This window comes from Dendropsophus ebraccatus, chromosome 13, assembly GCF_027789765.1.
Source record: "Dendropsophus ebraccatus isolate aDenEbr1 chromosome 13, aDenEbr1.pat, whole genome shotgun sequence".
Classification (NCBI taxonomy): domain Eukaryota; kingdom Metazoa; phylum Chordata; class Amphibia; order Anura; family Hylidae; genus Dendropsophus; species Dendropsophus ebraccatus.
Window position 1 is genome coordinate 46,422,666 of NC_091466.1, and position 72,089 is coordinate 46,494,754.

The 72,089-nt window shown below is 45.7% G+C and overlaps 1 protein-coding gene and 1 long non-coding RNA gene across 2 annotated transcripts; both read left to right on the plus strand.

The window, feature by feature from the left end:
- The first annotated feature begins 16,533 nt into the window (after positions 1-16,533).
- Positions 16,534-28,761, plus strand: LOC138771408 (uncharacterized). The gene is made up of 3 exons (XR_011359611.1): positions 16,534-16,631; positions 28,625-28,646; positions 28,742-28,761. It is a non-coding gene; the product is annotated as an uncharacterized lncRNA (long non-coding RNA).
- Positions 28,762-38,328: 9,567 nt separating this feature from the next.
- Positions 38,329-48,412, plus strand: LOC138770551 (nucleolin-like). The gene is made up of 11 exons (XM_069949654.1): positions 38,329-38,408; positions 39,185-39,235; positions 39,403-39,450; positions 39,716-39,754; positions 40,766-40,807; positions 43,575-43,613; positions 44,239-44,289; positions 44,674-44,721; positions 44,893-44,940; positions 45,308-45,358; positions 48,409-48,412. The coding sequence occupies exons 1-11, from the start codon at positions 38,329-38,331 to the stop codon at positions 48,410-48,412; spliced, it is 501 nt and encodes a 166-aa protein (XP_069805755.1).
- Positions 48,413-72,089: the final 23,677 nt, after the last annotated feature.

Below are 72,089 nucleotides of genomic sequence, written 5' to 3' on the forward strand. Positions count from 1 at the left end.
ATAGTGAGTAGAACCGAGTACAATAGCCCACTTGGAGTGAGAGTAATGGCCCTATTACACAGCCAACATTATTGCGCGTTCACACAATGGAATCTGGGCGGATAAGCTCCGGTGGATTCCATGTGCGCCCCCACTTGAACATCTGGGCGTCCCATAGATTTTATTCTATGCTACATTCTGCCATCTGCAATTCTTTTTGGGGCAGACATCGGAATCTGCCTACGCACAAAATCCGCAGGAGCTCATCCGTGCGGATTCCGTAGTGTGAACTAGCCCTTAAAGTGCAAGCGAGTATTCCTTGCTCGCTGTCTGTGCTATTACACACAGACAGCGAGCAGGAAAGGGAAGGATGGTGCAGGGAGCGGATGTCTAGATGATCAGATTGTCCTGGCAGCCCATAGAAGATAGCAGCGGTCTGCTGCCACCACCCCTATTACATGGACCAACAGCCAGCAGACCATTGCTATCATTTCAATTTAGCCCGTTGAAAGACAATGATCAGCCGACATTATGGCAGCTGATCGGACAGTGGTGAGCAGGTAATGTATTAGCCGGGCATCTGGGGGTTACGTGGGCAGGTAATGTATTAGACGGGCAGCGGTGGGGTACGTGGGCAGGTAATGTATTAGCCAGGCAGGGGTGGGTTACGTGGGCAGGTAATGTATTAGCCGGGCAGTGGTGGGTTACGTGGGCAGGTAATGTATTAGCCGGGCAGCTGGGGGTTACGTGGGCAGGTAATGTATTATCCGGGCAGCGGTGGGTTACTTGGGCAGGTAATGTATTAGCCGGGCAGCGGTGGGTTACGTGGGCAGGTAATGTATTAGCCGGGCAGCTGGGGGTTATGTGGGCAGGTAATGTATTAGCCGGGCAGTGGTGGGTTATGTGGCATGCATCCTCATTTAATCTCCTGGGGGCCACATTGTTCAGTCTGGCACACAAAGGGTTAAGTGTGAATGCTATGCATCCTAACTTAACCCCTTGTGTGGAATACTGTAAGCAGCATCTGCCAAAATGCTGCATACTGTAATGTGCGGAACACCTGTCACAATAATGGGTGTTCTGCTCCTGGCCTTTTTTTGTGTGTGTTTTATTTTTCAGTTATCAGTATACAGAGGACTGACTTGGATTAGGTGGACTTTGGCTATGACCAGTATTGTTTTTTTGAAAAAGAAAATGGTCAACAATGGGGATGGGGGTGTTTTTTTTTTGAATAATGGATGTTTCTCTATTGTATTGTTCTATTTTTTTTATTTTATTTCAGGCTTAGTAGTGGAAGCTGTCTGATAGACGGCATCCATTTCTAAGTCAGTGCCTAGTGTCATTCGGTATAAAATGGCTAACACTACTCCCACCCAATATTACCCCTATACCCACTGGGGACAGCCGGGTACCACTAATCCCACAGTGTCAAAATTGGCCTGCTACCACCCAGTCCAGCAGCGCCAAATTTGACGCTCTGGGACTACTGGTACCCGGCTCTTCCCAGTACCCCAATGCGTTGGGTATTTGGGTAATAATGGGGGGGGAGGGTTTAGTGTTAGCCATTTTATACTGGCTAAAACTAGGCCCCGACTTAGCAATGGATGCCATCTATCAGAAAGCTTCCACTACTAAGCATAAAATAAAACACAATGCAATAGAGAAAAGTCTTTGATTAAAAAACACCCCCAGACCCTTCTCTCACCATTTTATTAAAAACAAACAAACAAACAAAAAAAACGCTGGTCATCTATGTAGTCCACCAAATCCAACATAACCATCTGGATATCAATATATGAAAAACAAAAGGGAAAAACACACACAAAAAAAAGCGCCCAAGAGCAGAACACTCATAACGCAGCCTGTCCTAGATGACATATTATAAGACAGCTCATATTCCCCCATATTATTACATACACATGGCCCCAGCTGTGCTGCTCTTTTCCTGGGTAGGGGGGCTTCATAAACAACCAGCTGATGGGCCCTAACATCACAGAATAGGTTCCTGGCTACATCTATATACACTAACCGGTAACAATGTTGTCAGTAGTTTTCCCACGTACGTCATCCACAAGTCCCTTCTCGTGGGCCCTGAACTTCATCAGTTCATACATAGCATATGCAACAATGCAATCTGAAATACAAAATTACAGCAGTCTATAGATGCTCTATATACCTCACATAGTACTGACTATATACACGGCTGAAGATACCAATAGTAACAGCACATGCGGCAGATGTAGCAGCCTAAAACCTATACAGCATATACATTTCTGGAGTATGAAGAGAGTTGGCTGAATGTTGTTGCTGACATGACGGCCATGTTGGATGTTACTCAGGTAGGATAGAGCTATTAACCCCTTACGGACAGAGCCAATTTCGATTTTTGCATTTTAGTTTTTTCCTCCTTGTGCTGAAAAGGCCATAGCACTTGCAATTTTTCACCTAGAAACCCACATGAACCCTTATTTTTTGCGCCACTAATTGAACTTTGCAATGATAGGCTGACTTTTTTCAAAAAGTACACTGCAAAACCAGAAAAAAAATAAATGTGTGGTGAAATTGAAAAAAAACAACGCATTTTGTTTATTCGGGGGGTATTTGTTTTTACGCCATTCACCCTGACTTGTTATATATATTTCTCAAGTCTTTACGATTACAATGATGTGTAACATGTATAACTTTTATATTATGCGATGGCTTGTAAAAAATTCAAACCATTGTTAACAAATATATGTTCCTTAAAATCGCTCTATTCCCAGGCTTATAGCGCTTTTATCCTTTGGTCTATGGGGCTGTGTCAGGTGTCATTTTTTGTGCCATCTTATGTTCTTCCTATCGATACCTTGATTGCACATATGCAACTTTTTGATCTCTTTTTGTTACAATATTTCTGGTTTGGTTGCGACCAAAAATTTAGCACTTTGGGATCTTTTGCGCTTACGCCATTTACCGTGCGAGATCAGGAATATGATAAATTAATAGTTCGGCCGATTACGCACGCGGCGATAACAAACAAGTTTATTTATTTATTTTTATCTATAACATGGGAAAAGGGGGGTGATTCAAACTTTTATTAGGGGAGGGGGCTTTTTATTAACAACAACATTTTTTTTTTTTTTTTTTTTACACTTATACTAGAAGCCCCCCTGGGGTTAGGGTTACTTCTAGTATAAGTACACTGATCTCTCATTGAGATCTACACTGTATAGTTATACAGCATAGATCAATAAGATAGGCACTGGACTGCTTTCGGCTGCTGCAGCCGGAAGCAATCGAGTGCCGAGCCGGGATCAGCGTCATTACGTCTCAAACACCCGGCAGGTACAGACGTGTGGATTAACCCCACTAGACAACAGGGATCGGCTGCAACTAGTAATCAGATGCAGCTGTCAACTTCGCAGCGGGCATAGCGATCGGAGCGTGCCCGCTAATAGCCGTAGTCCTGAGCTACAGGCGGCACCCGGGACCGCGGGCGGTTCAGAGCGAGGTCGCCGTGCGGCCCCGCTGTGAACTCCCTTAACGACCACAAGGCTTATATATATGCCCTGTGTCGTTAAGGGGTTAATACACAGAACGATAATTGTTAGTTACAATCGTTAATATGATCGTTATTGCGATCGTAACTATGATCGTTTATTCTGTCTGATCCCAGAAAAACTATGAACAATGTGCAATTACACTGAACGATTAGTGAAAAAATGCGGAACTTGAGCGAACGAATGTGGAATTACAGCGAACGATTAGCGAACAATTAACGATAATTTTAGGTTCAGATCTAAATCAATGATCAACGACATACGAACGATTTTTCGATTGTTGCCTGCAATTACACAGAACGATTATTGTTTAAATTCGAACGATTTAACGATTTTTCGCACGATAATCGTCCCGTGTAATAGGGCTAAGGGCCCTTTTACACAGAAAGATTATCTGACAGATTATCTGCCAAAGATTTGAAGCCAAAACCAGGAACAGACTATTACCAGAGATCAGGTCATACAGGAAAGCCTGAGATTTCTCCTCTTTTCAAATCCAGTCTTGGCTTTAGCTTCAAATCTTTGACAGATAATCTGTCAGATAATCTTTCTGTGTAAAAGGGCCCTTTGAGGCTGAAAGCGGCCACAGCTGCTGACCCACATTCACCCATAACAGAGACTTGTATGCTCCAAGCAGAAGAGAGAACTTACATGTCATCTGTAGTGTCAAATGGGGCTAAACTGCAATACTTGGCTCAGCCTACGAACAAAGGTGTATTATATTCCAGAGCTGCACTCACTATTCTGCTGGTGGGGTCACTGTGTACAGTACATACGTTACATTACTGATCCTGAGTAACATCCTGTATTAGGCTATGTTCACACAACGTATGTTTCTGTAAAAGTACGGCAGTTGATGAAATCGGCAACAACGGCCGTACTTTGTACGGAAACATACGTTGCCTTTTCTTCTATGTGATCTCGGCTGGAGCATATACACATAGTATACGATCCGGCTGAGATCCCTCGCGGCGCTGCAAAGAACTGACAGGTCAGTTTTCTGTGGCCACTATTCAGTGAGTAGCAGCCGTAGGAAACCATATCAGTTCACACAATGAAGTGACGGCCCTGGCCGCAAGCTTCATTATGTGCTGTGGGGAGTTCTGATGCATGTATGTGCCCGCATCAGATGGATGATGATGGATGTGCCCGCATCAGAATGCTGCAGCCCCAAAGATCTTTTCAGAGACCGGCCGGGTCACTGAACGGACGGTCTGTTCCAGGGTATGAACATGGCTTTATACTGCAGAGTTGCACTCACTATTTTGCTGGTGAGGTAACTGTGTACTTACATTACTTATCCTGTACTGATCCCGAGTTATATCCTGTATTATACCCCAGAGCTGCACTCACTATTCTGCTGATGGGGTCACTGTGTATATAACACACAAAAACACAGAAAAATGCAACAGCTCACCGCAATACCAAGATACAGACCCACTACAGACATGGAAATAGTTAAAAGCAGCCCCCCCAAACTGCCAAAAAAAACTTCCACAAAAATAATCAGGCTCTTGGTTACCACTTGAAAGTGGTGTAAACTACCCCACCACGTTACGGTGGCCTCATACCGGGGCAGTCCTACATTGTGTACATACATTACATAACTGATCCTATACTCATCTTGAGTTGCATCCTGTATCATACCCCAGAGCTGCACTCCCTATTCTGCTGGTGGGGTCACTGTGTACATAAATTACATTACTGATCCTGAGTTACATCCTGTATTATAAAAATTATTCCTGCTGGCTATGGTGGAAAGGAGTCAGATCACACATGAGATGTATGGGGCCCTGCAGACCAGTCATACCCCAGTAGTCCCTGTCCACCCCAGTAGTGCCTGTAATAGAGAACTGAACATGGAGCAATAGAAGAAGGTGACTGGTCTGATGGGTCAGGTTCTACATTATGTGGACAGCCGGGTGTATGCTCATCCCTTTCCTGGGGTATAGATGGCACCAGGATTCACTATGGGAAGAGGATAAAGCCTTTTAGGACCAGGGAGCGACCGGATATTTCCTGGCAGAAGGTATGCTGAGCCTTGTAGTACCTCCCGATAAGCCTGTAGTTATAAATCTCTGCTACTCTGCTTCTCTATAGGGATTCAGCACTTGGAGCTGTCCGGAGAGCTGGTGCTGAAATCAGGTCTTACTCACCTCTCAGGACTCTGCCGGATCACTGTCCTCCAGCCACCAAAACTATCGCTCTCTGTTCACATTTGTGCATTTTATTACATTAAAATTTAAAAATATTACCAAAAATGCAACATTTGATCACAGTTACATCCTGTATTATACTCCAGAGCTGCACTCACTATTGTCTCATATGACTGTATCTATGTGAATCGACCCCAACAGTAAGATTGTAGGTTTGTGAGCTCAGTGTATACAAATGTATGATCACTATTAATATCAGTCATGATGTGTCTTCAGTTAGTGCCCCCTAGTGGTGGGCGCAGATGATAAGAATTTTATTGTTGAAAAAATTTAGAGCTGTAAGCCAAATAAAGGAAGATATGAGAAGTTATATGAATAGTAGGAGACTGCTCTGGATGTCTCATCTGTATTAACATTAAGAAATAAGTCCGAGGGGGATGATCCTGTCCCAGTGTAGAGGGCTGCAATCACATCAACCTGTTCTAGTAGGGACCACATTGTGTTCCCTTAGACACCCCCTTTAATATCAGAAGACTCGTCCTTGAATGTTGTTGCTAAGACAAGGTCACAGCATTGCTTTCTATGTGATGTAATGCGGGGTCCCTCTCTGTGTATTATCAGTGTGATGAGGGTGCCCCTCTCTATGTAGTATTAGTGTGATGTGGGGTCCCTCTCTGTGTATTATCAGTGTGATGCGGGGTCCCTCTCTGTGTATTATCAGTGATATGCGGGGTCCCTCTCTATGTATTATCAGTGTGATACGGGGTCCCTCTATGTGTAGTATCAGTGTGATGCGGGGTCCCTCTCTGTATTATCGGTATGATGCGGGGTCCCTCTCTGTATTATCGGTATGATGCGGGGTCCCTCTCTGTGTAGTATTAGTGTGGTGCGGGGTCCCTCTCTGTGTATTATCAGTGTGATGCGGGGTCCCTCTCTGTGTATTATCAGTGTGATGTGGGGTCCCTCTCTGTGTAGTATTAGTGTGAAGCGGGGTCCCTCTCTGTGTATTATCAGTGTGATGCGGGGTCCCTCTCTGTGTATTATAAGTGTGATGCGATGTCCCTCTCTGTGTATTATCAGTGTGATACTGGGTCCCTCTATGTGTAGTATCAGTGTGATGCGGGGTCCCTCTCTGTGTATTATCAGTGTGATGCGGGGTCCCTCTCTGTGTATTATCAGTGTGATGTGGGGTCCCTCTCTGTGTATTATAAGTGTGATGCGATGTCCCTCTCTGTGTATTATCAGTGTGATACGGGGTCCCTCTATGTGTAGTATCAGTGTGATGCGGGGTCCCTCTCTGTGTATTATCAGTGTGATGCGGGGGCTCTCTCTGTGTAGTATCAGTGTGAGGCGGGGTCCCTCTCTGTGTAGTATCAGTGTGAGGCGGGGTCCCTCTCTGTGTATTATCAGTGTGATGCGGGGTCCCTCTCTGTGTATTATCAGTGTGATGCGGGGTCCCTCTCTGTGTATTATAAGTGTGATGCGGGGTCCCTCTATGTGTAATATCAGTGTGATGTGGGGTCCCTCTCTGTGTAGTATTAGTGTGATGCGGGGTCCCTCTCTGTGTAGTATCAGTGATATGCGGGGTCCCTCTATGTGTAGTATCAGTGTGATGCGGGGTCCCTCTCTGTGTATTATCAGTGTGATGCGGGGTCCCTCTCTGTGTATTATCAGTGTGATGTGGGGTCCCTCTCTGTGTAGTATTAGTGTGATGCGGGGTCCCTCTCTGTGTATTATCAGTGTGATGCGGGGGCCCTCTCTGTGTATTATCAGTGTGATGCAGGGTCCCTCTCTCTGTATTATCAGTGTGATGCGGGTCCCTCTCTGTGTATTATTAGTGTGATGCGGGGTCCCTCTCTGTGTATTATCAGTGTGATGCGGGGTCCCTCTCTGTGTATTATCAGTGATATGCGGGGTCCCTCTCTGTGTATTATCAGTGTGATGCAGGGTCCCTCTCTGTGTATTATCAGTGTGATGCGGGGTCCCTCTCTGTGTATTATCAGTGTGATGCGGGGTCCCTCTCTGTGTATTATCAGTGTGATGCGGGGTCCCTCTCTGTGTAGTATTAGTGTGATGCGGGGTCCCTCTCTGTGTATTATCAGTGTGATGCGGGGGCCCTCTCTGTGTATTATCAGTGTGATGCAGGGTCCCTCTATGTGTAATATCAGTGTGATGTGGGGTCCCTCTCTGTGTAGTATTAGTGTGATGCGGGGTCCCTCTCTGTGTAGTATCAGTGATATGCGGGGTCCCTCTATGTGTAGTATCAGTGTGATGCGGGGTCCCTCTCTGTGTATTATCAGTGTGATGCGGGGTCCCTCTCTGTGTATTATCAGTGTGATGTGGGGTCCCTCTCTGTGTAGTATTAGTGTGATGCGGGGTCCCTCTCTGTGTATTATCAGTGTGATGCGGGGGCCCTCTCTGTGTATTATCAGTGTGATGCAGGGTCCCTCTCTCTGTATTATCAGTGTGATGCGGGTCCCTCTCTGTGTATTATTAGTGTGATGCGGGGTCCCTCTCTGTGTATTATCAGTGTGATGCGGGGTCCCTCTCTGTGTATTATCAGTGATATGCGGGGTCCCTCTCTGTGTATTATCAGTGTGATGCAGGGTCCCTCTCTGTGTATTATCAGTGTGATGCGGGGTCCCTCTCTGTGTATTATCAGTGTGATGCGGGGTCCCTCTCTGTGTATTATCAGTGTGATGTGGGGTCCCTCTCTGTGTAGTATTAGTGTGATGCGGGGTCCCTCTCTGTGTATTATCAGTGTGATGCGGGGGCCCTCTCTGTGTATTATCAGTGTGATGCAGGGTCCCTCTCTCTGTATTATCAGTGTGATGCGGGTCCCTCTCTGTGTATTATTAGTGTGATGCGGGGTCCCTCTCTGTGTATTATCAGTGATATGCGGGGTCCCTCTCTGTGTATTATCAGTGTGATGCAGGGTCCCTCTCTGTGTATTATCAGTGTGATGCGGGGTCCCTCTCTGTGTATTATCAGTGTGATGCGGGGTCCCTCTCTGTGTATTATCAGTGTGATGCGGGGTCCCTCTCTATGTATTATCAGCATGATACGGGGTCCCTCTATGTGTAGTAAAAGTGTGATGCAGGGTCCTTCTCTGTGTATTATCAGTGTGATGCGGGGTCCCTCTCTGTGTATTATCAGTGTGATGCGGGGTCCCTCTCTGTGTAGTATCAGTGTGATGCGGGGTCTTTCTCTGTGTATTATCAGTGTGATGCGGGGTCCCTCTCTGTGTAGTATCAGTGTGAGGCGGGGTCCCTCTCTGTGTATTATCAGTGTGATGCGGGGTCCCTCTCTGTGTAGTATCAGTGTGATGCGGGGTCCCTCTCTGTGTAGTATCAATGTGATGCGGGGTCCCTCTCTGTGTAGTACCAGTGTGATGCGGGGTCCCTCTCTGTGTATTATCAGTGTGATGCGGGGGCTCTCTCTGTGTAGTATCAGTGTGAGGCGGGGTCCCTCTCTGTGTAGTATCAATGTGATGCGGGGTCCCTCTCTGTGTAGTACCAGTGTGATGCGGGGTCCCTCTCTGTGTATTATCAGTGTGATGCGGGGGCTCTCTATGTGTAGTATCAGTGTGAGGCGGGGTCCCTCTCTGTGTATTATCAGTGTGATGCAGGGTCCCTCTCTCTGTATTATCAGTGTGATGCGGGGTCCCTCTCTGTGTATTATTAGTGTGATGCGGGGTCCCTCTCTGTGTATTATCAGTGTGATGCGGGGTCCCTCTCTGTGTATTATCAGTGATATGCGGGGTCCCTCTCTGTGTATTATCAGTGTGATACAGGGTCCCTCTCTATGTATTATCAGCATGATACGGGGTCCCTCTCTGTGTATTATCAGTGTGATACAGGGTCCCTCTCTATGTATTATCAGCATGATACAGGGTCCCTCTCTGTGTATTATCAGTGTGATGCGGGGTCCCTCTATGTGTAGTAACAGTGTGATGCAGGGTCCTTCTCTGTGTATTACCAGTGTGATGCGGGGTCCCTCTCTGTGTAGTATCAGTGTGATGCGGGGTCCCTCTCTGTGTATTATCAGTGTGATGCGGGGTCCCTCTCTGTGTAGTATCAGTGTGAGGCGGGGTCCCTCTCTGTGTATTATCAGTGTGATGCGAGGTCCCTCTCTGTTTAGTATCAGTGTGATGCGGGGTCCCTCTCTGTGTAGTATCAATGTGATGCGGGGTCCCTCTCTGTGTAGTACCAGTGTGATGCGGGGTCCCTCTCTGTGTATTATCAGTGTGATGCGGGGGCTCTCTCTGTGTAGTATCAGTGTGAGGCGGGGTCCCTCTCTGTGTAGTAACAGTGTGAGGCGGGGTCCCTCTCTGTGTATTATCAGTGTGATGCGGGGTCCCTCTCTGTGTATTATCAGTGTGATGCGGGGTCCCTCTCTGTGTATTATAAGTGTGATGCGATGTCCCTCTCTGTGTATTATCAGTGTGATACGGGGTCCCTCTCTCTGTAGTATCAGTGTGATGCGGGGTCCCTCTCTGTGTATTATCAGTGTGATGCGGGGTCCCTCTCTGTGTATTATCAGTGTGATGTTTGGTCCCTCTCTGTGTATTATCAGTGATATGCGGGGTCCCTCTCTGTGTATTATCAGTGATATGCGGGGTCCTTCTATATGTATTATCAGTGTGATACGTGGTCCCTCTATGTGTAGTATCAGTGTGATGCGGGGTCCCTCTCTGTGTAATATCAGTGTGATGCGGGGTCCCTCTCTGTGTATTATCAGTGTGATGCGGGGTCCCTCTCTCTGTTTTATCAGTGTGATGCGGGGTCCCTCTCTGTGTATTATTAGTGTGATGCGGGGTCCCTCTCTGTGTATTATCAGTGATATGTGGGGTCCCTCTCTGTGTATTATCAGTGTGATGCAGGGTCCCTCTCTGTGTATTATCAGTGTGATGCGGGGTCCCTCTCTATGTATTATCAGCATGATACGGGGTCCCTCTATGTGTAGTAACAGTGTGATGCAGGGTCCTTCTCTGTGTATTATCAGTGTGATGCGGGGTCCCTCTCTGTGTATTATCAGTGTGATGCGGGGTCCCTCTCTGTGTAGTATCAGTGTGATGCGGGGTCCCTCTCTGTGTAGTATCAGTGTGATGCGGGGTCCCTCTCTGTGTATTATCAGTGTGATGCGGGGTCCCTCTCTGTGTAGTATCAGTGTGATGCGGGGTCCCTCTCTGTGTATTATCAGTGTGATGCGGGGTCCCTCTCTGTGTAGTATCAGTGTGAGGCGGGGTCCCTCTCTGTGTATTATCAGTGTGATGCGGGGTCCCTCTCTGTGTAGTATCAGTGTGATACAGGGTCCCTCTCTGTGTAGTATCAGTGTGATGCGGGGTCCCTCTCTGTGTAGTACCAGTGTGATGCGGGGTCCCTCTCTGTGTATTATCAGTGTGATGCGGGGTCCCTCTCTGTGTAGTATCAGTGTGAGGCGGGGTCCCTCTCTGTGTATTATCAGTGTGAGGCAGGATCCTCTCTTTGTATTATCAGTGTGATGCGGGTTCCCTCTCTGTGTAGTATCAGTGTGATGCGGGGTCCCTCTCTGTGTATTATCACCGCTCTGTGTATTATCAGTGTTATATAGGGCATACTTCTCTGTGCATTATTGTGGTCTCCCACCAAGATGGTTCTTTTTTTCTTTTTTTCTACACCTGTCCAAAACGTTCTGTCGTCAGCTTAACCCCTTAAGTACTGGGCCTGATATGGCCTTAAGCGATGTCACGGAACGGCTGGTCTAATACGTTGTGTGAACATAGCCTAAGACGTTTCGAGCAATTAGTGATAAAGATCAAAAATGGGGGCACAGATTAAAATATTTTCAATTGAAATATGCTGACAAAACTGAAGATAAAAGACTATTTGAGGTTGCACAGAGTGACGGTATTATTAAAGTCCAAACAATACAAGGGGGAGACGGATTATATATGTTACATCTCTTCTGGGCATGTGCCCAACTGAGAAAATATTGGGAAGAAATTGTGTCTATTCTGGTGGGAGAAAAGGTATTGCAGGGAGCTCTCACCTTTAAGAGGGCAATATTAGGGAAAGAAATGGTCCAGGGGGGGAGTAGTACACTGGGTGGGCCTGGGTGAACATTGTAAGAGTGGTTTATAATTATCTGAAGGGGTCTATGTAATTGTTGGAGCTGTGCTATGTAGCCCTCTAGTTCAGCCTAGGTGATTGTTGGAGCTGTGCTCTGTGGTCATCTGGTTGGGCCTGGGGTCAGCCAATACAACCATCTAGGTGGGCCTAGGTGAGCATTACAAGTATATAGGTGGGCCCTCATGGCAGGCAGAATTGTGTGGCACAATCTCTAAAGGTTTAAGAGAATACTGGAACATCAGTAAAGAACCATGTAAGCAGATCCCGCTGAATACTTGTATTGAATGCTTAAGACGTTGGAGAAAAACTGAAATACAGCTACAGACTGTATAGTTTGAGATGACGCTAACACTTAAGGAGAATCCTTAAAGGGGTTATCCAGTTCTACAAAAACATGGCCACTTTTCCCCCTCTCTTGTCTCCAGTTCAGGTGTGGTTTGCAATTAAAAATTGGAATAGACAAAAGTAAAAAGGAATTTAGGCAGAAGGAAAGAGATGCAGAGGTTCAGGTATTAAAGAAGGAAGAGGAGTACCCCCAAGTGATAAGATTTACTCAATGAGACCCCCAAGGACTAATATCCCACTGCAGCCATAGGCTCTGTCAGCAGTTCCTTTCCACATCAGATCCCTCAATAACAATGTGACTGACCTGTATGTCCCAGTTATTATGCTTCCTTCTCAAATATTAGTGTCCCCTGTAGCCATTAGTAATGCCCCTTCCCCAGTAATATAGAGCCCTGTAGCCATTAGTAATGCCCCTTCCTCAGTAATAGTGCCCCTGTAGCCATTAGTAATGCCCCTTCCCCAGTAATATGGAGCCCTGTAGCCATTAGTAATGGCCCTTCCCCAGTAATAGTGCCCCCTGTAGCCATTAGTAATGGCCCTTCCCCAGTAATAGTGCCCCCTGTAGACATTAGTAATGGCCCTTCCCCAGTAATAGTGTCCCCTGTAGCCATTAGTAATGCCCCTCCCCCAGTAATATGGAGCCCTGTAGCCAGATATAATGTCCCTATTCCCAGTAATAGTGTCACCAGTAGTCAGCAATAATGGCCCTGTAACAAGTAATAAAACTCTCTTGCAGCCAGTAACAATGCTCCATAACCCATAATGATGACCACATTCCCCTATAATAACATCCCCTTTTGCCAATAATAAAATAATAAGGCCCCTTTAGCTAGATATGCCGCCTGCAGCCAGATTCAGTGGTCCCTGTAGACAGATAGGTCCCCTATAGCCAGTGGTAATGCCTCAGTAGCTAGATACAATGCTCCCTACAGCCAGATACAACACCCCCATATAACTAGATATGCCTCCTATGACCAGATGCAATGTCCCCTGTAGTCAGATACAGTATGCCCTTTAAAACCAGATACAATGCCCCCTGTAGCCAGCTATGCCCCATATAACCCAAAACAATGCCTTGCACAAAGAAAGAAAGTTACACTTACTTTCCACCAACCCAACACTGTGCCTCCTGCAGCCAGATACAATACCTCTATAACCAGATACAATACTCCTATAACCAGATACAATGCCCCTATAACCAGATACAACGCCCCTATAACCCGATACAATGCCCCTATAACCAGATACAATGCCCCTATACCCAGATACAATGCCCCTATAACCAGATACAATGCCCCTATAACCAGATACAACGCCCCTATAACCCGATACAATGCCCCTATAACCAGATACAATGCCCCTATACCCAGATACAATGCCCCTATACCCAGATACAATGCCCCTATAACCAGATACAATGCCCCTATAACCAGACACAATACCCCTATAACCAGATACAATACCCCTATAACCAGATACAATGCCCCTATAACCAGATACAATGCCCCTATAACCAGAGACAATGCCCCTATAACCAGATACAATACCCCTATGACCAGATACAATGCCCCTATAACCAGATACAATGCCCTTATAACCCGATACAACGCCCCTATAACCAGACACAATACCCCTATAACCAGATACAATGCCCCTATAACCAGATACAATACCCCTATAACCAGATACAATGCCCCTATAACCAGAGACAATGCCCCTATAACCAGATACAATACCCCTATGACCAGATACAATGCCCCTATAACCAGATACAATGCCCCTATAACCAGATACAATGCCCCTATAACCAGATACAATACCCCTATAACCAAATACAACACCTCTATAACCAGATACAATACCCCTATAACCCGATACAATATCCCTATAACCAGATACAATGCTCCTATAACCAGATACAATGCTCCTATAACCAGATACAATGCTCCTATAACCAGATACAATGCCCTTATAACCAGATACAATGCCCCTATAACCCGATACAATATCCCTATAACCAGATACAATACGCCTTGTTACTAGATATACTACCTGGATCAAATTCCATGTCTGCTATAGCCAGATACAGTGTGCCCCTATAACCAATTAGAATGACCCTTACAGCTAGATATGCCCCCGTAACAAAACACAATTACAATACCCCTATAACCAGATACAATGCCCCTATAACCAGATACAATATCCCTATAACCAGATACAATGCCCTTATAACCCGATACAATATCCCTATAACCAGATACAATGCTCCTATAACCAGATACAATGCCCCTATAACAAGATACAATACCCCTATAACCAGATACAATACCCCTATAACCAGATACAATGCCCCTATAACCAGATACAATATCCCTATAACCAGATATAATAGGCCTTGTTACTAGATATACTACCTGGATCAAATTCCATGTCTGCTATAGCCAGATACAGTGTGCCCCTATAACCAGTTAGAATGACCCTTACAGCTAGATATGCCCCCATAACAAAACACAATTAGGGAGATTTATCAAAAATTTAAGCCATTTTTTTGAAGTGCAAAAGTCACAAAATTTTGCACAACCGCATAGTTGCGACTTTTCCTCGACATACACCAATCATGCCTACTTCGGCTTACGCTGAAAGTAGACATGATGTACAACTAACTAAAATAGTCACACATGGGTCGCAGACTGACTCCATACTAGAGGTGGTGTATTTCACCACCTATAATGTGGAGCCGGCATGCTCCATGGGTCAGGTGCAGCCAAAATAAATGGCCCTTCCCACACTGGTATTACTAGGCTGCTGCTGCTTGTTTTTTAACCCAGCTGGTTATGGAAAGGGAGGGGATCCAATGCGTTTTTAATTATTTATATATTAAAAAAAAACACATAGGATCCCCCCCACTTTCCATAACTAGCCAGGTTAAAAACCAAGCAGCAGCAGCCTAGTAGCACCAGGGTGGGAAGGGCCATTTATTTTGGCCCTCCCCAGCCTAATATTACCAGCCTGCTGCCGCCCAGTTCAAGAGCGCCAATTTTGACGCTCCGGGACCACTGGCACCCAGCTCTTCCCAGTACCCCTGGTGGCATTGGGTACTGGGGTAATAATGGCGGGGTTAGTGTTAGCCATTTTATACCGGCTAGCACTAGGCCCAGACTTAATAATGGATTCCGTCTATCAGACAGCTTCCACTACTAAGTCTGTAAAGTAATGAAAGAAAACACAACACACTTAGAAAAATATTTTAATCAAATAAAAACACCCCCACACCCCTCGTAGACCATTTTATTGAACATTAAAGTCCGCTGGTCATCAAAGTAGTCCAAACGAATCCGACGTAATCCTCTGCATGCCGGTATCTGAACTAGAAAGGGAGAAGATAATGCTCATTACCTAGGAGGCAAACCAGGGCCAATGAGACTATTTAGAGACAATTCTGAGACCATTTAGAGACAATTCTTAACCAAACAAATCTGCACCACAGAAAATAGACCATGCTTATCCCTGATAGTAAATTGCACTTTAAATAGAACAGTCTATTCTTGCCAAAGCAGAAATAGACCACATCTAGAAAAATCCCCTGTTGATAAATTTCCCCCAATGTCTACTTTAACCATATCCATTATGGCCCCTATACCCAGATACAGTGGCCCCTGAAGCCAGAAACAATGCCCTATGTAGCTAGAGAGGCTCTCTGTAGCCATATACAATAACATTAGTAGTTAGATATGCCCCCTGTAACCAGATGCAATGCCCCATATTGTCACAGGCTGAAGTGTATTGAGTGTAGGAGACTGGACTTCTCTATACACATATGTGTTATAATGGCTGCCTATGGCAAACTGTGCACAATAGTCAAGATGAACATAAACACTAAACCCCAAAAGAGACCTGAACCCTACACAGGCAGAGCAGGCGGGAAAGTAGTGGCAGATATGTAATAATAATCACTTATTACCCTTATATAAAACTATTAATAAAATAGTAATTATATGGGAAAAACTATTCTTATAGGAAGGGACTGGAACCTTTTATCAAATAAATGTTTTTGTTTTTTTGAGCAACATTAATCAAATATCAGTATAAATCATAATAAAATACTACAGCCGAGCGCATAGACCAGGATTTTATTCACACTAATTCCTGCCAATGGCCGACTGTTCATTGTTTGGTTAGTACAAGTGTTTGTTTCAAGATGTTTAAATAAAGATTATTGAAAATCATGATGTAATTTGTTTACAAACCGGACCCTTCAGAGCTTTATTAGGAGTTGGACTGTAAGTACACACATCCATTGGCTCCTGGTATTTTTTTGTTATTTTCTATTTTTAATCAGTTTTCTCCATGTAATCTTTAATTCTCTCACAAACATAGGCGATTTGTGCGAGATTGGTGACAGAAGGAGTTTTGGAGACATGGAGGAAGAGCTGACCATCATCTACAGCGAGGAGGACCAGTTCGTGGAGGATACGGACTTTCCCGTTGTCTACGAGGAACATGTGAGTGAGAATTCCCCATCCAGTATAGCAGGGTATAGCAGATAGGGTTGTATAGAGATGGGGTTGTGTACATAGTGGGATGTCCTGTCCAGGAGTATCTGTACCTGTAGATACTCCTCCCTGATCACATGACCACATAGGTGCCCCCCCCCATAGGAGACAGTGGTGATGGGAGGAGATGTGTAGAATGGGGAGCTATAAATACCTTACACTCTGTTACTTATTCCCCATGTTCAGCCATTTCCAACTGCCATTTTGCCATGTTCCATGCAGGGGGCGGGGCTTAGTTGGCCATGATAACTGCTGGGTGGTGGCTGTGGTCTATGGCCGGGCTCATGCACTGTGTGTGTTATGTGATCTCCAGCACCTCTGCGGACATAGGAAGGAATATACTCCTATAAGGTAGAGAGGGAAATCACATAGCACACATACATGGGCCTGGCCTAAGACTTTATCCAGATGTGCAGTAATATGTGACAATGCTATCACTGGATCAGGATCTACTGTGTGATCTGTCAGGTTGAATAAAAATAATTATAATATATGTGGTACAGTATGGGATTTGTAGTTCTGCAACCTGAAGCTCTCCTGGTTGCATAACTACAAGCCCCATCCTCATGTTGTGGTGATGGGAGTTGTAGTTATTCAACCAGGAAAGCTCCAGGTTGCAGAACTACAACTCCCATGATCATGGTGTGGTGACAACACTTTATGGGAGAAAAACAAACAAAAAGAAAAAGTCTGAAGGGAAAATGCTCAGCACATCCGAAGATCATATACAAGATATTCTTTATTAAACATAGGTAAAAGCTGCTCCTGTGTTATTTTGTTGTGCAACTTGCTATATGTACTGGCGCACTGGAGTGTTGTTGTGTTTCCCTGCTGCTTCTCTAAATAAAGAATTTAATAGCTGGAGAGTCACAGAGGGGGTGGCAGGGAAGCCTGCAGTGATATCCCCCTCCCCCATTACACAGCCACTGAGATGCTGACATACAAGAGGGGTGCCGCTGGACATTGTCCCTCTACGGACTCTACAGGAAGACAGGGAAGCCTGGAGTGTAATCCCCCATCATACAGCACCACTGACAGCGTTGCTCGGTTTTGTCAAGGGGGAGGTGCCTTAAGGATGAACGGGGCCACCGCTGCTCTTGCACAATGTCCTGGGGATGGCCTATGGGGGGGGCACAACGACTGCTGTACATTGTCCGGGCTATACGGGCAGATGGGGAAGCCTGTAGTGGAATCCTCCTACCACCCCTCGCACAGCAGCACCTCCTCCGCATTGTAATGGGGGGGAGGATTCCACAACAGGCTTCCCTGTCTGCTTGTAGAGCCGGGAAGTTGTCGAGCACAGCTATGGACCCCCGCAGTGCACAGCAGCCCGGCCATCCTCCATAGCGGCCGACAGACACAGCGCTGTGAGCGGTGAGGAATTGTGCCAGGTCACTCTCCGTTTGTGAGACAGCATGGAGCTCCGGATTTGCCGCAAATGGAGGAGAGCACTGGAGGAGAGCGCGCTGTAACAAATCCGGCATGGTACAACTATTTATTGATATGTAATTACAAAATCACCATGTCAGCAGGGTTCTGTGTATTGTCTGCTGGATACCTTCTAAGAAAACATTTACATTTTTGCATGATGACTGGTGTACTCCTTTAAATAAAAATAAATAAATTACTATATATATATATATATATATATATATATATATATTAGAATGCACTCTGATTTATTATTAGGTGTAACATACATTTACTGGCAAATAGCTGCTATACTGTAGACCCCAAACTGTAAGAGCAACGCCTGCCTCAATGTCAAGCGGCGTTGACATGTCAATTCTTGGAGCGGAGGAGAGAGGAAGCGTGTGAGCCCTCTCATAGAGTCTCTGTTTAACACTGAGGCTTCTGTCACAGATCTTTGCTGCCCCGGTCTTGCAGGCCAGATGTGGCTCGCTGCGACTGCCACTCCGCCTTACCTACTGCCTGCCCGGACGTGCTCCTCCAATCCAATTAGCACAGAGGGGGCATGGGGCTGCTGCGGCAGGCCGTGGCGCATGTGTTGATTGGATGCGTGCACCACGGCCCGCCACAGCTGCCCCACGCTCCCGCTCTGAGCTGATTGGATTGGAGGAGCACGTCCGGGCGACACGTCAAGCTGCCGCTACTACCCATCTCGCAAGTGGAGGTTAGGAGGCGCAGGGGAGAAGCATGGGGGAGGCACATATGGCTGAGATACGAGTGGACCACCCGCCACCATGCTCTCAAAAGGAGGCTGCCTGCTGCCAGACACTTTTGGATTGGGCAGCGCTGCGGCTGCAGCTCCTCTCCCAGCAGCCCGCCGTCTCCTGTGATCTTCCAGCAACGGCAGCATGGTAAAGAGACGCTGCATGCTCCGGAGACCGCACGCTGCCGGGAGAGAAGCTGCTGGGAACGGGTGACAGGTGAGGTTTTGTTTTTGTTTGTTTTTTCTGGTGGGGAAGTGCGGGTGCCAGGCTGGTGTCAATAGAAGGGCACTGTACAGAGGGGAGGGTCTGGATTGGACTGGAGTGACTATATGAGGCACTATTGGGGCATATTGGCTACTATATGGGGGTATTAGATACTATATGGGGCACAATTGGGGGGTATTGGCTACTAAATGGGGCACTATTGGTGGGTACTGGATACTATATGGGCATTATGGAGGTATTGGCTACTATATGGGAGTATTGTCTACTATATGGGGCACTATTGGGGGGTATTGGATACTATATGGGGCACTATTGGGGGTATTGGATACTATATGGGGAACTAGATACTATACCGGGCGCTATGGGTGGATTAGATACTATACCAGGCACTATGGGGTATTGGCTACTATATGGGGCACTGTAGGGGATTGGCTACTATATGGGGCACTGTGGGGGGATTGGCTACTATATGGGGCACTAATGGGGGTATTGGATACTATATGGGCACTATGGGGGTATTGGATACTATATGGGCCACTATTGGGGGGGATTAGATACTTTACCAGGCACTATGGGGGGATTGGCTACTATATGGGACACTGTGGGGGGATTGGCTACCATATGGGGCACTGTGGGGGAATTGGCTACTATATGGGGCACTGTGGGGTGATTGGCTACCATATGGGGCACTGTGGGGGGATTGGCTACTATATGGGGCACTGTGGGGGGATTGGCTACTAAATGGGCACTGTGGAGGGATTGGCTACTATATGGGGCACTGTGGGGGGATTGGCTACAATATGGGGCATTGTGGGGGGATTGGCTACTATATGGAGTACTGTGGGGGCATTAGCTACCATAAGGGGCACTATGTGTGTGTGTGGGGGTCAAATGGCATAGTGTGTATGTGTGGGAGGGGGTCAGGTGTGGTAGTGTGTTAGTGGAGGGGGTCAGGTGGGGTAGTGTGTGTGGGGATGGTGGTCGGGTTAATTGCGGGTTAACAGCAGAGGGGGCATTATTACTATATGGAGGGTACAGTAGGGGGCATTATTACTATATGGGGACACAGCAGGGGGCATTATTACTATCTGCTTATGACGGCACTCAGAGGGCACATGCCCGTATGTTTTAGGACCCTAGCAATGCCCCTGTACTAAAGTATATGACAATCTTACCATATGTATACTGCTTGTAGATCAATGGTAGTCTGCTCATCCCGAAGGTGCAGGGTAGGAGGATAGAGATAGTAGGGAGCACCTATGTCCCTAATAGGCCCTATGTCAGGTGCACCAAACTACCCCTGCTTGCTAAGGGACTTGTTGGGGTGTAAGCACCCTAATAAAAGCGACCCCTGCCCCGTCCAATTCCTCTCCAATGCCCTATGCTCACCCTATCATTTACTCCCAACTGGTTCCATCCACCAGGAGTAGTCGGGGGAGATTGTTACGGCAGCTTGTAGCCGGCGCCAAAACAAAGACAGTTGTAAAAAAAATACACACAAAAAATGGCCCAAAAAGGCCAGTCACATGCCCTGGGTGTAGCATATGGCTCCACCCACATTAGGACATTTTTGCCCTGACAGGTCCCTGAGCGAGCAGGGGTAGTTTGGTGCACCTGACATGGGGCCTATTAGGTACAAAGCTGCTCCCTACTATCTCCATCCTCCTACCCTGCACATTCAGGATGAGCAGACCACCATTCATCTACAAGCAGTATACATATGGGGACTGGTCTATACCATGCAGCAATACTGGAGTTTTTGTTTTTTGGATACTTTGGGGAAATCCAGCCTAAATGTAGCACATCCTGCTTTGTCTTTAAGGGAACATTCACATGTACTGTGCTTGCTGCAGATTTTATACTGTGAATTTTATGTTGCAGATTTCTGCTGTGTACAGCCGCACAAACAATTGACTTGTCCATTATTTACGGCCGCTGGTGCAGGAACAACGGCCGTTGTTCGGACTGTGCACACATTGTAATGTATGGCCATTCTGACGGCTGTACATTGAACAGATGTCTATGGTTAATTGGATTACAGGCACACCCAAATCTGCCCGCAATCCAAATAGAAATAAAACAGTGGCCGTTGTTTGACACTGCCAACAACGACCGATGTTTTAATAATAATAATAATAATAATAATAATAATTTTTGTTTAATAATAATTTTTGTTTATATAGCGCCAACAGATTCCGCAGCACTTTACAATTCTGGGGTACATACATAGACAAAAAATAGACATTACAGAGAGATACATATAATTATCCATACATGAGGAGTGAGGTCCCTGCTCGCATGCATGAGCTTACACACTATCAGGAGGGGGTGCGAGACAGAATGGCAGAGGGGCAAAATGCATCATTGTTCTTATGGTCCGGCCATCATTATAAATAAGGCAGTGCAGGTAAGGGTGGGTGAACCTGTCACCAGCCAATGCATGCATGCACAGGTCTAAGTGCTTAAATGCTTGGTGTGTGTGTGTATGTATATATGTATGTATGTATGTGTGCGTGGTGGTAGGTGTGTGTGTGTGTGTGTGGGGGGGGGGGGAGGTTGAGGGTAGCAGTCAAAATTAGGGAACCTGGTAAGCCTGCTTGAACAGATGAGTTTTGAGGGCACGTTTGAAGCTTTGGGTATTGGAGGTGAGTCTGACAGTCTTGGGTAATGCATTTTATAGAACTGGTGCAGCTCGGGTGAAGTCCTGGAGACGGAAGTGAGAGGTGCGGATTAAGGTGGATGTTAGTCTTAAGTCATTAGAGGAGCGTAAGGCACGGGTAGGGCAGTAGACAGAGATGAGGGAGGAGATATAGGGAGGTGCAGCACTGTGGAGAGCCTTGTGGGTGAGCAGGAGGACTTTGTATTGTATCCTGTGTTTAACAGGGAGCCAATGTAGTGACAGGGGGGAGGCATTGGTATAGCGGCTGGACATGTGGATAAGCCTGGCCGCTCTATTGAGAATGGCCTGGAGAGAGGAGAGTTTAGAGGAAGGGAGGCCGATTAGTAAGGAATTGCAGTAGTCAAGGCGGGAATGGATCAGAGCGACAATAAGAGTTTTAGCAGATTCGACAGTAAGGAAGGGACGGATTTTAGATAAGTTTTTTAGATGCAGATTACAGGAACGTGAAAGAGATTTAATATGAGGAGTGAAGGACAGATCTGAGTCAAACATAACCCCAAGGCAGCGGGCTTGTTGTGTAGGGGTTATGGTTGCACCACAGACAGAGATGGAGATGTCAGGTGGAGGGTGTTTAGCAGAGGGAGGGAAGACAAGAAGCTCAGTCTTAGAAAGGTTTAGTTTTAGGAATAGGGAGGACTGTCACGGCCGCGGCGGCTTACCGCGTTCCGGGTTGCCGCCGCGACCGCCTCCTGTCCCGTGCAGCCGCCGGGGTCCTTGTGTAGGGACCCGGCGCTGCTGCTGCTTCGGCCCCTGGGGCGCCTCACCTCTCCTCCGTGCGGTCTGTGCCGGCCGGCGCGCGCGTCCCCGCCTCCTAGGGCGCGCGCGCGCCGGCTGTCTCAGATTTAAAGGGGCAGTGCGCTCCTAATTGGTTAGTGTCACCAATCACTCCCCTATAAATCCCAACATGCCCTGTCCTTAGTGTTGGAGCCTCTACATGCTTCCCATAGCGTTTGGCCCAGCTCCCTGTTGTTCCTGTGTCCTGTCCGTTACCTGGTCCCAAGTCCCTGTTCCTGAGTCCTGTCCGTTACCCGGTCCCTAGTCCCTGTTCCTGGTTCCTGTTTCCCTGTCACTCCATCTGTTCCTGCGTTCAGCCTGTCACGTGCGCTCTCACCTGCAGACCATTGCCAGTGCCATCTCCTGCCTACTGCTCCTGCCACGCCTCGCCTGCCGACACCAGCAACCAAGCCAGGGGTAGCGACCTGGGGGTCGCCTGCCGCAGCAAGTCCATCCCGCCTTGCGGCGGGCTCTGGTGAAAACCAGCGGCCCCTTAGACTCCGCTCCCTGGTGAGGTTTGTGCCATCGCTGGTGCCGGTCCAGTGGATCCACTACTCCGGGCGTTACAGTAGGCTCCAACCATGGATCCCGGCGAGGTGCCAGATCTCCGTGACGTCGCCAGAGTGGTCGCGCAACAGGCTCAACAAATCCAGAAACAGTCACAGCAGATCCAGCAACTCACGGCCGCCTTACAGCAGCAGACTACTGCCCAGCGCACACCATCTCCTGACGCTGCTTCTTCACTCCGACTGGCCCTCCCAAGCAAGTACTCTGGGGACTCTAAGTTGTGCAGAGGATTCCTGACTCAGTGCACCATGCACATTGAACTTTTGAGTAGTCAGTTTTCCACCGAGCGCTCTAAAGTGGCTTTCATCATCAGCCTATTAGAAGGTAGAGCCCTGGCCTGGGCCACGCCACTGTGGGACCGTGATGATCCTGTTGCTGCCAATCTCCGGGCCTTCCTATTCGAGTTTCGCTCCGTCTTTGAGGAACCTGCCCGTGCTTCTTCAGCCGAGACTGCTCTCCTCAACCTCTCTCAAGGCAGCTCCTCTGTTGGTGACTACGCCATCCAGTTCCGCACCCTGGCAGCTGAATTGGACTGGAACGAGGCCGCCCTATTGGCCACCTTCAAGAAGGGCCTGTCTAGTCGAGTGAGAGACGTGCTCGCTGCCCGAGACCTGCCTACCTCCCTGAACGAACTCATTCTACTGGCCACCCGAGTTGATACTCGTTTTTCGGAGAGGGAGGAGGAGGTTCGGCATGAACATTTACTAACCCATTCCCGTCGCCATCCCCAGCTGGCGCCGGTTTTCCAGAATCCTGACCTTTCGATGTCCCAACCCTCTCCTGAGATTCCTATGCAGGTGGAACGGGCTCACCTGACGCCTGATGAAAGAATCCGGCGCCTGGAGCAGAATCTCTGTCTCTATTGCGGTGGTTCCGATCACTTCCGGCTGGGATGTCCCCTACGTCCCCAAACATCCGGAGGATGCTCGCACCTAGGTCCGGTGGGACAGGTGTCCCTAGGTGCGAATGCCACCATTCCAAGTCTGTCTATGCCAGTTTCCATCCGGACTCCCTCAGGACAAAATCATCAGACTACTGCCTTCCTCGATTCTGGCTCAGCAGGCAGTTTTATTGCGGCAACATTGGTCCAAAGATGGCGGCTACCAGTGACCCGACTAGCCAGGCCCCTGACTATCTCCTCGGTCACGGGCGAAATTCTTACCGACCGTGTGTACTACCAGACCGCATCTTTAGTCCTCCAGGTGGGTCCTTTACATCAAGAAGAGATATCCTTCTACGTCCTGCCCCATTCTTCCCCCGCGGTCCTCCTGGGACTCCCGTAGCTACAAGAACATGCCCCTCAGCTGGACTGGAGAACCGGGGAGATTCTCAGTTGGGGTCAGGACTGTTCCCACCAGTGTCTCAAGTCACCTCAGACCAAGTGTATTATGTCATTTCCTGTCCCGGCCAAGCCTCTATCCGGCCTACCGGCAGAAGACCAAGACTCGGCGGATGCCTTCTCTGACGAGGTGTACCCTCTCCCCGTACCCAAGACTAAGGTCGTGTCCTCTCACCACCGGAAGAACTTACAGAAGGTCCTCGTCCACAGACCCACAGTCCCTTGCCACGTTATACCGCCTGATCGCCTAGTACCAGTCGTCACCTCCACTCTTCAGAGAGTACCCCCCGGAAAGACTCATGTTCACCCTGCGCTTCGAAGAGGTATTTTGAAGTGGGGACATTCCTCGTTGGAGGCCGGGCACCCTGGAGTCCGTAAGACCGGCCAACGGATCTCTCGCCACTACTGGTGGCCCAGCCTATCCCAAGATGTCAAAGACTTTGTGGCTTCCTGTGCCATTTGCAGGCAAGAAAGAGGGGGAGGCCAAAGGGGGGGGGTACTGTCACGGCCGCGGCGGCTTCCCGCGTTCCGGGTTGCCGCCGCGACCGCCTCCTGTCCCGTGCAGCCGCCGGGGTCCTTGTGTAGGGACCCGGCGCTGCTGCTGCTTCGGCCCCTGGGGCGCCTCACCTCTCCTCCGTGCGGTCTGTGCCGGCCGGCGCGCGCGTCCCCGCCTCCTAGGGCGCGCGCGCGCCGGCTGTCTCAGATTTAAAGGGGCAGTGCGCTCCTAATTGGTTAGTGTCACCAATCACTCCCCTATAAATCCCAGCATGCCCTGTCCTTAGTGTTGGAGCCTCTACATGCTTCCCATAGCGTTTGGCCCAGCTCCCTGTTGTTCCTGTGTCCTGTCCGTTACCTGGTCCCAAGTCCCTGTTCCTGAGTCCTGTCCGTTACCCGGTCCCTAGTCCCTGTTCCTGGTTCCTGTTTCCCTGTCACTCCATCTGTTCCTGCGTTCAGCCTGTCACGTGCGCTCTCACCTGCAGACCATTGCCAGTGCCATCTCCTGCCTACTGCTCCTGCCACGCCTCGCCTGCCGACACCAGCAACCAAGCCAGGGGTAGCGACCTGGGGGTCGCCTGCCGCAGCAAGTCCATCCCGCCTTGCGGCGGGCTCTGGTGAAAACCAGCGGCCCCTTAGACTCCGCTCCCTGGTGAGGTTTGTGCCATCGCTGGTGCCGGTCCAGTGGATCCACTACTCCGGGCGTTACAAGGACATAGCGTTAGAGATGGCAGACAGACAGTTACTGGTGTTCTGTAGAAGTGCGGGGGTGATATCACGGGAGGAGGTATATAGCTGGGTATCATCAGCATAGAGATGGTACTGAAAACCAAACTTACTGATGATTTGTCCGATGGGTAAAGTGTAAAGTGAGAAAAGGAGAGGGCCCAGGACTGATCCCTGAGGAACCCCGACTGTAAGGGGGAGAGAAGATGAGGTGGAGCCAGAAAGCGATACGCTAAAGGAGCGGTCAGAGAGATAGGAGGAAAACCAGGAAAGAGCAGAGTCCTTTAGGCCAATAGAGCGGAGCGTGGAGAGGAGGAGCTGGTGGTCTACAGTGTCAAAAGCTGCAGATAGGTCCAGGAGAATGAGCAGGGAATGGTCACCTTTAGATTTGGCGGTGAGGAGATCATTAGAGACTTTAGTAAAAGCAGTTTCTGTAGAGTGGTGAGGACGGAAACCAGACTGAAGGGAGTCAAGGAGAGAGTTGTCAGAGAGGTAACGGGTTAGGCGGGAATAGACCAGACGTTCCAAGAGTTTAGAGATAAAAGGGAGATTAGAGACAGGTCGATAGTTGGCTGCACAGGAGGGGTCTAGGGAGGGTTTTTTCAGTAATGGAGTGATGGTGGAGTGTTTGAAAGTCGAGGGGAAGATGCCAGAGGAGAGGGAGAGGTTGAAGACTTTAGTAAGGTAGGTAGTGACAACAGGGGAGAGAGACTGGACAAGGTGTGAGAGAATAGGGTCACTAGGGCAGCTGGTGGGGCGAGAGGAGGCTAGGAGTCTGGAGACTTCCTCCTCTGTCACTGGCTCAAAGGCTGAGAGGGATGAGGAGGAACAGTGAGAAGGAATAGGATTAATATTACCTGGGGAATGGGAGATGATCTCCTGGCGGATTGTGTTTATTTTACCCTTGAAGTAGTTGGCTAAGCCTTCAGCACTGAGGTTAGTGATGGGTGTCTGAACTTTGGGTTTAAGGAGAGAGTTGAGGTTATCAAAGAGGCGTTTTGGGTTATGGGAAAGAGAAGAGATCAGAGTGGTAAAGTAGGATTGCTTAGCAGAGTGAAGAGCTGAGTAGTAGCTTCTAAGCATAGACTTATAATGTAGAAGGTTGGCTGTTGTCTTGGATTTCCTCCACAGATGTTCAGCACACCTAGAACACCGTCTAAGAAAACGAGTTCTGCATGTGTTCCAGGGTTGTGGCCGTCTGTGTCGGGCTGTTTGGGGTATAGGGGGTGCAAGTTTGTCCAGAGTGGTTTTGAGGGTGTTGTGGTATTGTTTGGCAGCAAGATTAGGACAGGAGAGGGCAGAGGTGGGGGGCAATGATGACTGTACGGTATCTAGCAGTTGTTGGGTGTCTATAGCACGTAAGTTCCTATATGTGAGTGAGTGAGTGAGTGTTTTGACTATGTGTGAACGTTGCCTTACACAGTTTGATAAATCTGGGCCATAGCTGCTCCCATCCATAAACAGCGCCACTACTGTCCCCGGTTTTTCTGTGGTATTGCAGCACATTTTCTAGTGAAGTAAATAAAACTGAGTTGTAATACCACATGACACCTGAGGATAAGCATGGCGCCGTTCTTGAAATAAATCAGAAATAAATAAATAAATACATTTATAATTCAGGATAACTCACATAACCCCCTAGATCTAAGATAAAAGCTTACACTGATTTGTTAGTTTATTGTCCGCATTTTTCAAACATAAGTGACAATTATAATTGTAAATTATACCACAAATAGGGTGTGCAGTATATAGGAGAGTTTTCTATGCAACAGAGTGACACAATATGACAGTATATTACCCCAATGTGTACTGGATGGGATTCTAATAAAATTATCCACAGACACTGATTACTCATCTACCTTCATTATATTCATCTGCGGCGCTGGTTTGGGGAATTTGTATTTTTTATTGATATTCCGTCACAATTTTGATGGCCGCCATATTGGATCAAGGGCAAATTTTCCAATGGGAAGGTGGTCATGTAGTATATAAAAAAAAAAAAAGAATTTTCTCAGAAATGGATTGCCTCAATCAGGTTTGCAATATCTCTCTTGTTCAGATATCTCATTTTCCCGCTTGTAATTGTATTTTTCAATAAAGGAAAAAAAAAACAATTGGCCAAGAGAAAGATGGCAAAGGTATAAGTAGAAGTATGAGTGTAAAAAACTAGAAATACCTTGCGTTGAAAAGATACTTCACACCTGTTCACAAACATAAGTGTGCCAGTTCACAAACAGACACCCAGCTAGAAAACAGTGGGGTCCTACTAGCCAGAGCTCCGATTCTGCAGATTATTGCTCCTTGTAATAAAGACAACGATCGACTGATTGGTTATTTTTGGTCCTGACCTACAAACATTGGCCGCCGACTGCGCATCACTACGTGTAATAACGATGCACGGCCGATGGCTGATGACTGTATAAAGAAAATAATAAAGTATATACATACCTCTGCCGCTCCCCGATGCTTCTGCCCGCTCCCCGATATTTTCCTGGCTTCTGCCCGCTGTCCGCAGCTGCCGGTGCAACTTCACAGACCGTCTCTAGATTTCCACCGGCGGCTAAGGACAGCGGGCAGAAACAATGAAGATACTGGGGAGCAGTATGCAGTATGGATCCCGCTGTCTGCCCTCTCTGTGGAAAAGGTAGAGACAGCCCCAGGACCACATGGAAAAACATAGATATCATCCACATGGTCCTCGGGCTGCCCCCCACCTTCTCCACAGAGCGGACTGACAGCGGGATTACAAATCTGACCATTCTGCTTCATAGCCCACTAAATCAGCCCCCCGTGTGTTTTTGGAAGAAATGACTGTGTGTGTAATCCTGGATGAGCAGTGTAATAGTGCCCCCACCTACACCCTATCCCATCCAAGCACATAGGTCAGATGGACACAGAAGGAGGTCTCATGCTCAGCAATATACCAATGTCCTCTGCTTACTCTCTCTATTTCCTATTTCAGGCTGGACTGGATGACGGCGAGGGTGAGTTTTGTCTATAATATCTCTATGTATCTATGTATCTCTACAATGTATAAAGCAGTTCTCTAAACTAATGGTTTTCTATTTTTTTTCTTTAGATGAAGAATCGGATTTCGGGTGAGTAAATCTAAACTGAAGATGTAAAACTTGTGTGACCCTATAATTCCTCCCCTATAGACCCCGATCATCACTGATGTCTCTAATGTGTGACTGGTTTTCACTATCTTCTCTATTCTATCACTAACAGGAGCGACATCGAGGACATTGAGGAGGATTCGGACGATTGGGAGTAAGTATCTCATAGTATCGTCTTAAACAACAAGCCTATAAAAATAACAGGTGTTAGGAGCTTTTTTTGTTGTTTTTTTAAGGGGTAATTCAGCAAAAAAAAAAAAAAATCTTTCAAATCAACTGGTGTCAGAAAGTGCCAGAGATTTGTAATTTACTTCTATGAAAAAAATAAATCTCCAATACTTATCAGCTGCTGGATGTCCTGCACGAAGTGGTGTATTCTTTCCAGTTTGACACAGTTGCTCTATGCTGCCATCTAAGTCTGGGACAGGAACTGCACTGTAGCAAATCCCCATAGAAAACCTTTCCTGCTTTTCAGACTGGAAAGAATACCACTTCCTGCAGGACATTCAGCAGCTGATAAGTAATGGAGGACTTGGGATTTTATAATGGAAGTAAATTACAAATCTCTAAACCTCTGGCATTTTTCTGGCACCAGCTGGTTTGAATGAAAAAACTGTTTGCTGAACAATCCTTTCAACTCCCTTCTTATTGGTGAAGTTCTGCCAGAAAACTGATGTCTCTAATGTGTGTTTGGTTCTCACCATCTTCTCTATTCTATCACCAACAGCAGCGACGACATCGATGAGCGTCTGGAGGATTTGGAGTAAGTATCTCACAGTAAAATACTATAGTACTATAATCAGTTACAGACATGTCCGCGTCACGTATCAAACAACAAACCTATGAAAAACAGCATTTTAATCTTTCAAATCAACAGGTGCTACAGAGTGCCAGAGATTTGTAATTTACTTATAAATCTCAACTCTTCCAATACTTATCAGCTGCTGCATGCCCTGCAGGAAGTGGTGTATTCTTTCCAGTCTGACACAGTGCTCTCTGATGCCACCTCTGTCCATGTCACGAACTGCCCAGAGCAGCAGCAAATCCCAATAGAAAACCCTCTCCTGCTCTCCAGACTGGAAAGAATACACCACATCATGCAGGACATACAGCAGCTGATAAGTAATGGAAGACTTAAAGAGGACCTGTCACCCCCCGCGCCGGGGTGACAGGCTCCCCACCCCCAGATAGATCCCCTTATACTTACCTCATGTCGCCGAGTCCCGCTGCCGGAGCCGGTCCCGGGACGGAGATATCCCGGTGAGAAGCCGGCAAGCGCGCTGTGGAGATGAGTCCAGCGTCCATAGAGAATGAATGGAGCCGGACTCATCTCTGCTGCGCGCGCACGGCTCCATTCATTCTCTATGGACGCCGGACCCATCTCCACAGCGCGCGCGCCGGCTTCTCACCGGGATATCTCCATCCCGGGACCGGCTCCGGCAGCGGGACTCGGCGACATGAGGTAAGTATAAGGGGATCTATCTGGGGGTCGGGAGCCTGTCACCCCGACGCGGGGGGTGACAGGTTTCCTTTAAGATTTTTTTCATAGATTACAAATCTCTGACATTTTCTGGCACCAGTTGATTTAAAAGAACTTTTTCTTTTATTTTTTAATGATACATTACTTGCATTGTTTTCTAGCAAACCTTGCAGCATTTTGTTTGAATAAAGTGTTTTTCTTGGTCTGATTTTTATGGTGTTTTCCCCCATAGCAGAGCATGTGATTCATTGGTTTCCCTTTGAGGCTGGGTTTACACATGGCAGTTTTTTTTGGAAAGCTGCTATTGCAGTTTTTAAGCCAAAACCAGAAGTGGATTCAAAGTAATGGGTACAATAAAGGAAGCGCTTATATGTCTCCGACCTGCCGGATCCACTCCTGGCTTTGGCTCAAAAATTCCAGTGGCAGATTTCCAAATAAACTACCTTGTGTGAAACCAACCTCAATCACATGAACTGTAAAGTAAAAAAACAAAACATTTTTTTTCTTTACAACGAATATCATTGCATATCAACAATCAAAAATAAATATACAAAAATATAAATACCATCCATCCATTTGAAGACCTCCCTCATCCCCCCCCACACGTTTCCATATTTGTCCCCTCAAAAAGTCTATAAGTGCGTGTGACTCAATTGTAAAAATAGAAGTATCCTTTGTGCTTTCGAAGGCGCTTTTTATCTGAAAATCCCAGAATGTGTGTCCATCGTGCACTCCATATCTCGCCTGCATTGCTGAAAAGCCAATCAAAGTGCCTCGATGAGTTATGTGACTTAAGTGCCTAACTCCTTTGTTAATCCAAAATTGTCAATCTATTATCTTTGTAAATTCGTGACATTTTGTATTCCCCCAGATTGGCCTAAACTCTAAACTGTTTTTAATCTTACATAGGCGTTTGACCACTTTCCATGGTCTAGTGTACAATTTAACATAAGAAAAGAAACCTAAATTATCCCCCTTCAACTGCTCTCCTTCTAAACTTTCCAAGATATTTCCATTTGGGACAGCTTCTTGGAGGATATATCTGACTGTAGGGGAGAGGACGCCCCGCATCAAGTCCTGTAACTTCATTGCTAGAAAATATAGCCGAAAGTCTGGCATGCTCAGCCCATCTTCCCCCTCTCTCTGTACCAATAGCTGATATTTAATCCCCACTTTTCTCCTCCCCCATATCAGACTATTAATAAGAGCAAGTAGCCTTCTAAACCACCGATCCTGGATCCAGATTGGAGCCTCAATCTCAATCACATGAACTGTAAAGTAAAAAACTAAAACCTTAACAAAACACACAACACATATGTAAAGAATAGACGCCATACCTAGAGCACACACCAAGGTTCCAAAGTGACAAAAAACACCAAGTAGACAAAATCATTGATTGTGGTGACTTTCACATCTCATCCCAAATACCCAGTACAGCGCATTTATAGTCAGATCATCTGGTCTAATAAATCTGGGCCAGTGGATTTCCAATGTACATGTTTCTATAAAACCTCCCCCAACATGCAGCACTTGGAGGACAGACTAATATCCCGTGCAATAATTTTTTTTATTATTATGTAATAGGTGGAAAATGGCCGTGATGGACGCCCCGTGGATTTTCAGGTAATTACACTTCATTAAAACAGCAGAAAAAAATCAAATAAATAATTTTTACAATAGTTTTCTCCCCAGCTTGTTTACATCTCTGCCCGTGCCATAGACTCCATTCTATGGTCGGGTGGATTCCGCAGTCCACACGAACAATTGACTTGTCAATTCTTCGAGCGGATGGCGGAATCTGACCGACCATAGAACGGAGTCTATGGCACGGGTGGAGATGTGTTCCAGCGGCTGTGGCGTAATCCGAAGCGGGTTACTAGTAAGTAATTGAAGAGGAAAGTTTTCTGCTTAAAATTCATCTATTCACCTCTGGCAGAATAGGAACAGAATTCAAGCAGAATTCAAACCCCATTGAATTCTATAGGATTCCCCTGGAGGAATCGGCCCAAAAAATTGACATGTCAATTCTTTGTCGGATCCGTGGCAGAAAATTCTGATTGAAAATTCTGCTGTGTGAATAACAGAGCGGAAATCCCGTTGAACACAATAGAACATTGCTCTATTCATATTTTATGGAAAGAATTTCAAGCGGAAATTTAGGGTGTGTTCACATTATGGAATCTGTACGGATAACCTGCCATGGAATACACTGCTCGCATCTCCTCCTGTTCCATTGAATCCATACTATGGTCTGGGGATTCCGCCATCCGCATTAAGAATTGACATGTCAATTCTTTGGGCAGATGTCGGAATCCGCCCGATTATAGATGGAGTCTATGGGACAGGTGGAGAGGCACACGGGCGCATCCTGCTTCAAATTCCTGGCCTATTCCTCAATGTGCAGATCCCCTTAAGGGGAAAACTGGCAGTGATGACAAGGGGTTAGTAAATATCCTGATGGATTTCATGTTCTTATTGAGAGGTCACAATAAATAACATTTTCTGAAAGTTTCAAATGGGACCAAGTAACAATCATCCTAACCAACCCGATGTTCTCTGTTACAGAGACGACAAGTACCCGCTCTACAGTTGGGTCCCGAGCCTGGAGACCATCGTGTAAGTATGAAGAAGCAGCAGAGATATAATCATCCATCTACATGATATCACAATATGAGTCCATTTATATCTCTGTTCCCCACCAAATACTCACATATGTATATTCACATATCCCCAAAACTATGGGGCAGATTTAACACACGATTTGGTTTCTGATCTATATACAGGGAGACTGACGAAGAAGAGGACGAGGCAGTGGACATCCCCTGGTGAGGGCTCAAAGAATCATATTTTCTATTTATTTTAACTGCATCTTCCCCTATAGACTCCGATCATCGTGAAGATGTCTGTAAATATCATTATTGTCTTTTATTAAAGGGGTACTCCGGCGCGGGGGTATTTTTCAGATTCAGGCCGGGGAGGGGGTGGTTATGGATGGCGGAGGTCACTTACCTCCCCGATTCCAGCGCCAGGTCCCGGATCGCGCCGCCCTGTACACTTATTCCGCAGCCACTCCATGGTGTGAGCTGCCACATGAGACGTGACGTCTCCAATCAGCTTACCCATTCATCGTCTGTAGCGGAGTTCCGCCTCGGCCGCTGAATGGGTAAGCTGCTTGGAGACGTCACGTCTCATGTGGCAGCTCACACCATTGAGCGGCCGCGGAACGAGTGTACAGGGCGGCGCGATCCGGGACCTGGCGCTGGAATCGGGGAGGTAAGTGACCTCCGCCATCCATAACCACCCCCTCCCCGGCCGTATCTGAAAAATACCCCCGGGCCGGAGTACCCCTTTAATGACGTTCTGCTAGAAAACTGTTGTCTCTAATGTGTGTCTGGTTTTCACTATCTTCTCTGTTCTATCACTAACAGGAGCGACATCGAGGACACCGAGGAGGACACAGAGGATTGGGAGTAAGTATCTCATAGTCTCGTCTTAAACGACAAGCCTATGAAAATTACAGTGTTAGGAGTTTTTTTTTAAGGGGTAATTCAGCAAAAAATTCTTTCAAATCAGCTGGAGCCAGAAAGTGCCAAAGATTTGTAATTCACTTCTGTTAAAAACATTTCCAGTACTTCTCAGCAGCTGTAGGTTCTGCAGGAAATGGTGTATTCTTTCCAGCCTGTTGCTTTCTGACATCTAAGTCTGGGAAAGGAACTGCCCAGAGCAGTAGCAAATCCCCATAGAAAACCTCTCCTGCTTTCCAGAATAGAAAGAATACAACTTCCTGCAGGACATACAGCAGCTGAGAAGTAATGGAGGGCTTGAGATTCTTTAATGGAAGTAAATTACAAATCTCTGGCACTTTCTGGCACCAGCTGGTTTGAAAGAAAAACTTTTTTGCTAAACTACCCCTTTAATTTTACATTAGTTGTATTTTTTCTCGCAAAATTTGTTGCATTTTATTTAAATGTAAAACTAAAAATGTAAAACTTGTGTGACCCTATAATTCCTCCCCTATAGACACCAATCATTGCCAGGATGTCTCTAATGTGTGTCTGGTTTTCACTATCTTCTCTATTCTATCACTAACAGGAGCGTCATCGACGACATCGCGGAGGATTCGGACGATTGGGAGTAAGTATCTAAGTCTCGTCTTAAAAATTAGTGTAAGGAGATTTTTTATTTTTATTTTTTTAAAGGGGTAATTCAGCAAAAAAATTCTTTCAAATCAACTGTTGCCAGAAAGTGCCAGAGATTTGTAATTTACTTCTATTAAAAATACTTATACTTATACTTATACAAATACTTATCAGCTGCTGTATGTCCTGCCGAAAGTGGTGTATTCTTTACAGTCTGCCACAGTTGCTCCCTGCTCCCACCTCTGTCTGCGACAGGAACTGCCCAGAGCAATAACAAATCCCCAAATAAAACCTCTCCTGCTGTCCAGACTGGAAAGAATACCACATCCTGCAGGACATTCAGCAGCTGAGAAGTAATGGAGGACTTGGGATTTTTTAATGGAAGTAAATTACAAATCTCTGGCACTTTTCTGGCACCAGCTGGTTTGAAAGAAAAAAAAAATGTTTACTGAACTATTCTTTTCTTATTGGTGAAATTCTGCCAGAAAACTGATGTCTCTAATGTGTGTTTGGTTCTCACCATCTTCTCTATTCTATCACCAACAGCAGCGACGACATCGATGAGCGTCTGGAGGATTTGGAGTAAGTATCTCACAGTAACATACAGTATATTATAGTAATATAATCAGTCACAGACATGTCCGCAGGGGATCACGTGTTAAAAAACAAACCTATGATGATCAGCATTTTAATCTTTCAAATCAACAGGTGCTACAGAGTGCCAGAGATTTGTAATTTACTTAAAAATCTCAACTCTTCCAGTATTTATCAGCTGCTGTATGTCCTGCAGGAAGTGGTGTATTCTTTCCAGTCTGACACAGTGCCCTCTGCTGCCACCTCTGTCCATGTCAGGAATTGCCCAGAGCAGCAGCAAATCCCCATAGAAAACCCTCTCCTGCTCTCCAGACTGGAAAGAATACACCACATCATGCAGGACATACAGCAGCTGATAAGTAATGGCAGACTTGAGATTTTTTCATAGATTACAAATCTCTGGCATTTTCTGGCACCAGTTGATTTGATTTTTTTTTCCCTTTTTTAATGTTACTTGTTCTAGCAAACCATGTGTAACCGGTTGCTTTTGATAATAGTCGCAGAAGGCTATAACCACACAGATTTATAGAAAAAAGAAGAGATTTATTACAGAAAACAATACTTAGCTGCAGTTACAGATGGTACAGATGCATGGTTGTTCCTTCCACAATGAAACGGGGAGCCCCATTGTATATTATGGACTAATATACACCAATTTCGCGCGATGACAGGGTGCTGGGCACCTTCCATCCATGGTCCCAGCTGAGGCTGACTAGAAGCTACATACCCCCAATCTTTATAGTAATTTGGGTGGGGGGTGATGTGCTTCCAGAAATGTCTATGTAGACCACTGATGACCATGAATGGAAGTTTCCCAGGCCCTGTACATGTTTACCAAGCAAAATGTGGTTGTACAATTACAGCTACATGCATTTTGGCAATAACAACAACTGTGTCCTCCAATGTTGACATCTACCTATTCCCATGCACTTAGCTAAATACAAACCAATCCCACTTACACAGCCAGCTAAGATAGATAGCTGGATAGATAGAAGATAGATAGATACAAATAAGACATGAAAACACTACATTCCTTCCTATCACATGAATAAGACACTTTAATATTCTGAAATAAACCCATACGGTTACACCTTGCAGAATTTTGTTTGAATAAAGTGTTTTTCTATGTGTCTGATTTTTGTGGTGTTTTTCCCCATAGCAGAGCATGTGATTCATTGGTTTCTCTTTGAGGCTGGGTTTACACATGGCAGTTTTCTTTGGAAAGCTGCCATTGCGGTTTTTGATCCAACACCAGAAGTGGATTTAAAGTAATGGGTACAATAAAGGAAGCGCTTATATGTCTCCGACCTGCCGGATCCACTCCTGGCTTTGGCTCAAAAATTACAGTGGTAGATTTCCAAAAAAACTGTCTTGTGTGAAACCAACCTCAATCACATGAACTGTAAAGTAAAAAAAACAAAAAAATTAACAAAACACACAACACATATGTAAAGAATAGACGCCATACCTAGAGCACACACCAAGGTCCCAAAGTGACAAAAAACACCATCCGGTGATGCTCTTATTACACTGAGCGGAATCTGCCGAATCAGGACCATTCAGTGGATTATTGCTCCGTGTAATAAAGAGCGATCGTGTCTTTTGGTCCTGATCTAAAATCATCAGTCGCCGACTGCACATCTCTACATGTAATAGTGATGTGCGGCTGACGGCTGATGACTATATATAATAAAGTATATACATACCTACCACACTCCCAGGTGCTTCTGCCTGCTCCTCGGTATCATCCTGTTAGCAGCAGCCAGTAATGATGCGTTTACACAGGCAGATTTATCTGACAGATTTTGGAAGCCAAAGCCAGAAACAGACCATAAACAGGGAACGGGTCATAAAGGAAAGACAGATTTCTCCTCTTTTCAAATCCATACCTGGCTTTGGCTTCCAAAATCTGTCAGATAAATCTGCCTGTGTAAACGCACCATAAGATACCGGGACTGGGTAGAAGCATTGGAGAACGTGGCAGGTATGTATATACTTTACATATTATTTTACACTAAAGGCAAGGGCTGCACGGACATCGATAACAATATATATATATATATATATATATATATATATATATATACACAGCCCTTGCTGCACGATTATCGAGCTGTGTAATAGGCTCAGTAAATCTAGCAGATTGGTGCTCATTTACATTGTCAATCAGGCCGTATAACATGGTGCTTTGCCTGAACTAAGGGCCCTATTCCAAGGGCCGAGCAGGGCACGATCAACGATGTAAATGAGCGCGTTTACTGGGCCTATTCCACAGCCCAATGATCGTTGAGCGAGGGCTGCAGGGACATGGTTACCGATGTCCTTGCAGCCCTTGCACCATACATTACCTGGTAGGACTTCTCCGCTCCGTCTTCCTCCCCGGGTCCTGCGCGCTCTAGCTTCAGAATGGTCTATCAGCTGACAGGCCACTCGGCGGTCCCGGCCTGTAATTGGCTGAGCGCTCTCACAGCTGACAGGCCATTCTGAAGCTGGAGCGCGCAGGACTCGGGGAGGAAGACGGAGTGGAGAAGTCCTGCCAGGTAATGTATGCTGTGCTTCTCAAATCATCGGTCGTTCGCGGCGCACCGCTATTCCACCGTAGCGATGCGCGGTGGGAGACCGTTGATTTTAGGTCTGGCCCTAAATAAACGATCAGCCGATGACACGATCATCGGCTAATCGTTTTCTCTATTCCACCGAGCGATAATCGGCCGAATCGGGCCCTAAGTCTCCTCTATCATCATGACTGACGGCCAAGCCAAAACAATCAGTCAAGTTGATAGGGGAAAGGCTGGGGGGGGGGGGCTAGGATTGGAGCGAGGGGAGCAGTGGCACCTTACAGGTTAAGCCACACAGGAGGGATCTGATGCCTAGCAACACCCCCTTGGGTATTTAAAAAAATGTCCATTGGTTTAATATAAAAAAGTAAGAAGACTTTTTTTTAAGGTGAACTCACATATTGTACTTTATACATAGTTTGACCAAGATTTTGTGCCTTTTTTGGTCTAATAAATCTGGGCCAGTGGATTTCCAATGTACATGTTTCTATAAAACCTCCCCCAACATGCAGCACTTGGAGGACAGACTAATATTCCCTTTATAATATGCAAATTATTTTTTTATTATTATGTAATAGGTGGAAGATGGCTGTGATGGACGCCCCGTGGATTTTCAGGTAATAACACTACATTAAAACAGCAAAAAAATCAAATAAATCATTTTTACAATAGTTTTCGCCCCGCTCGCACACATCTCTGCCCGTGCCATAGACTCCATTCTATGGTCGGGCGGATTCCGCCGTCCACCCAAAGAATTGACTTGTCAATTCTTCGGGTGGATGGCGGAATCTGACCGACCACAGAACAGAGTCTATGGCACGGGTGGAGATGCGTTCCAACGCGAGTGGCCTAATCCGAGGCGGGTTACTAGCGAGGAATTGAAGAGGAAAATTGTCTGCTTGAAATTCATCTATTCAGCTCTGGCAGAATAGGAGCAGAATTTGAGCAGAATTCAAGTGGAATTCCAGAAGAATTCAAACCCCATTGACTTCTATAGGATTCTCCTGGTGGAATCGGCTTAAAAAATTGCTATGTCAATTCTTTGCCTGAAGGTGGATCCACGGCAGAAAATTCTGCTTGAAAATTCTGCTGTGTGAACAACAGAGCGGAAATCCCGATGAACACAATAGAACATTGCTCTATTCATATTTTATAGGAAGAATTTCAAGCGGAAATTTAGGGTGTGTTCACATTATGGAATCCGCACAGATAACCTGCCACAGATTCCACTGCTCGCATCTCCTCCTGTTCCATTGACTCCATTCTATGGTTGGGGGGATTCTGACATCCGCCCAAAGAATTGACATGTCAATTCTTTAAGCAGATGGCGGAATTTGCCCGACCATAGAATGGAGTCTAAGGGACAGGTGGAGAGGCGGAATCAACTGGAGATTATCCGCACGGATTCTGTAGTGTGAACGCACCGTAAGAGCGGATACCGCTTCAAATTCCTGGCCTATTTCTCAATGTGCACATCCCCTTAAGGGGAAAACTGGCAGTGACGACAAGGAGTTAATACATATCAGTGATGGAATTCATGTCATATCGGGAGGCCGCAATAAATAACATTTTCTGAAAGTTTCAAATGGGACCAAGTAACAATCATCCTAACCAACCCGATGTTCTCTGTTACAGAGACGACAAGTACCCGCTCTACAGTTGGGTCCCGAGCCTGGAGACCATCGTGTAAGTATGAAGAAGCAGCAGAGGTATAATCATCCATCTACATGATATCACAATATGAGTCCATTTATATCTGTGTTCCCCGCCCAAAACTCACATCTGTATATTCACATATCCCCAAAACTATGGGGCAGATTTAACACACGAGCTGGTTTCTGATCTATATACAGTGAGACTGACGAAGACGAGGAAGATAACGCGGCTGCGGACATCCCCTGGTGAGGGCTCAAACCTTATAGTATTGTGAATACATGCTTATTTTTTAACCATCTTGTATAGAGAGAGGAGTGTGGGGAGGACAGGATAGGGGGCGCTCTAGTTAGACATAGAATCATATTTTTTTATTTATTTTAACTGCATCTTCCCCTATAGACTCTGATCATCGTGAAGATGTCTCTAAATATCATTATTGTCGTTCTGCCAGAAAACTGTTGTCTCTAATGTGTCTGGTTTTCACTATCTTCTCTATTCTATCACTAACAGGAGCGAGGACGACACAGAGGAGGATTCGGAGGATTGGGAGTAAGTATCTCATAGTCTCGTCTTAAAAAACAAGCCTATGAAAATTACAGTGTTAGGAGTTTTTTTAAAGGGCTAATTCAGCAAAAAAATTCTTTCAAATCAGCTGAAGCCAGAAAGTGCCAAAGATTTGTAATTCACTTCTATTAAAAAAATTTCCTTCTCAGCAGCTGTAGGTTCTGCAGGAAATGGTGTATTCTTTCCAGTCTGTTGCTCTCTGACATCTAAGTCTGGGACAGGAACTGCCCAGAGCGGTAGCAAATCCCCATAGAAAACCTCTCCTGCTTTCCACAATAGAAAGACTACCACTTCCTGCAGGACATAAGAGAAACAGATTGCTGAACTCAGGGAGACCAGCCAAATGACAACACTGCCGGCTGCTAGTGAAAGTGCTCATTGCAGTGAAGTCCTAGGTGCATTGCCCCCTGGGAAACATCAATATGAAAAAGAAGAGCCTGTGGAGCCTCAATGAAGAGTCTCAAAACACAGGACTAGCCAGATATCCCTCCGGGAAGGACCCAGCCAAGGGGCAGCTCCTGTTAGGAAACCACCAAAACCACCATATTAAGTGGGCCTATAAATCAATGTAATGACAAGGGATAAACCAAGGCTAGGTAACCATCCACAGATAGCTGTTTGGGGTGTTGCCCCTCATCAATGTGGAGCAGGATTGCTGTACGTCCTACAGGACATACAGCAACTGAGAAGTAATGGAGGACTTGAGATTCTTTAATGGAAGTAAATTATAAATCTCTGGAACTTTCTGGCACCAGCTGGTTAGAAAGAAAAAAACTTTTTTGCTGAACTATCCCTTTAATTTTACATTAGTTGTATTTTTTCTAGCAAACTTTGTAGCCTTTTGTTTAAATGTAAAACTAAAAATGTAAAACTTGTGTGACCCTATAATTCCTCCCCTATAGACACCGATCACAGCGCGGATGCAGTTCTGCCAGAAAAATGATGCCTGTAATGTGTGTCTGGTTTTCACTATCTTCTTTATTTTATCACTAACAGCAGCGAGGAAGACACCGATGATGAAGATGAGGACGATTGGGAGTAAGTATCTCATAGTAAACAAGTGTTTGAATCTTTCTTGGGTAGTTCAGGAAAAAAACAAACTTTTAAATCAACTGGTGCCAAGGAGTGCGAGAGATTTGTAATTTACTTCTAATAAAAAAAAAATCTCAACTCTTCCAGTACTTATCAGCTGCTGTATGTCCTGCAGGAAATGGTGTGTTCTTTCCAGTCTGGCATAGTGCTCTCTGATGCCATCTCTGTCCATGTCAGGAACTGTCCAGAGCAGTAGCCAATCCCCATAGAAAACCCCCTCCTGCTCTCCAGGCTCGAAAGAATACACCACTTCATGCAGGACATACAGCAGCTGATCAGTAATGGATTTTTTCATAAAATATAAATGTCTGGCATTTTCTGGCACCAGTTGATTTGAAAGAATTTTTTTTGCTAAACTACCCCTTTAATTTTACATTACTTGTATTGTTTTCTAGTAAACCTTACAGCATTTCGGTTAAATGATGTGTATTTCTTGTGTCTGATTTTGTGGTGTTTCCCCATAGCAGAGCATGTGATTCACTGGTTTCTTTTTAACGCTGGAATTACACATGCCAGCTTTTTTTGGAAAGCTGCCATTGCAGTTTTTAAGCCAAAACCAGAAATGGATTCAAAGTAATGGGTACAATAAAGGAAGCGCTTATATATCTCCTACCTGCCGGATCCACTCCTGGCTTTGGCTCAAAAATTACAGTGGAAGATTTCCAAAAAAAATGTCTTGTGTGAAACCAACCTCAATCACATGAACTGTAAAGTAAAAACCAAAAACTTTCACAAAACACACAACACATATGTAAAGAAAAGACGCCATACCTAGAGCACACACCAAGGTTCCAAAGTGACGAAAAACACCAAGTAGACAAAAGCATTGATGGCGGTGACTTTCACATCTCATCCGGCTCCAGCATTTTTCTGCAAATAAGAAAAGGGACGTTTTTGAGTAACAGTAACAGCCTTGTAGACATACACACGGTGATATTCCCAGGCACTCATTTACAATTTGTCTCAACTAAATCTCCTCTATCATCATGACTGACGGCCAAGCCAAAACAATCAGTCACGTTCATAGGGGAAAGGCTGTGGGGGGGGCTAGGAGAGAGGGAAGCAGTGGCACCTTACAGGTTAAGCCACACCTTTAAGACACTTACAGGTACACAGGAGGGATCTGAGGCCTAGTAATATCCCATTGGGTATTTTAAATAATGTCCATTGGTTTAACCTCTTAAGGACATAGGACGTATGCGTACGTCATATGTCCTCACTTGCACTTCAAAGCTTTGAAGTGCCGCGATCCCGGGTGCCGCGAGTAGCCCGGGACCGCTGCTATTAGCGGGCACGGTCTGATCGCCGTGCCCGCTAATTAGCTAATCGGAGGCAGCTGTCAAAGTTGACAGCTGCCTCCGATTACCGGAGGCAACGTTTCCCTGGGGTCTAGTGGGGGAGATCCCTCCTCCGGGACCTTGTCCCGGAGGAGCGATCTCCGTTACTGATGCCGGCCGGGGACGCGTCCAAGATGGCGCCGTCCTCGGCTCGGCACTCGTTCGTTTTCGGCTGCAGCAGCCGAAAGCAAACGAGTGCCGATCTCATGGATCTCTGCAGCATATCTATGCTGCAGAGATCTCAATGAGAGATCCAAGTGTATATACTAGAAGTCCCCCAGGGGGGCTTCTAGTATATGTGTAAAAAAAAAAAAAAAAGTGTTGTTAATAGTAAAAAGCCCCCTCCCCTAATAAAGGTCTGAATCACCCCCCTTTTCCCAGGTTTTAAATAAAAGTAAACAAATAAATAAATAAATAAACATGTTTGCTATCGCCGCGTGCGTAATCGCCCGAACTATTAATTAATCACATTCCTGATCTCGTACGGTAAACGGCGTCAGCGCAAAAAAATCCCAAAGTGCAAAATTGCGCATTTTTGGTCGCGTCAAATCCAGAAAAAATTTAATATAAAGCGATCAAAAAGTCGTATATGCGCAATCAAGGTACCGATAGAAAGATCACATCATGGCGCAAAAAATGACACCTCGCACAGCCCCATAGACCAAAGGATAAAAGCGCTATAAGCCTGGGAATGGAGCGATTTTAAGGCATGTATATTGGTTAACAACGGTTTGAATTTTTTACAGGCCATCAGATACAATATAAGTTATACATGTTATATATCGTTTTAATCGTAACGACTTGAGGAACATGCATAACAAGTCAGTTTTACCACAGGGCGAATGGCGTAAAAACACATTTCCCCCAAATAAAAGAAATGCGTTTATTTTTTCAATTTCACCACACTTTGAATTTTTTTCTGGTTTCGCAGTGTACTTTATGCAAAAATTCAGCCTGTAATTGCAAAGTACAATTAGTGGCGCAAAAAATAAGGGGTCATGTGGGTTTCTAGGTGGAAAAATGCAAGTGCTATGACCTTTTAAACACAAGGAGGAAAAACCGAAAACGTAAAAACGAAAATCGGCCATGTCCTTAAAGGGTTAATATAAAAAAGTAAGAAGACTTTTTTTTTAAGGTGAACTCACATAATGTACATTAAACATAGTTTGACCAAGATTTTGTGCAAAATTTTCACAAAAATATTCCAACCCAAATGCCCAGTGCTAACAGCACATTTATAGTCAGATCATCTGGTCTAATAAATCTGGGCCAGTGGATTTCCAATGTACATGTTTCTATAAAACCTCCCCCAACATGCAGCACTTGGAGGACTGACATCCCCTTTATAATATGCAATTTTTTTTATCATGTAATAGGTGGAAGATGGACGTGATGGAGGCGCCGTGGATATTCAGGTAATTACACTACATGAAAACAGTAATAAAGTCAAATAAATCATTTTTACAGTATTTTTTTTTTTTTTACTTGTTATTTTACTTGCTTCACCCCATAAAAGCATAGAATAAACAGTGATCATATGTGGCCCAAAATGACATGTCAATTCTTCCGGCGGATGGTGGAATCCACCCGACCATAGAATGGAGTCTATGGCACAAACGGTGATGGGGGACGAGCTGCGGAATATGTGGTGGGATATGCGCATGGGTTCCGTAGTGTGAACGCACCTTAAGGCCATGGGCCGCAGATGAACTTTCGGGCCGCAGTGTTCTGATGCGGGCACATCAGCGCGTGCCCACATCAGAACTTCTCACAGCACACAATGAAGCAAGCGGGCGAAGGGGAGGGATCGGTGCGAGGGGGGCGATCGGGCATGCGGGCCGCCGGCCAGCGGGGGGTTAAAGGGGCCGGGTCCGGTACGTGTTAAACTATCCTTAAGGGGACAACTGGCAGTGATCCCAAATAAATATCATTGATGGAATTAATGTTATATAGAGAGGCGGCAATAAATAGCATTTTCTGAAAGTTTCAAATGGGACCAAGTAACAATCATCCTAACCAACCCTATGTTCTCTATTACAGAGACGACAAGTACCCACTGCACGGTTGGATCCCGAGCCTGGAGACCATCGTGTAAGTATGAAGAACCAGCAGAGATATAATCATCCATCTACATGATATCACAATATGATTCCATTTATATCTCTGTTCCCCACCAAATACTCACATCTGTATATTCACATATCCCCAAAACTATGGGGCAGATTTATATATGTGCACCCCTGAGTACATTGAGAAAGAGGCACAAAAAGCTGTGGCCTCCATCTGCTACTAATTTATCATGGTTTATGCCGAAAAACAGGGAAAAACCAGGGCAGAAACCTACACCTGCTGCGGAGCACTTGTAGATTTCTGCAGCTGCCTTGTGGTAGGTACAGGTCCTGCTGGATTTACACTGGTCCTAATAAATGTCTATATATATTTATACACACAAGCTGGTTTATGTTCTATATACAGTGAGACTGACGAAGAGGAGGAGGCGGACGAGGCAGAGGACAATTCCAGGTGAGGACTCAAAGCTCATTGCATTGTGAATACATATTTATTTTTTTTACCATCCTGTATAGAGTGAGGAGCGGCAGGAAGACAGGATGTGTGTGTATGTATATATATATATATATATATATATATATATATATATAAAAATACACAAGCTGGTGAATGTTCTCTACACAGTGAAATCGACGACGACGAGGAAGAGGACGAGGCTGCAGACCCCCCCAGGTGAGGGCTCAAAGCTTATAGTATTGTGAATACACGTTTATTTTTTTCCCATCCTGTATAGAGAGAGGAGCAGTGGGAGGGCCGGATAGGGGGCGCTCTAGTTAGACATAGAATCATATTTTTCTATTTATTTTAACAGCATTTATTCACATTACAAACTGCTGACACTGGGACTTAGTTGTTAAGGTCCCCCTACACTTTATACTTTCGCTGGCTGTACCTGCAATATACAGTACTATATGGTTATTGTATAGAGCAGTGTACAGCTCACTACATTACTATTGCAATCACTTTCTTTACAATAAACTCTATAATCTGTAATATAACAATACATTTATATATGAGATGGTTTACATTCTATACACAGAGAAGAAGAGGAGGACGACGAGGACCAAGGGACGACCATGGAGATCCCCAGGTAATGAAACAAAACTTATAACATTGTGAATGCAAGGAATTGTTATTTACAATCCTGTATATAGAGAGAGGACGGGGGCGCTCTATTTAGAGGTGGGATCTAATTTCTATTGTGGGTAATAGTGAATAGTATATTACTGCAGGTGTGAGTAGAGCTGGTAAAAGAGCATTGTTTCTATATAATGTGCTCAGAAGTTCTGGTTTCCTTACACTAACCATTGATTTCCCTCCATTTCTTGGTCATTTCTCCTCGGCAGAAGCAGCAGCAGGAGGAGATCCATCTTATCCAGGTAAATATAAGGGATGATACACTTACATGATAACACACCTCTATTGCTGCACTGTATATCCTCATGTCATCACTATATATTATATTATCAGTCACATATAATAACCACGAAAGGCCTCATGTACATAATACAGACATACAAGTGACATGGTGCCGCCTGTATCACACCCACTAGGATAGCACTGAGTCCCCTCTCTCCAGTATAATGTCTATTCCCCATCACTGCTGACGGGTCTGATCTCAGGAAAGTCATGCTGGTTTTTCTCTTTCCCTTATAGACTGCGGGCGCTGTTCTGCTGCTGCTGCGCCACCAAGGAGGAGTAAAGGTGAGTACCCAAAATCCCTTCACACCTCAGATCACTTTTATTCTGACTGTATATTCATATGGAGCCTATATATGTAACCTGTCATTATTAACACATTGCTTGTTATATATCCTATCTAGATAACACCGCGCCGCCAGTGTGAGGAGAAGACACCCGACCATCTGGAGCTGTCTGGAGGAGGAGGCGTCCGGAACATCAAGTGGTAAATGGGATGCCAATAACATCCGGAGGACACATTTACCACACATGGGGGAGGAGGAGCCCCCCTTTTACCATCAGAGATAGGAGGAATAGACACTCACAACACCTAGAGGGGTCTGGAGGAGGTGCCCTTAAAGGGGTTATCTTGGTAACTAAAAAGGCGTTTCCTTCCTCGCCGGCGTCTCACTTCTAGTTTGGTCTCCTCTCACACCATCATCTTCTTATCTGGCAAAACGGAGGCGGCCTGAGACAGTGGGCCAGGTACTTTGTTGTGATTGTTGCATGTGGGTGAAACTAGTGGCGGTCAATGTACAAACAATGTTGCCGATGTCATCACAACATTGTGCATACATTGACCACTGCTGGCGGCGAGTTTCACCCACATATGGTGATCACACCATAGTACCTGATCTACTGTCTCAGACCTTTGCCAGCTCAGAAGATGTTGGAATGAGATGAGTCCGAACTAGAAATGAGATGCTGGTAATGGTGGAAATATCTTTTCAGCTCCCCAGATAACCCCTTTTAACATCAAGTGGTAAATGGGGCGCCCATACCATCCGGAGGATATATTTACCACACATGGGGGAGGAGGAGCCCCCTTTTACCATCAGAGACAGGAGGAGTAGACACTCACAACACCTAGAGGGGTCTGGAGGAGGTGCCCTTAAAGGGGTTATCTTGGTAACTAAAAAGGCGTTTCTTTCCTCGCCGGCGTCTCACTTTTCGTTTGGTCTCCTCTCGCACCATCATCTTCTTATCTGGCAAAACGGAGGCGGCCTGAGACAGTGGGGCAGGTACTTTGTTGTGATTGTTGCATGTGGGTGAAACTAGTGGCGGCCAATATACAAACAATGTTGCCAATGTCATCACAACATTGTGCGTACATTGACCACTGCTGGCGGCGAGTTTCACCCACATGTGGTGATCATACCATAGTACCTGATCTACTGTCTCAGACCTTTGCCAGGTCAAAAGATGTTGGGATGAGATGAGTCCGAACTGGAAGTGAGATGCTGGTAATGGTGGAAATATCTTTTCAGCTCCCCAGATAACCCCTTTTAACATCTAGAGGCAAATTAGGGGCCCGTAACATCAGGAGGATTTATTTGCCTCATATGGGGGAAGGAGGAGCCCCCTTTTACCATCAAACATAGGAGGACTAGACTCTAAGAACACCTAGAGGGGTCTGGAGGAGGCGCCCTTAGATAAGTTAACTAGGGAGCTAGAAGGCATTATCTTTCCTTTTGTCTCTCATCTGGTTTTGGTATCTTCTCATTCTACACTATCTGACTTGGCATAAAGGCAGCGGGCTGAGACAGTGGGGCAGGTACTGGGCTGTGATTGTCACATGCGGGTGAAACCAGTGGTAGCCAATGTACACACGATATTCCATCATTGTGCATATATTGGCCACTACCGGCGGGACTGGTTTCACCCACATGTGGTGATCACACCATAGTACCTGATCTCCCACCTCAGCCGCCACCTCTATGCCAGGTCAGAAGTTGTCAGGATGAGATGTCACCAAACTGGAAGTGAGATGCCGGTGAGAGAGGAAAAGAAATGCCTGTTCAGCTCCCCAGATAACCACTGTAACACCTAGAGGCAAATGAGGCGCCATTAACCTCATTGGGGTTCATTTGCCTCAAATGGGGAGGAGGAGGCCCCCTATAACATCAGAAAAAGGGGGAGAAGACTCCTTTAACCCCCTCCCGCCCGTAAATTCACGTCTGCTGGCATCAGAAACCACCACCACCTCCTGATGACCCTCTACACCCCAGGAGCAGCCGGTAAGTATTTCCCATCTGGCACCCGGAGAGCTCAGGAATAATAGCTGCTTGTTGTAGCCCTGGGGCCATTGACACCAGTGATCTTACCACAGCGCTATTATCTCTGAACTCTCCGCTACAGGCCTGGTAAGTATCGCACCTCACAGACACATGACGACTACACACACACATATATATATATATATACACATAAACATGCACTACACATAGATAGCGGCTGTGATCCTGGGACTTGCTCTGATCGCCACATTTGGGGTCGGGAAGGAATTTTTCCCCTTGAGGACAATTGACTCTTCCCTCTTAGGGGTTTTTGCCTTCCTCAGGATCATCTCAGCCTCACAGCCCCCACAGTCATACATGTAAAATTACTCTCCCTATAACTTGAAATAAAATATCTTTTTTTTGCCCCTTTACATCTTTGTGTCTGTGTCTTTACTTCCAGGTAGTGTCCGGATCATTCCGCACATGGCGATACCAAGTCTCGCTATTTTTAGTTACATTTTTATTTGAAAAATGGGAAAAAGGGGGTGAGTTAAATTTTCATCAAGTGGGCAGTTTTCTTATATTTTTATTTAACATTTTTAAAGGTTTCCTATTATTTGGACAAACTTCTGATATGTCATAGTGACACGCTAGAAGATTGTGTGGGTGGGGAAAAGGTGCTGAGACCCTTACTGATTGCTAGAATGAAGGGGCAGAAGTGCAGTAGGTTAATCCCCCCTCATAAGTAGATGCCCCCGGTAGTTAGGCAATTTCCCCATTAGGTGTGTGTGTGTGTGTGTGGGGGGGGGGGGGGTTACCCCCTATTGCAGTACACAACGCATGTCACTGTACTCTTGCTCTACTTGATGACAGTCTTTGATACTTAAACATGTGGTCTACACTATGGTCATAAGAAGGAAAAAACACAGTGGACCATGGAAGCACCAAGTCACATGATCAGGCACAGGTGACAAGTATCCATTACCGCTACACAAAGAACAATACAGCCAATAATACCGCCATACAGTGGTCAGAATCATTTGTACACAAGTCATCACACTGCCGACTATATGAGAGAGTAAAGCACTGATCAGAGGATCTGGAGGATCGGTCAGCTCTCCTGACATGTCTAGTTTAGGAAAAACTCATATTACGGAAAGCAATTGTGGAGCGTCTCTTGGGAGCACTCTGCATTGTGTCACTCCTTTTATTCCTGCTGGAAATGTATGAATAAATGGTCGACTATTTGCTACCAAAATACATACATTTATTTTAATAAAGTTATCTTAGAAAGTAATGTAACTTTATTAAAGCAATGTATTAGTAATTTAAGGGGGGTATTTTTGAGTCTCCAGAACAATCCTTTATTTGTTTGGCAAAACCAGACTAAAAACCTTAAAGAGGTTATCCATGATTAGTAAAACATGACCTTATTCCTATAGAAACAGCACCACTCCTGTCCTCAGTTTGTTTATGGAATTGCAGCTCAGATTCACTGAAGTGAATGGAACTGAGTTGTAATACCACACACAACCTGAGGAAACGTATGTCGCTATTTTTGGAAGAATGTTTTTCTAATCCTAGATAATTTCTTTAAAGCAAATCTGTCATCCATTGAACACCTACAGAACTAATGACAGTGTTATACACTTTGTACTGCAATGTTAAGGGAAACTATTACTACTGGTGATATCTCTCACACAGGGCGCTGAGGATGAAGTTAAGTTTCTTCCCTTCATCCTTAGCACAATTTCTGTGATATTAGGAGTTAAATCCCTATGTTATAAGTTGTTTTGGTGCACTGGGGGCGGGGCTACAGCTCCAACATGAACTGATCTGCCCCCTGGCCGCTCCACCCCCCCCTAATGAATATCAGCAGAGCGGGCTGGACAGTGCACCAAAACAATTTATTAGCATACGGATTAATCTCCTAATATAACAGAAACGGTGCCGAGGATGACAGCAAGAATCCTACTCATCCTCAGCGCTCCGTGCACTATAGGAACATATAGTTTTTCATAAGGTTTAATAAATCTCCCCCAATATCTTTATTTTCCATCTTCGTATCTTTTGTTTCCTAAAAATATTTTGCAGCACTCCAGTCAAGGAGGGATTAAGTGCAGCAGAAATCTTGTGGGATTATTTGTCAAAGGGAAAATCTGTGCCATTTCCGCACCAATAACCACAGTGGAAATCTAATGTTGGTCTATGTATGAGGTGATACCTTCGGCTCAGCCGTCTCTGTCCCCATCTGATCCTCAGGGGCGTCACGCCCGCTCCTCATCTGCCGGACGTTCTCCAGTTGTTGAGCTTTTTGTCAGTCTCCTCCATAGCTTCATATTCTACCTGTATCCTTCTCCTGCTGCTCCAGGGGATGAGGCCTTCACAGCCTGGCCTGAAAACCAGTCACCAAAGAGGGGAATTTAGCAGAAGAATGACCAAGAAGTTCCCCTATTTAGTAGAGTGTCACGTGTGCGTCCAGCTACCCTCTTCTCAGCAGGATCCAACATCCATTTTTATAGCCACGTTCAGACAATCTGTCCAACACTTGGAGTTTTTCTTGTAGCCACATCCCCTCACCAGAGCAATTACGTTTTGCTCTTGTGAGTTCCCCTAGTGGTTCAGCTTTAATTGTGTGTGGTGGATGGCATGATTGGGAGAACAGGATAGTGTTGGCAGCTATGGGCTTGTGATACGTGTTGGTACTCACTGTCTGTTCGTGTATATTGCCAACTAAAGTTAAGTCTAAAAAGGAAATGCTTTAGGTATTCCACTCCAATGTAAACCTCAAGTGTAAGGGGTTGGCATTAAGATAATCACCAAAGGCAGGTATGGCGATGTAGTGGCCAGTTTTTCTTGTACAGGCAATGAACATGTTGCCCGACCTCCACGTGGCGGAGACAGACGTAATATGCTCCTAAACCGCAAAGCTTTTTGGATTTTTACTTTGGGCACCCGACATCCAAATGGTCTCAACCACTTCTTTGCTAACATTATATATATATTTTGTATATGTGCACACATGTGCAGATGTCTGAGAGGTCCACCACCCAGAGGGGCGTGACCAGGATAATAGGTTTCACGGGAACGGGTAAATAGAATTTCTTTATTATGAACCAACCACCCCAGTTTCGCCCTGGATTTTTCACTGTTGCCCAGAGTACCCCTTTAATTTCAATAGCCAACATACAGCCTGCTGCAGCCATAGCACACACACATACACACATAGCCTGCTGCAGCCATAGAACACATGCACAGCCTGCTGCAGCCATAGCACACACACATACACACATAGCCTGCTGTAGCCATAGCACACACACACACATAACCTGCTGCAGTAATAGCGCACAAACACACAGTGTACACGATTTATGGTTTCTCCTCCTCCTTCTTATTACACTGCTGCTCATATACATTCATCCAGCATCCAGGAAGAGAACAGCACAGATCTCCCCCCAAACAATGGACTCTTCAAGCTCAGAAACAAACTGACAAATAGTGACCGACAACTTTTTCCCGATCACCCTTATCTAATAGGGGCAGTGTCCTATTTGAATGTTGCTCATAAAATATATTGATGATCAAAACTTATAAAATTTATATCAAAACAATTCTCAAAATTTTTAAGATTATTTAAAAGCTGGAGTCGAAGTGGGTAAATTTTTTTACGACTCCGACTCCACCCAAAACTAGCTCCGAGTTTACAGCCCTGGTATAAAGTAGGTCAGACAAACAGTGCAGACAAGGTTCCTGTAACTGCACACTCACCTTAGTTGGTTGTGCACTAAGCACAGCTCTATGTAGAGCTATTATATCCAGGGGAATCAGTACAGCTGGCCAGGATGCACTCTAGTCAGCGACTAGGTGTAACAGGGATGAATAGACCCTGGCTTGGATTACGCCAGATAGCACAATACTTCCTTCGAAATGGCCCTGCAGATGACCGGACTGGCAAGGTCCTGGGATTACTGTGATAGTCCTAACAGAGGGCACTCTGAACAGCAGGTAGATACAAACGGAGAGTCTTTTACTGAACAAGTGTTTCGGCTCTCGCATCTAATAGAGCCTTTCTCAAGCTTACAAACACTCATATCCAAAGTCATATTTAAAGGGAAAGCCCCAAAGTCATACATAGAGGGCATGGGGCTTGCCCTTTAAATTACTTTGGATTTGAGGCTTTGTAAACTCTATTAGATGTAAGAGCCAAAACACGTCCCTTGTTCAGTAAAAAAAATTCCATTTGTATCTACCTGTTGTTTAGAGTGCTCTCTATTAGTCCTATCACTGCAATCCCAGGACCTTGCCAATCTGGTCATCTGCGCGATCATTTCGTAGGGAGTATTGTGCTATCTGGTGTAATCCAAGTCAGGGTCCATTTGTCCATTCATGAGGCAGCAGCAGTTGGTGATGGAGGAGGAGTCTGACAGTGATGGGGAAGGGTCTGTGAGTGACGGAGGAGGGACCTGTCATTGATTAGGAAGAGGCAATCAGTGATGGATGAGGGGCCTGTGAGTGAGGGACATGCAGTCAGTGATAGAGGAGAGGACTGTTATTGATGAGGGAGGAGTATTCAGTAATGGAGGAGGGGACTGTTTGTAAGGGAGGAGCAATCAGTGATGGAAGCGGGGCCTGTAAGCGAGAGAGGAGCAGTCAGTGATGGAGGAGAGGCCTGTGAGGGAGGAGCAGTAAGTGATGAGGGAGGAGCAGTCAGTCATAGAGAAGGGGCCTGTAAGTGAGAGAGGAGCAGTCAGTGATGGAAGAGGGGCCTGTATGTGACAGAGGAGCAGTCAATGATGGAGGAGGGGCCTGTGAGTGAGGCAAGAGCAGTCAGTGATGAGGGAGGAGCAGTCAGTGATGGAGGAGTGGCCTGTGAGGGAGGAGCAGTCAGTGATGAGGGAGGAGCAGTAAGTGATGGAGGAGAGGCCTGTGATGAGGGAGGAGCAGTCAGTGATGGAGGAGGGGCCTGTAAGGGAGGAGCAGTCAGTGATGGAGGAGGGGCCTGTGAGGGAGGGAGGAGCAGTCAGTGATGAGGGAGGAGCAGTTAGCGGTGGATGCACCCTAAGCTTATGCTTGAATACACCATATTAATCACCCATGAAATGTTGCTAAATATCCCCAATATTCACTTGTTTCTGAGCAATCGTAGTGATAAATGATCAGTTATAACAAAGGAGAATATTAACAATAAAACCATTATTAATCATAAACTGTGATGCTGTAAAATTATTGTTATGTGATCAGGACTGATGAGTATAAATGCTGCACATAGTGACACTGATATACTGCATTGCTGCCAGCTACAGAGCCGGCTCATCTGTAAGAGAAAGCAAAGATGGAGAACAAACACTATATATATATTGATTTATGTTTGTCCCGCTCCCCCCACACTGGGTGCAGCAAGTGGCTTTATTAAGTGCCAGTTCACACGGAGCAAAAGTGGCGGAATATCTGCCTGCCTCAGTGTCACACAGTGTGTCTATGGGATGGCTTGTGGACATGTCAATTCTTTGAGCGGAGAGCAGTGGAAGTGGAGGCACACGAGCCATCCCATTAACACGCTGAGGCAGGCGGGATTCAGCAACTTTTCCTCCGTGTGAGCTGGCCCTAATTGTGAGCGCTCCTGATGAAGAAATTCAGCACTGACAGTGGCAGCAAGGAGCCAATGGCTGCTCCCTTTCACGGTGCTCAGCGCACGACTGGCATCACGTGTGCTGTGCTGAAGAAAGCTGAGATGCTAGGCATCAATGGTATCAAGGAAACCAACACATACTAGACATGACTGGTATCCAGGCAACAACAGCTACTATACATCACTGGTATCCAGGCAACAACAAGTACTAGGAATCACTGGTATCCAGGCAACAACAGGTACGATACATCACTGGTATCCAGGCAACAACAGGTACTAGGAATCACTGGTATCCAGGAAACAACAGCTACTATACATCACTGGTATCCAGGCAACAACAAGTACTAGGAATCACTGGTATCCAGGCAACAACAGGTACTATACATCACTGGTATCCAGGCAACAACAGGTACTAGGAATCACTGGTATCCAGGAAACAACAGCTACTATACATCACTGGTATCCAGGCAACAACAAGTACTAGGAATCACTGGTATCCAGGCAACAACAGGTACTAGGCACCAGTGGTATCCAGGCAACAACAGGTACTAATCACTACTGGTATCCAGGCAACCCCAGGTCTAAGGAATTACTGGTATCCAGGCAACCACAGGTACTAATCATCACTGGTATCCAGGCAACCACAGCTCTAAAGCATCACTGGTATCCAGGCAACCACAGACAGGTACTAATCATCACTGGTATCCAGGCAACCACAGCTCTACGGCATCACTGGTATCCAGGCAACCATAGGCAGTTTTAAGCCCTACTCTCCTTCTCCCAGTAATATCAGCAGTGACTCCTCTCACCTCCCCTTCTAGTGGTATCTCTCCTCCCCCCCCACCACCACTTTCTCTATTCTCAGCCCCAGGACAGGACAGGGTTGTCTCCCTGGTCACCCATTACCCTGAAAGAGGGAGTCTCTTCTCTTCTCCAGCAGCTCCCCTGTGCTCCATATTCAGTTAGACCGCCCCCTAGGTAAAGGACCTGGGAGAGCATGGTCATGTGACCAATGACCATGACATCATCACAGGTCCTTAACATACTTTTAGGGTTGCGTCTAAATCCAAATAAATCTATGTACCCTGTCCATTCCCTCACTTGGAAATAGCTTACTCAGTGTGAGGATGCTAAATCCAAGTGGATCTATGTACCCGGTACTTCTGCTCTTTTATAACGTGGATCTACTGTATGTACCTGGTACTTCTTCTCTTTTATAACATGGATCTATGTACCTGGTACTTCTTCTCTTTTATAACGTGGATCTCTGTACCTGGTACATTTAATCACTTGCAAATAGCTTATTCAGTGTGAGAATGTGGGATAATGGACGGCATAGTGGGTCTATGTACCTGGTACATTACTCACTTAGATTTAGCTGTCACACTAAGTCATCTATTTGCAACTGGGATAATGGACCTCATAGTGAGTAGATCCGAGTACAATAGCCCACTTGGAGTGAGAGTAATGGCCCTATTACACAGCCAACATTATTGCGCGTTCACACAATGGAATCCGGGCGGATAAGCTCCGATGGATTCCATGTGCGCCCCCACTTGAACATCTGGGCGTCCCATAGATTTTATTCTATGCTACATTCTGCCATCTGCAATTCTTTTTGGGGCAGACATCGGAATCTGCCTACGCACAAAATCCGCAGGAGCTCATCCGTGCGGATTCCGTAGTGTGAACTAGCCCTTAAAGTGCAAGCGAGTGTTCCTTGCTCGCTGTCTGTGCTATTACACACAGACAGCGAGCAGGAAAGGGAAGGATGGTGCAGGGAGCGGATGTCTAGATGATCAGATTGTCCTGGCAGCCCATAGAAGACAGCAGCGGTCTGCTGCCACCACCCCTATTACAAGGACCAACGGCCAGCAGACCATTGTTATCATTTCAATTTAGCCCGTTGAAAGACAATGATCAGCCGACATTATGGCAGCTGATCGGACAGTGGTGAGCAGGTAATGTATTAGCCGGGCATCTGGGGGTTACGTGGGCAGGTAATGTATTAGACGGGCAGCGGTGGGGTACGTGGGCAGGTAATGTATTAGCCGGGCAGGGGTGGGTTACGTGGGCAGGTAATGTATTAGCCGGGCAGCGGGGGGGGGTACGTTGGCAGGTAATGTATTAGCCGGGCAGCGGTGGGTTACGTGGCAGGTAATGTATTAGCCGGGCAGCGGTGGGTTACGTGGGCAGGTAATGTATTAGCCGGGCAGCGGTGGGTTACGTGGGCAGGTAATGTATTAGCCGGGCAGCGGTGGGTTACGTGGGCAGGTAATGTATTATCCGGGCAGCGGTGGGTTACGTGGGCAGGTAATGTATTAGCCGGGCAGCTGGGGGTTATGTGGGCAGGTAATGTATTAGCCGGGCAGTGGTGGGTTATGTGGCATGCATCCTCATTTAATCTCCTGGGGGCCACATTGTTCAGTCTGGCACACAAAGGGTTAAGTGTGAATGCTATGCATCCTAACTTAACCCCTTGTGTGGAATACTGTAAGCAGCATCTGCCAAAATGCTGCATACTGTAATGTGCGGAACACCTGTCACAATGATGGGTGTTCTGCTCCTGGCCTTTTTTTGTGTGTGTTTTATTTTTCTGTTATCAGTATACAGAGGACTGCCTTGGATTAGGTGGACTTTGGCTATGACCAGTATTGTTTTTTTGAAAAAGAAAATGGTCAACAATGGGGATGGGGGTGTTCTTTTTTGAATAATGGATGTTTCTCTATTGTACTGTTCTATTTTTTTTTATTTTATTTCAGGCTTAGTAGTGGAAGCTGTCTGATAGACGGCATCCATTTCTAAGTCAGTGCCTAGTGTCATTCGGTATAAAATGGCTAACACTACTCCCACCCAATATTACCCCTATACCCACTGGGGACAGCCGGGTACCACTAATCCCACAGTGTCAAAATTGGCCTGCTACCACCCAGTCCAGGAGCGCCAAATTTGACGCTCTGGGACTACTGGTACCCGGCTCTTCCCAGTACCCCAATGCGTTGGGTATTTGGGTAATAATGGGGGGGGAGGGTTTAGTGTTAGCCATTTTATACCGGCTAAAACTAGGCCCCGACTTAGCAATGGATGCCATCTATCAGAAAGCTTCCACTACTAAGCATAAAATAAAACACAATGCGATAGAGAAAAATCTTTGATTAAAAAACACCCCCAGACCCTTCTTTCACCATTTTATTAAAAACAAACAAACAAACAAAAAAAACGCTGGTCATCTATGTAGTCCACCAAATCCAACATAACCATCTGGATATCAATATATGAAAAACAAAAGGGAAAAACACACACAAAAAAAAGGCGCCCAAGAGCAGAACACTCATAACGCAGCCTGTCCTAGATGACATATTATAAGACAGCTCATATTCCCCCATATTATTACATACACATGGCCCCAGCTGTGCTGCTCTTTTCCTGGGTAGGGGGGCTTCATAAACAACCAGCTGATGGGCCCTAACATCACAGAATAGGTTCCTGGCTACATCTATATACACTAACCGGTAACAATGTTGTCAGTGCTTTTCCCACGTACGTCATCCACAAGTCCCTTCTCGTGGGCCCTGAACTTCATCAGTTCATACATAGCATATGCAACAATGCAATCTGAAATACAAAATTACAGCAGTCTATAGATGCTCTATATACCTCACATAGTACTGACTATATACATGGCTGAAGATACCAATAGTAACAGCACATGCGGCAGATGTAGCAGCCTAAAACCTATACAGCATATACATTTCAGGAGTATGAAGAGAGTTGGCTTAATGTTGTTGCTGACATGACGGCCATGTTGGATGTTACTCAGGTAGGATAGAGCTATTAACTCCTTACGGACAGAGCCAATTTCGATTTTTGCATTTTCGTTTTTTCCTCCTTGTGCTGAAAAGGCCATAGCACTTGCAATTTTTCACCTAGAAACCCACATGAACCCTTATTTTTTGCGCCACTAATTGAACTTTGCAATGATAGGCTGACTTTTTTCAAAAAGTACACTGCAAAACCAGAAAAAAAATAAATGTGTGGTGAAATTGAAAAAAAACAACGCATTTTGTTTATTCGGGGGGTATTTGTTTTTACGCCATTCACCCTGGGGTAAAACTGACTTGTTATATATATTTCTCAAGTCTTTACGATTACAATGATATGTAACATGTATAACTTTTATATTATGCGATGGCTTGTAAAAAATTCAAACCATTGTTAACAAATATATGTTCCTTAAAATCGCTCTATTCCCAGGCTTATAGCGCTTTTATCCTTTGGTCTATGGGGCTGTGTCAGGTGTCATTTTTTGTGCCATCTTATGTTCTTCCTATCGATACCTTGATTGCACATATGCAACTTTTGATTTCTTTTTGTTACAATTTTTCTGGTTTGGTTGCGGATCAGGAATATGATAAATTAATAGTTCGGCCGATTACGCACGCGGCGATAACAAACAAGTTTATTTATTTATTTTTATCTATAACATGGGAAAAGGGGGGTGATTCAAACTTTTATTAGGGGAGGGGGCTTTTTATTAACAACAACATTTTTTTTTTACACTTATACTAGAAGCCCCCCTGGGGTTAGGGTTACTTCTAGTATAAGTACACTGATCTCTCATTGAGATCTACACTGTATAGTTATACAGCATAGATCAATAAGATAGGCACTGGACTGCTTTCGGCTGCTGCAGCCGGAAGCAATCGAGTGCCGAGCCGGGATCAGCCTCATTACGTCTCAAACACCCGGCAGGTACAGACGTGTGGATCCACCCCACTAGACAAAAGGGATCGGCTGCAACTAGTAATCAGATGCAGCTGTCAACTTTGCAGCGGGCATAGCGATCGGAGCGTGCCCGCTAATAGCCGTGGTCCTGAGCTACAGGCGGCACCCGGGACCGCGGCGGTTCAGAGCGAGGTCGCCGTGCGGCCCCGCTGTGAACTCCCTTAACGACCACAAGGCTTAAATATATGCCCTGTGTCGTTAAGGGGTTAATACACAGAACGATAATTGTTAGTTACAATCGTTAATATGATCGTTATTGCGATCGTAACTATGATCGTTTATTCTGTCTGATCCCAGAAAAACTATGAACAATGTGCAATTACACTGAACGATTAGTGAAAAAATGCGGAACTTGAGCGAACGAATGTGGAATTACAGCGAACGATTAGAGAACAATTAACGATAATTTTAGGTTCAGATCTAAATCAATGATCAACGACATACGAACGATTTTTCGATTGTTGCCTGCAATTACACAGAACGATTATTGTTTAAATTCGAACGATTTAACGATTTTTCGCACGATAATCGTCCCGTGTAATAGGGCTAAGGGCCCTTTTACACAGAAAGATTATCTGACAGATTATCTGCCAAAGATTTGAAGCCAAAACCAGGAACAGACTATTACCAGAGATCAGGTCATACAGGAAAGCCTGAGATTTCTCCTCTTTTCAAATCCAGTCTTGGCTTTAGCTTCAAATCTTTGACAGATAATCTGTCAGATAATCTTTCTGTGTAAAAGGGCCCTTTGAGGCTGAAAGCGGCCACAGCTGCTGACCCACATTCACCCATAACAGAGACTTGTATGCTCCAAGCAGAAGAGAGAACTTACATGTCATCTGTAGTGTCAAATGGGGCTAAACTGCAATACTAGGCTCAGCCTACGAACAAAGGTGTATTATATTCCAGAGCTGCACTCACTATTCTGCTGGTGGGGTCACTGTGTACAGTACATACGTTACATTACTGATCCTGAGTAACATCCTGTATTAGGCTATGTTCACACAACGTATGTTTCTGTAAAAGTACGGCAGTTGATGAAATCGGCAACAACGGCCGTACTTTGTACGGAAACATACGTTGCCTTTTCTTCTATGGGATCTCGGCTGGAGCATATACACATAGTATACGATCCGGCTGAGAATCCTCGCGGCGCTGCAAAGGACTGACAGGTCAGTTTTCTGTGGCCACTATTCAGTGAGTAGCAGCCGTAGGAAACCATATCAGTTCACACAATGAAGTGACGGCCCTGGCCGCAAGCTTCATTATGTGCTGTGGGGAGTTCTGATGCAGGCGCGCATGGATGTGCCCGCATCAGAATGCTGCAGCCCCAAAGATCTTTTCAGAGACCGGCCGGGTCACTGAACGGCCGGTCTGTTCCAGGGTATGAACATGGCTTTATACTGCAGAGTTGCACTCACTATTTTGCTGGTGAGGTAACTGTGTACTTACATTACTTATCCTGTACTGATCCCGAGTTATATCCTGTATTATACCCCAGAGCTGCACTCACTATTCTGCTGATGGGGTCACTGTGTATATAACACAAAAAAACACAGAAAAATGCAACAGCTCACCGCAATACCAAGATACAGACCCACTACAGACATGGAAATAGTTAAAAGCAGCCCCCCCAAACTGCCAAAAAAAACTTCCACAAAAATAATCAGGCTCTTGGTTACCACTTGAAAGTGGTGTAAACTACCCCACCACGTTACGGTGGCCTCATACCGGGGCAGTCCTACATTGTGTACATACATTACATAACTGATCCTATACTCATCTTGAGTTGCATCCTGTATCATACCCCAGAGCTGCACTCCCTATTCTGCTGGTGGGGTCACTGTGTACATAAATTACATTACTGATCCTGAGTTACATCCTGTATTATAAAAATTATTCCTGCTGGCTATGGTGGAAAGGAGTCAGATCACACATGAGATGTATGGGGCCCTGCAGACCAGTCATACCCCAGTAGTCCCTGTCCACCCCAGTAGTGCCTGTAATGGAGAACTGAACATGGAGCAATAGAAGAAGGTGACTGGTCTGATGGGTCAGGTTCTACATTATGTGGACAGCCGGGTGTATGCTCATCCCTTTCCTGGGGTATAGATGGCACCAGGATTCACTATGGGAAGAGGATAAAGCCTTTTAGGACCAGGGAGCGACCGGATATTTCCTGGCAGAAGGTATGCTGAGCCTTGTAGTACCTCCCGATAAGCCTGTAGTTATAAATCTCTGCTACTCTGCTTCTCTATAGGGATTCAGCACTTGGAGCTGTCCGGAGAGCTGGTGCTGAAATCAGGTCTTACTCACCTCTCAGGACTCTGCCGGATCACTGTCCTCCAGCCACCAAAACTATCGCTCTCTGTTCACATTTGTGCATTTTATTATATTAAAATTTAAAAATATTACCAAAAATGCAACATTTGATCACAGTTACATCCTGTATTATACTCCAGAGCTGCACTCACTATTGTCTCATATGACTGTATCTATGTGAATCGACCCCAACAGTAAGATTGTAGGTTTGTGAGCTCAGTGTATACAAATTTATGATCACTATTAATATTAGTCATGATGTGTCTTCAGTTAGTGCCCCCTAGTGGTGGGCGCAGATGATAAGAATTTTACTGTTGAAAAAAATTTAGAGCTGTAAGCCAAATAAAGGAAGATATGAGAAGTTATATGAATAGTAGGAGACTGCTCTGGATGTCTCATCTGTATTAACATTAAGAAATAAGTCAGAGGGGGATGATCCTGTCCCAGTGTAGAGGGCTGCAATCACATCAACCTGTCCTAGTAGGGACCACATTGTGTTCCCTTAGACACCCGCTTTAATATCAGAAGACTCGTCCTTGAATGTTGTTGCTAAGACAAGGTCACAGCATAGCTTTCTATGTGATGTAATGCGGGGTCCCTCTCTGTGTATTATCTGTGTGATGAGGGTGCCCCTCTCTATGTAGTATTAGTGTGATGCGGGGTCCCTCTCTGTGTATTATCAGTGTGATGCGGGGTCCCTCTCTGTGTATTATCAGTGATATGCGGGGTCCCTCTCTATGTATTATCAGTGTGATATGTGGTCCCTCTATGTGTAGTATCAGTGTGATGCGGGGTCCCTCTCTGTATTATCGGTATGATGCGGGGTCCCTCTCTGTATTATCGGTATGATGCGGGGTCCCTCTCTGTGTAGTATTAGTGTGGTGCGGGGTCCCTCTATGTGTATTATCAGTGTGATGCGGGGTCCCTCTCTGTGTAGTATCAGTGTGAGGCGGGGTCCCTCTCTGTGTATTATCAGTGTGAGGCAGGGTCCCTCTCTTTGTATTATCAGTGTGATGCGGGGTCCCTCTCTGTGTAGTATCAATGTGATGCGGGGTCCCTCTCTGTGTAGTATCAGTGTGAGGCGGGGTCCCTCTCTGTGTATTATCAGTGTGAGGCAGGATCCTCTCTTTGTATTATCAGTGTGATGCGGGGTCCCTCTCTGTGTAGTACCAGTGTGATGCGGGGTCCCTCTCTGTGTATTATCAGTGTGATACGGGGTCCCTCTCTGTGTAGTATCAGTGTGAGGCGGGGTCCCTCTCTGTGTATTATCAGTGTGAGGCAGGATCCTCTCTTTGTATTATCAGTGTGATGTGGGGTCCCTCTCTGTGTAGTATCAGTGTGATGCGGGGTCCCTCTCTGTGTATTATCACCGCTCTGTGTATTATCAGTGTTATATAGGGCATACTTCTCTGTGCATTATTGTGGTCTCCCACCAAGATGGTTCTTTTTTTCTACACCTGTCCAAAACGTTCTGTCGTCAGCTTAACCCCTTAAGTACTGGGCCTGATATGGCCTTAAGCGATGTCACGGAACGGCTGGTCTAATACGTTGTGTGAACATAGCCTAAGACGTTTCGAGCAATTAGTGATAAAGATCAAAATTGGGGGCACAGATTAAAATATTTTCAATTGAAATATGCCGACAAAACTGAAGATAAAAGACTATTTGAGGTTGCACAGAGTGACGGTATTATTAAAGTCCAAACAATACAAGGGGGAGACGGATTATATATGTTACATCTCTTCTGGGCATGTGCCCAACTGAGAAAATATTGGGAAGAAATTGTGTCTATTCTGGTGGGAGAAAAGGTATTGCAGGGAGCTCTCACCTTTAAGAGGGCAATATTAGGGAAATAAATGGTCCAGGGGGGGAGTAGTACACTGGGTGGGCCTAGGTGAACATTGTAAGAGTGGTTTATAATTATCTGAAGGGGTCTATGTAATTGTTGGAGCTGTGCTATGTAGCCCTCTAGTTCGGCCTAGGTGATTGTTGGAGCTGTGCTCTGTGATCATCTGGTTGGGCCTGGGGTCAGCCAATACAACCATCTAGGTGGGCCTAGGTGAGCATTACAAGTATATAGGTGGGCCCTGATGGCAGGCAGAATTGTGTGGCACAATCTCTAAAGGTTTAAGAGAATACTGGAACATCAGTAAAGAACCATGTAAGCAGATCCCGCTGAATACTTGTATTGAATGCTTAAGACGTTGGAGAAAAACTGAAATACAGCTACAGACTGTATAGTTTGAGATGACGCTAACACTTAAGGAGAATCCTTAAAGGGGTTATCCAGTTCTACAAAAACATGGCCACTTTTCCCCCTCTCTTGTCTCCAGTTCAGGTGTGGTTTGCAATTAAAAATTGGAATAGACAAAAGTAAAAAGGAATTTAGGCAGAAGGAAAGAGATGCAGAGGGTCAGGTATTAAAGAAGGAAGAAGAGTACCCCCAAGTGATAAGATTTACTCAATGAGACCCCCAAGGACTAATATCCCACTGCAGCCATAGGCTCTGTCAGCAGCTCCTTTCCACATCAGATCCCTCAATAACAATGTGACTGACCTGTATGTCCCAGTTATTATGCTTCCTTCTCAAATATTAGTGTCCCCTGTAGCCATTAGTAATGCCCCTTCCCCAGTAATATAGAGCCCTGTAGCCATTAGTAATGCCCCTTCCTCAGTAATAGTGCCCCTGTAGCCATTAGTAATGCCCCTTCCCCAGTAATATGGAGCCCTGTAGCCATTAGTAATGCCCCTTCCCCAGTAAAAGTGCCCCCTGTAGCCATTAGTAATGGCCCTTCCCCAGTAATAGTGTCCCCTGTAGCCATTAGTAATGCCCCTTCCCCAGTAATATGGAGCCCTGTAGCCATTAGTAATGCCCCTTCCCCAGTAATAGTGTCCCCTGTAGCCATTAGTAATGCCCCTCCCCCAGTAATATGGAGCCCTGTAGCCAGATATAATGTCCCTATTCCCAGTAATAGTGTCACCAGTAGTCAGCAATAATGGCCCTGTAACAAGTAATAAAACTCTCTTGCAGCCAGTAACAATGCTCCATAACCCATAATGATGACCACATTCCCCTATAATAACATCCCCTTTTGCCAATAATAAAATAATAAGGCCCCTTTAGCTAGATATGCCGCCTGCAGCCAGATTCAGTGGTCCCTGTAGACAGATAGGTCCCCTATAGCCAGTGGTAATGCCTCAGTAGCTAGATACAATGCTCCCTACAGCCAGATACAACACCCCCATATAACTAGATATGCCTCCTATGACCAGATGCAATGTCCCCTGTAGTCAGATACAGTATGCCCTTTAAAACCAGATACAATGCCCCCTGTAGCCAGCTATGCCCCATATAACCCAAAACAATGCCATGCACAAAGAAAGAAAGTTACACTTACTTTCCACCAACCCAACACTGTGCCTCCTGCAGCCAGATACAATACCTCTATAACCAGATACAATACCCCTATAACCAGATACAATGCCCCTATAACCAGATACAACGCCCCTATAACCCGATACAACGCCCCTATAACCAGACACAATACCCCTATAACCAGATACAATGCCCCTATAACCAGATACAATACCCCTATAACCAGATACAATGCCCCTATAACCAGAGACAATGCCCCTATAACCAGATACAATACCCCTATGACCAGATACAATGCCCTTATAACCCGTTACAATGCCCCTATAACCCGATACAATGCCCCTATAACCAGATACAATACCCCTATAACCAGATACAATGCTTCTATAACCAGATACAATACCCCTATAACCAGATACAATGCCCCTATAACCCGATACAATATCCCTATAACCAGATACAATACGCCTTGTTACTAGATATACTACCTGGATCAAATTCCATGTCTGCTATAGCCAGATACAGTGTGCCCCTATAACCAATTAGAATGACCCTTACAGCTAGATATGCCCCCGTAACAAAACACAATTACAATACCCCTATAACCAGATACAATGCCCCTATAACCAGATACAATATCCCTATAACCAGATACAATGCCCTTATAACCCGATACAATACCCCTATAACCAGATACAATGCCCTTATAACCCGATACAATATCCCTATAACCAGATACAATGCTCCTATAACCAGATACAATGCCCCTATAACCAGATACAATGCCCCTATAACCAGATATAATACGCCTTGTTACTAGATATACTACCTGGATCAAATTCCATGTCTGCTATAGCCAGATACAGTGTGCCCCTATAACCAGTTAGAATGACCCTTACAGCTAGATATGCCCCCCGTAACAAAACACAATTAGGGAGATTTATCAAAAATTTAAGCCATTTTTTTGAAGTGCAAAAGTCACAAAATTTTGCACAACCGCATAGTTGCGACTTTTCCTCGACATACACCAATCATGCCTACTTCGGCTTACGCTGAAAGTAGACATGATGTACAACTAACTAAAATAGTCACACATGGGTCGCAGACTGACTCCATACTAGAGGTGGTGTATTTCACCACCTATAATGTGGAGCCGGCATGCTCCGTGGGTCAGGTGCAGCTAATATAAATGGCCCTTCCCACACTGGTATTACTAGGCTGCTGCTGCTTGTTTTTTAACCCAGCTGGTTATGGAAAGGGAGGGGATCAAATGCATTTTTAATTATTTATATATTTTAAAAAAACACATAGGATCCCCCCCACTTTCCATAACTAGCCACGTTAAAAACCAAGCAGCAGCAGCCTAGTAGCACCAGGGTGGGAAGGGCCATTTATTTTGGCCCTCCCCAGCCTAATATTACCAGCCTGCTGCCGCCCAGTTCAAGAGCGCCAATTTTGACGCTCCGGGACCACTGGCACCCAGCTCTTCCCAGTACCCCTGGTGGCATTGGGTACTGGGGTAATAATGGCCGGGTTAGTGTTAGCCATTTTATACCGGCTAGCACTAGGCCCAGACTTAATAATGGATTCCGTCTATCAGACTGCTTCCACTACTAAGTCTGTAAAGTAATGAAAGAAAACACAACACACTTAGAAAAATATTTTAATCAAATAAAAACACCCCCACACCCCTCGTAGACCATTTTATTGAACAGTAAAGTCCGCTGGTCATCAAAGTAGTCCAAACGAATCCGACGTAATCCTTTGCATGCCGGTATCTGAACTAGAAAGGGAGAAGATAATGCTCATTACCTAGGAGGCAAACCAGGGCCAATGAGACTATTTAGAGACAATTCTGAGACCATTTAGAGACAATTCTTAACCAAACAAATCTGCACCACAGAAAATACACCATGCTTATCCCTGATAGTAAATTGCACTTTAAATAGAACAGTCTATTCTTGCCAAAGCAGAAATAGACCACATCTAGAAAAATCCCCTGTTGATAAATTTCCCCCAATGTCTACTTTAACCATATCCATTATGGCCCCTATACCCAGATACAGTGGCCCCTGAAGCCAGAAACAATGCCCTATGTAGCTAGAGAGGCTCTCTGTAGCCATATACAATAACATTAGTAGTTAGATAGGCCCCCTGTAACCAGATGCAATGCCCCATATTGTCACAGGCTGAAGTGTATTGAGTGTAGGAGACTGGACTTCTCTATACACATATGTGTTATAATGGCCGCCTATGGCAAACTGTGCACAATAGTCAAGATGAACATAAACACTAAACCCCAAAAGAGACCTGAACCCTACACAGGCAGAGCAGGCGGGAAAGTAGTGGCAGATATGTAATAATAATCACTTATTACCCTTATATAAAACTATTAATAAAATAGTAATTATATGGGAAAAACTATTCTTATAGGAAAGGACTGGAACCTTTTATCAAATAAATGTTTTTGTTTTTTTGAGCAACATTAATCAAATATCAGTATAAATCATAATAAAATACTACAGCCGAGCGCATAGACCAAGATTTTATTCACACTAATTCCTGCCAATGGCCGACTGTTCATTGTTTGGTTAGTACAAGTGTTTGTTTCAAGATGTTTAAATAAAGATTATTGAAAATCATGATGTAATTTGTTTACAAACCGGACCCTTCAGAGCTTTATTAGGAGTTGGACTGTAAGTACACACATCCATTGGCTCCTGGTATTTTTTTGTTATTTTCTATTTTTAATCAGTTTTCTCCATGTAATCTTTAATTCTCTCACAAACATAGGCGATTTGTGCAAGATTGGTGACAGAAGGAGTTTTGGAGACATGGAGGAAGAGCTGACCATCATCTACAGCGAGGAGGACCAGTTCGTGGAGGATACGGACTTTCCCGTTGTCTACGAGGAACATGTGAGTGAGAATTCCCCATCCAGTATAGCAGGGTATAGCAGATAGGGTTGTATAGAGATGGGGTTGTGTACATAGTGGGATGTCCTGTCCAAGAGTATCTGTACCTGTAGATACTCCTCCCTGATCACATGACCACATAGGTGCCCCCCCCCCCCCATAGGAGACAGTGGTGATGGGAGGAGATGTGTAGAATGGGGAGCTATAAATACCTCACACCCTGTTACTTATTCCCCATGTTCAGCCATTTCCAACTGCCATTTTGCCATGTTCCATGCAGGGGGCGGGGCTTAGTTGGCCATGATAACTGCTGGGTGGTGGATGTGGTCTATGGCCGGGCTCATGCACTGTGTGTGTTATGTGATCTCCAGCACCTCTGCGGACATAGGAAGGAATATACTCCTATAAGGTAGAGAGGGAAATCCCATAGCACACATACATGGGCCTGGCCTAAGACTTTATCCAGATGTGCAGTAATATGTGACAATGCTATCACTGGATCAGGATCTACTGTGTGATCTGTCAGGTTGAATAAAAATAATTATAATATATATGGTACAGTATGGGATTTGTAGTTCTGCAACCTGAAGCTCTCCTGGTTGCATAACTACAAGCCCCATCCTCATGTTGTGGTGATGGGAGTTGTAGTTATTCAACCAGGAAAGCTCCAGGTTGCAGAACTACAACTCCCATGATCATGGTGTGGTGACAACACTTTATGGGAGAAAAACAAACAAAAAGAAAATGTCTGAAGGGAAAATGCTCAGCACATCCGAAGATCATATACAAGATATACTTTATTAAACATAGGTAAAAGCTGCTCCTGTGTTATTTTGTTGTGCAACTTGCTATATGTACTGGCGCACTGGAGTGTTGTTGTGTTTCCCTGCTGCTTCTCTAAATAAAGAATTTAATAGCTGGAGAGTCACAGAGGGGGTGGCAGGGAAGCCTGCAGTGATATCCCCCTCCCCCATTACACAGCCACTGAGATGCTGACATACAAGAGGGGTGCCGCTGGACATTGTCCCTCTACGGGCTCTACAGGAAGACAGGGAAGCCTGGAGTGTAATCCCCCATCATACAGCACCACTGACAGCGTTGCTCGGTTTTGTCAAGGGGGAGGTGCCTTAAGGATGAACGGGGCCACCGCTGCTCTTGCACAATGTCCTGGGGATGGCCTATGGGGGGGGCACAACGACTGCTGTACATTCTCCGGGCTATACGGGCAGATGGGGAAGCCTGTAGTAGAATCCTCCTACCACCCCTCGCACAGCAGCACCTCCTCCGCATTGTAATGGGGGGGAGGATTCCACAACAGGCTTCCCTGTCTGCTTGTAGAGCCGGGACGTTGTCGAGCACAGCTATGGACCCCCGCAGTGCACAGCAGCCGGCCATCCTCCATAGCGGCCGACAGACACAAGGCTGTGAGCGGTGAGGAACTGTGCCAGGTCACTCTCCGTTTGTGAGACAGCATGGAGCTCCGGATTTGCCGCAAATGGAGGAGAGCACTGGAGGAGAGCGCGCTGTAACAAATCCGGCATGGTACAACTATTTATTGATATGTAATTACAAAATCACCATGTCAGCAGGGTTCTGTGTATTGTCTGCTGGATACCTTCTAAGAAAACATTTACATTTTTGCATGATGACTGGTGTACTCCTTTAAATAAAAATAAATAAATTACTATATATATATATATATATATATATATATATATATATATATATATATATATAAGAATGCACTCTGATTTATTATTAGGTGTAACATACATTTACTGGCAAATAGCTGCTATACTGTAGACCCCAAACTGTAAGAGCAACGCCTGCCTCAATGTCAAGCGGCGTTGACATGTCAATTCTTGGAGCGGAGGAGAGAGGAAGCGTGTGAGCCCTCTCATAGAGTCTCTGTTTAACACTGAGGCTTCTGTCACAGATCTTTGCTGCCCCGGTCTTGCAGGCCAGATGTGGCTCTTTTGATGGCCGCATCTGGCTCGCAGCTCGCTGCGACTGCCACTCCGCCTTACCTACTGCCTGCCCGGACGTGCTCCTCCAATCCAATTAGCACAGAGGGGGCATGGGGCTGCTGCGGCAGGCCGTGGCGCATGTGTTGATTGGATGCGTGCACCACGGCCCGCCACAGCTGCCCCACGCTCCCGCTCTGAGCTGATTGGATTGGAGGAGCACGTCCGGGCGACACGTCAAGCTGCCGCTACTACCCATCTCGCAAGTGGAGGTTAGGAGGCGCAGGGGAGAAGCATGGGGGAGGCACATATGGCTGAGATGCGAGTGGACCACCCGCCACCATGCTCTCAAAAGGAGGCTGCCTGCTGCCAGACACTTTTGGATTGGGCAGCGCTGCGGCTGCAGCTCCTCTCCCAGCAGCCCGCCGTCTCCTGTGATCTTCCAGCAACGGCAGCATAGTAAAGAGACGCTGCATGCTCCGGAGACCGCGCGCTGCTGGGAGAGAAGCTGCTGGGAACGGGTGACAGGTGAGGTTTTGTTTTTGTTTTTTTTTTTCTGGTGGGGAAGTGCGGGTGCCAGGCTGGTGTCAATAGAAGGGCACTGTACAGAGGGGAGGGTCTGGATTGGACTGGAGTGACTATATGAGGCACTATTGGGGCATATTGGCTACTATATGGGGGTATTAGATACTATATGGGGCACAATTGGGGGGTATTGGCTACTAAATGGGGCACTATTGGTGGGTACTGGATACTATATGGGCATTATGGAGGTATTGGCTACTATATGGGAGTATTGTCTACTATATGGGGCACTATTGGGGGATATTGGATACTATATGGGGCACTATTGGGGGTATTGGATACTATATGGGGAACTAGATACTATACCGGGCGCTATGGGTGGATTAGATACTATACCAGGCACTATGGGGTATTGGCTACTATATGGGGCACTGTGGGGGATTGGCTACTATATGGGGCACTGTGGGGGGATTGGCTACTATATGGGGCACTAATGGGGGTATTGGATACTATATGGGCACTATGGGGGTATTGGATACTATATGGGCCACTATTGGGGGGGATTAGATACTTTACCAGGCACTATGGGGGGATTGGCTACTATATGGGGCACTGTGGGGTGATTGGCTACCATATGGGGCACTGTGGGGGGATTGGCTACTATATGGGGCACTGTGGGGGGATTGGCTACTAAATGGGGCACTGTGGAGGGATTGGCTACTATATGGGGCACTGTGGGGGGATTGGCTACAATATGGGGCATTGTGGGGGGATTGGCTACAATATGGGGCATTGTGGGGGGATTGGCTACTATATGGGGTACTGTGGGGGCATTAGCTACCATAAGGGGCACTATGTGTGTGTGTGGGGGTCAAATGGCATAGTGTGTATGTGTGGGAGGGGGTCAGGTGTGGTAGTGTGTTAATGGAGGGGGTCAGGTGGGGTAGTGTGTGTGGGGATGGTGGTCGGGTTAATTGCGGGTTAACAGCAGAGGGGGCATTATTACTATATGGAGGGTACAGCAGGGGGCATTATTACTATATGGGGACACAGCAGGGGGCATTATTACTATATGGGGACACAGCAGGTGGCATTATTACTATATGGGGACACAGCAGGGGGCATTATTACTATCTGCTTATGACGGCACTCAGAGGGCCCATGCCCGTATGTTTTAGGACCCTAGCAATGCCGCTGTACTAAAGTATATGACAATCTTACCATATGTATACTGCTTGTAGATCAATGGTGGTCTGCTCATCCCGAAGGTGCAGGGTAGGAGGATAGAGATAGTAGGGAGCACCTATGTCCCTAATAGGCCCTATGTCAGGTGCACCAAACTACCCCTGCTTGCTAAGGGACTTGTCGGGGTGTAAGCACCCTAATAAAAGCGACCCCTGCCCCGTCCAATTCCTCTCCAATGCCCTATGCTCACCCTATCATTTACTCCCAACTGGTTCCATCCACCAGGAATAGTCGGGGGAGATTGTTACGGCAGCTTGTAGCCGGCGCCAAAACAAAGACAGTTGTAAAAAAAATACACACAAAAAATGGCCCAAAAAGGCCAGTCACATGCCCTGGGTGTAGCATGTGGCTCCACCCACATTAGGACATTTTTGCCCTGACAGGTCCCTGAGTGAGCAGGGGTAGTTTGGTGCACCTGACATGGGGCCTATTAGGTACAAAGCTGCTCCCTACTATCTCCATCCTCCTATCCTGCACATTCAGGATGAGCAGACCACCATTCATCTACAAGCAGTATACATATGGGGACTGGTCTATACCATGCAGCAATACTGGAGTTTTTGTTTTTTGGATACTTTGGGGAAATCCAGCCTAAATGTAGCACATCCTGCTTTGTCTTTAAGGGAACATTCACATGTACTGTGTTTGCTGCAGATTTTATACTGTGAATTTTATGTTGCAGATTTCTGCTGTGTACAGCCGCACAAACAATTGACTTGTCCATTATTTACGGCCGCTGGTGCAGGAACAACGGCCGTTGTTCGGACTGTGCACACATTGTAATGTATGGCCATTCTGACGGCTGTACATTGAACAGATGTCTATGGTTAATTGGATTACAGGCACACCCAAATCTGCCCGCAATCCAAATAGAAATAAAACAGTGGCCGTTGTTTGACACTGCCAACAACCGATGTTTTAATAATAATAATAATAATAATAATTTTTGTTTAATAATAATTTTTGTTTATATAGCGCCAACAGATACCGCAGCACTTTACAATTCTGGGGTACATACATAGACAAAAAATAGACATTACAGAGAGATACATATAATAATCCATACATGAGGAGTGAGGTCCCTGCTCGCATGCATGAGCTTACACACTATCAGGAGGGGGTGCGAGACAGAATGGCAGAGGGGCAAAATGCATCATTGTTCTTATGGTCCGGCCATCATTATAAATAAGGCAGTGCAGGTAAGGGTGGGTGAACCTGTCACCAGCCAATGCATGCATGCACAGGTCTAAGTGCTTAAATGCTTGGTGTGTGTGTGTATGTATATATGTATGTATGTATGTGTGCGTGGTGGTAGGTGTGTGTGTGTGTGGGGGGGGGGGGAGGTTGAGGGTAGCAGTCAAAATTAGGGAACCTGGTAAG

What these genes read in the sequence shown, in the direction of transcription:
- LOC138770551 (XM_069949654.1), top strand. Translation starts at nt 38,329, where the DNA reads ATGGCGGAATCTGACCGACCACAGAACAGAGTCTATGGCACGGGTGGA. An exon ending in GCGGCTGCGGACATCCCCTG is followed by an intron (nt 39,451 to 39,715) that starts GTGAGGGCTCAA and finishes TATCACTAACAG; the next exon opens with GAGCGAGGACGACACAGAGG. An exon ending in GAGGATTCGGAGGATTGGGA is followed by an intron (nt 39,755 to 40,765) that starts GTAAGTATCTCA and finishes TATCACTAACAG; the next exon opens with CAGCGAGGAAGACACCGATG.